The 72,089-nt window shown below is 44.0% G+C and overlaps 1 protein-coding gene and 1 pseudogene across 2 annotated transcripts; both read right to left on the bottom strand.

Moving 5' to 3' along the window:
* Positions 1-24,023: 24,023 nt before the first annotated feature.
* On the bottom strand, positions 24,024-33,257 carry CCDC160 (coiled-coil domain containing 160). 2 transcript variants are annotated; one of them, XM_058712938.1, is made up of 3 exons: positions 33,094-33,257; positions 31,094-31,151; positions 24,024-25,067 (listed from the first exon to the last, which is right to left on the bottom strand). In XM_058712938.1, exon 3 carries the CDS (start codon positions 25,041-25,043, stop codon positions 24,075-24,077), a length of 969 nt encoding a protein of 322 aa, XP_058568921.1. In that variant the 5' UTR covers positions 25,044-25,067; positions 31,094-31,151; positions 33,094-33,257; the 3' UTR covers positions 24,024-24,074. The 2 variants fall into 2 exon arrangements, with proteins under 2 accessions (XP_058568921.1, XP_058568920.1); XM_058712937.1 differs by lacking the exon at positions 33,094-33,257 and adding an exon at positions 32,266-32,389.
* Positions 33,258-49,534: 16,277 nt separating this feature from the next.
* LOC131502258 (large ribosomal subunit protein eL39-like) lies at positions 49,535-49,690 on the bottom strand (annotated as a pseudogene).
* Positions 49,691-72,089: the final 22,399 nt, after the last annotated feature.

The following is a 72,089-nucleotide window of genomic DNA, read 5'->3' as shown; positions in this document are numbered from 1 at the left end:
AAATGTTCTAAAAATTAGACAGTAGTGTTGGTTGCTGTAGCCTGTGACTATCACGAAATCCATTGAATTGTACACATTAAATGGATGAATTGTATAGGAATTATATCTCGATAAAACTATTCCCAAAAAAGAAAGAAGGAATTAGGGAAATAGGTCAGGGAAAGATAACAGGTCATAGATCATATCCGTGGGCAACCTGGCAGCTAGGACTTTCCTGGAGACAAGCAGATCTCAGGGTGAACCTGTGTGCACAGCTAGATATGAAGACCCTCCAGTCTCCATTCTCAGATCCTTGGGTTCTTTTTTTAAGTTTATTGATTGAGAGAGAGAGAGAGAGCTAGCAAGGAAGGGGCAGAGAGAGAGGGAGAGAGAGAGAATGCCAAACAAGCTCCCCATTGACAGCATGGAGCCTGACGCAGGGCTCAGATTCACAAACCATGAGATCATGACCTGAGTCAAACCCAAGAGTCAGAAGCTTAACCGACTGAGCGACCCAGGTGCCCCAGATCCTTGGGATTTTGAAGGATCCACAGCCGTGATTTGCCAAGCACCTCAATGGCTCTAGAGTTTCAGCCTGTCTCAGGCCTAGAGAAACATCTTGAGCTGGGAGAAGCTGAGTGCTCGATGTGCATGGTATTCAGCTGGCTCTCCAGCCACCTAAGCCCCTGGGTGGATAGAGCCAGTTACCCATCAGGGAACACTAACCCGTGAAAGCTGGGAACACGGAAGTCACAAGGTCAAGTAGGGGTGGTACTACCTGGAAGAAGAGCGAAACAGAAGGTAGGTAGGAAGCAAGCCCTTACCTGGGACGCCCACAGGACAAACAAGGAGATTGTCAATAGCCAATTCTGATGCAGGAGATCGATAAATGCCCAATACAGGGAGCGCCTGGATGGCTCAGTCCGTAGAGCACACGACTCTTGATCTTGTGGGCATGAGTTGAAGCCCCATGTTGGGCCTAGAGCTTACTTAAAAAAAAATAAATGCCAACAAAATTATTCAAAAGAAAGAAAAGAGATACATGAACATTTTATTGTACGTTAAAACCCGTATATTTGCTCACCAATCTATTGACTTAAGGCCAAGCCTTTCTTGTCCAAGTGTGAATATGCTGATGGGTTTTCTCTCCTTGTCCTTGTTTAAACAGCTCATTTATGCTTCGTCTGATTTCCAGTTTCTGTTTATTTAAGATGAATAAAGGACTTGGAGACATGTGCAAAGAAACCCGAGAGCAGAATATTTCTAGATTTTCATGTTTACCCAATCTTTAAAGACGTCTCAACCACAACTAAATTAACAATGATGTTTGACCAATTGAATCTTTTAATAATAATTTCTATAGGCATTGAACTTAGCTTTTATAAAACGCATTTTTCCATAGCCATATCTATTGATTTAATTAATATTTAGAGTTATAATATAATTACAATAACAGGAGTTACCAGGATTGGGTACTGCTATGGTCTGAATGTGTCCCCAGAACACTTCCCGTGTTGACATCCTAACCACCAAGGTGATTGTATTTGGAGGTGGGTCTCTGAAAGGTGACTAGGTCATGAACACAGAGCCCTCATGAATGGGATTAGTGCCATATAAAAGGGGCTGCAGAGCGCTCCCTCAGCCTTTTCACCATGTGAGGACACAGTGAGAAGTCGGCAGGTTGGCAGTCCGCAATTTAGAAGAGGACCTTCTCCAGATCCTGGCATGTTCATCCTGGACTTGCAGCCTCCTGAAGTATGAGGAATAAACTTACTGGTTATAAGTCACCCAGTCCATGGTATTTTGTTATTAGCAGGGGTAAAACTCAACTGACCGGTGGAAGGCATAAGACAGGGACAAACTCAGTTGACTTGTGGAAGGCATACCACCCCAATGGAGGAGATAGAACTATTCCAGGCTGGTCCAAGAGAAACTCTTCCTCTCCCCTGTGCAGTCACCTGGGCATTAATGAGCACATCCAGAAACACTGGAAAGCTTCTGTATGTTCAGCTGATCACATCAGTGGAGTTTGACCAAGAGACCTGTTATCGTACCTGGTTTATCTCTTGGCCACATCCAATCTTAGGAGAGTCATGCTCCTGAGTGTTTGGAGATAGCACTGAAGGCTGTTTTGAATCTAGATCTTATCAACCATCCTCAAGCATTTCAGGTGTGAAATGATCCCATCTCTTGGCATTCACACCTTGTGTAATTGTCTCTCATCAGCTGTGGGAGAGACCTGGGACTTGCTTCTAACCAGTAGAATGTGGCAGGGGTTAAGCGATGTCACTTCCATGATTATATTACATAAGAATTTAAACTTTTGTCCTGCTAGCAGATTCTCTATATATTGCCTTCAAAGCCTGCATACTTTGGGGCACCCGGGGGGCTCAGTCGGTTAAGCCTCCGACTTCGGCTTAGGTCATGATCTCACAGTTCATGAGTTCAAGCCCCACATCAGACTGTCTGCTGTCAGCACAGAGCTCGCTTCGGATCCTGTCTCCCTCTCTCTCTGTCCCTCCCCCACTCAAACACACACTCTCTCTCAAAAATATAGAAAAGTTTGCATACTTTGATGAAGCAAACAGCCAGCAAGGAACCAAGGCCCTCAGTCATTCCAACAGGCCGCAAGGAACTGAATCCTGACAGCAACTATGAGATCTCAGAAATGGATCTTTCCCTGGTTGAGTCTCAGGTGAGACCCCAGCAGCAGCCAATACTTTGACTGCAGCCTTGTGAGAGACCCTGAAGCAAAGGACCCAGCTAAACCATGCCAGCGGTCCTGAAACGGTGACATAATAAATATATCCATTGTTTTTAAGCTGCTTTTTAAAAACGTAAGACTAAAGGCCAATACTGCCTTGTTGAGACTATATGGTTTTATATTTTCCTCAAGGGGATTAATATTGTTATGTACACCAGTAAACAAGACATGGCAAATGCTTCTTTCAAAACAGCTTCTAGAAACCGAAGTACTTATAGGTGAAATGATGGGCTCCTTTACAATTGTCCAGTAGGAGTTGGGTAAGGAAGAACGGAGGGAAAATTTATGAAACAAGCTGGGCCATGTGTTGGGAATTATTGAAGCTGAGTGATTTGTACATGGGGGTTCATTAAATTATTCTGCCTACTTTTGTGTATGTTTGAGATTTTCCATAATAAAAAAGCAAAACAATTTCTATAATGTCACACTGTTCTGAAAAGGTAACAATAATTAAGCTAAGTAACACGTGTTTCAGAAGCCATTAAATGCTATATATAAACACTGTACAAAGTAATGGAAATATTGCAATTCAAAGGAGGTGGTGTGGATATTTTTGTACTTGGTTTGACATATGATTTTTTTCAAATACTGTTTATACATGAAAGTTATGGCATCGTTAATTACTCAGTTTTGGAGAGGAAGGGGTCCAAGACTGCAGCTTTTTAAATGTATTTTGGTTATTTAAGTTCTAGCCATCAGTGACCATATTAATTGGCAATGAGTTTGTATAGAAAATTTAAGTAGAGGGTCACCTGGGTGGCTCAGTCGGTTAAGCGTCCAACTTTGGCTCAGGTCATGATCTCATGGTTCTTAAGTTTGAGCCCTGCATCAGGCTCTGTGCTGATGGCTCAGAGCCTGGAAACTGTTTCAGATTCTGTGTCTCCCTCTCTCTTTGTCCCTTCCCCACTCACACTCTGTCTCTCTCTCTCTCAGTCTCACTCTCAAAAAATAAACATTGAAAAATTTTTTAAAAAGAACATTTAAGTAGAAAAAGTCATATATATATGATATCTATATCTATATCTAGAGAGAAGGCTGAGTAAAACTGAAAATAATACTGCAAAAGAGAAAAACAGGGGCGCCTGGGTGGCTCAGTTGGTTAAGGATCGGGCTCTTGATTTCAGCTCAGGTCATGATCTCACAGTCATGGGTTCAAGCCCCACATTGGGCTCTGCACTGACAGCATGGAGCCTGCTTGGGATTCTCTCTCTCCTCTCTGTCTGCCCCTACCCCACTCATTCTCTCTTTCTCTCAAAGTAAATAAACATTTAAAAAATAATAATAAAATAAACTATATTCTTCTTTAAAAAAGAAAGAAGAAAAACAGTTTCTATATCAAGTTCTATCAAACTTGGGGAAAGCCTAGAGCAAAAAGAAAGTTCAGTTATCTCAGAGCTAGCACATTTACCAGAGTGGGGCCAAATGAGGCCTTCCATTCAAAAACAAACAAACAAACCACCTCTTTTTATTGCCTTTTAGAAATACTTCATTCGGTTGCTCAATCATTCAACAAATTTTCTCGAATATCGGTCCCGTGATAATCAAGGAGCTTATTGTTTGGTAGGAAAGCAAGGGGAAATTAAAGTCCAGCCATCAGAGAGACAGTGACACTTTTGAGCAGGGCCTTAAGGATAGGACTTCCTTACAGTGGCTTGAGATGACTTTTAAAGCAGGGGATGATGGGGCAGAGAATAATATTAATGGAAATGAGGGCATGTGTCCATTCTTACAAAGCTTCTTATGTATATGGTCACACTTGATCCGCATATGATAGCGGGGAACATTGTCTATCTAAACAAGAGCTTACTTGAATGAAATGGACACATTGGGGCGCCTGGGTGGCTCAGTCGGTTAAGCGTCCGACTTCGGCTCAGGTCACGATCTCGCGGTCCGTGAGTTCGAGCCCCGCGTCAGGCTCTGGGCTGATGGCTCGGAGCCTGGAGCCTGTTTCAAATTCTGTGTCTCCCTCTCTCTCTGACCCTCCCCCGTTCATGCTCTGTCTCTCTCTGTCCCAAAAATAAATAAAAAACGTTGAAAAAAAATTAAAAAAAAAAAAAAAGAAATGGACACTAAAGTGACCATGTAAATCCCGCCAACAATCTGTGCCCGTTGCAAGGAAGCAAATGGCTGTGGCCTCTGACCACGCCAGACTCATTTGATGGGAAATTTTCAGTACACCGGTCATGGCATATTCAAACTAGAGGATGTCCTAACCTGTTGGTCTGCTAATGTGCCTATATGGTGAACATAAATTATCCTGGATTTATTATTTAATGTAATTTTCCAGATGTTCATTTCTGAAAACATTGTTTTCTCCTCTAAAAGCAGCACGATCTTCACCATTCATTCATTCATTTGGTGAACAGATATTTTTTTTGAAAGAGTGCAAGTGCACCAGTGGGGGGGAGGGGGAGCAGAGGAAGGGGGAGAGAGAGCCACGCAGGCTCCACGCCCAGTGCAGAGCCTGAAGTGGGGCTCGAACTCACGAACCACGAGATCATGACCGGAGGCAAAGTCAGGTGCTTAACCGACTGCGCCACCGACCCGCAGATGTATGCGTATCGAGTGCCAAGCTCTGTATTAGGCACTATTGGATATCCAAATTTAAGTCAAACATGGATCTTCACATGAATGGATTTTAAACACCCTCAATAAAGAAAACAAATGCATAGCCTTTTTTTTTTTAATTTCAAGTGTTCGTTTAAATTCTAGTTAGTTAACATATATGGTAAAATTGGTTTCAGGAGTAGAATTTAGTGATTCATCACTTACGTACCACACCCGGTGCTCATCCCAACAAGAGCCCAGCTTAACACCCATCCCCCGTCTAGCCCATCCCCCCACCCCCCCACCCACCTTCCTCTAGCAACCCTCACTTTCTTCTCTACAGTTAAGAGTCTTTTCTGGTTTGCTTCCCTCTCTTTTTCCCTCCCTTCCCTTATGTTCATCTGTTTTGTTTCTTAAATTCCACATATGAATGAAATCATATGGTATCGATTCCTCTGACTTATTTCGCTTAGCATAATGCACTCTAGCTCCATAAAAATGCATAGACGTTATGCAATGTATCATTTGTTTGAATATAGGTGACTGAAAAAAGTGGAAGTAGGCCAGAGAAGAGAGAAAAAACCATGGATCTCAGTTGATGGGAACTTTTCCTACAATAAAGGCTCACATTTACACCTTCGAGTTTACGAAGTGCTATCTATCATGCTTCGTGCCTTGCCCCATTGAATCCTCTCAAGTACCCCATGAGGGAAGTGTGTCCATAGAGAGTCAGCGAGGCCAGTGAGGCCCCAGACCCTCCCCTCCCAGCCGTGTGAGACACTGACAGTTCCACCTTCACCCCTCCGCAAGGAGGAGAAAGCTGCCCAGCCGAGGGGGCTTCAGTCAGCAAATAGCCCCCAGCCGGCGCCCCCCCCCCCCCAGCTTCAGACTCACCTCGCAACCAGGTCGCACCTTTCCTGGGACAGCCTGCGTCTCCCTATATTGCTTCTTCCCCCTTCCTTGCACAAACGCTTATGCCTCATAAATACCTTGCATCCCCGGGGCGCCTGGGTGGCTCAAGTTGGTTAAGCATCCGACTTTGGCTCCGGGCATGATCTCATGGTTCTCGAGTTCAAGCCCTGCAGCAGGCTCTGTGTTGTCAGCTCAGAGCCTGCTTTGGATCTTCCATCCCCGCCCTCCTGCCCTGCTCATTCTACCCCTGCCCTCTCAAAAAATAAACATTAAGAAATTAAATGACTTGCATCCCAAATTCCATGTATGCTTTAGGGAACACAGTCTGTGACGATAGGGACTGGAACCAATCTGAGAACCAATAAAATGAGCTTTTGGGGCTGGATCAGTCACGTCTCAGTGGCGACGAGAGCCCCCTCACTAGTGGTAGGGAGAGCACAGCTGGCCTCTGGCACCAGGCGGCAGCCCAGTTATTAACCCTTTCCCCTGAGGCGCATCGCAAATGCACTAGTGGGTGTGACATATAAAGCTTTCAAAATGCAGGGAGGAGCAAATGATAGACCAATATCCCTGATGAACGTAAACGCAAAAGTCCTCAACAGAATACTAGCAAACTGAATTCAACAGCACGTTAAGAGGACAATGCACGGTGATCAGGTGGGATTTATCCCTGGGACGCAAGGATGGTTCGACGTACATAAAGCAATAAATGTGATACACCACATTCATAGAATAAGGGAGAAACATGATCATCTCAACTGATGCCAAAGAAGAATTTGACAAAACCCGACATCTCTTTTAGTGACAAAAACTCAACAAATGGGGTATAAAAGGAAGGTAGTGGAACCTAATAAAGGCCGTGTCTGACAAGCCTTCAAGATCAGGAGCTACAGAAGGGTGCCCACTCTTGCCACTTCCATTTAATATCATACCGGACGTCCTAGCCAGAGCAATTAGGCAAGAAATAGAAATAAAAGTCATTCAAATCAGAAAGAAAGAAGTTGAATCGTTTCTTTTTGTGGATGACATGATCTTATATACAGAAAACCCTAAAGACTCCAAAAACGTGTCAGAATGAATAAGTGAGTTCAGTAAAAGTGGCAGGATACAAAATCAACAATCAGTTTTATTTTTATGCAGAACAATAAACTATATATAAAAAAGAAATTAAGAAAACAATCTTATTTACCATGGTATCAAAAAGAATAAAATACTTAGGAATAAATTTAACCAAGCACGTGAAAGATCTATACACTGAAAGCTGCAAGAATTGACAAAAGAAATGGGAAAAGACACAAATAAATGGAAAGATATTCCATGTTCCTAGTCATTAGAATTACAATGTTCATGTTACCTAACACAGTCTACAGATTCAATGCAATCCCTCTCGAAATCCCAATGGCATTTTTTTTTTTTTTGCTAGGAAGAACTGTCCGAAAATTCATATGGAACCACAAAAGACCCCGAATGCAATCAAAACAGTGTGATACTGGCAGAAAAACAGACACATAGATCAATAGAACAGAATAGAGAGCCCAGAAATAAACCCATACATATATTGTCAAGATTAGTGGACACACATTGGAGAAAGGGAGATCTCTTCAATAAATGGTGTTGGAAAAATCGGATAACCAGAGGCAAAATAATGAAATTGAACTGTTATCTTACACCATACACAAAAGTTAAGTTGAAATGGATTAAAGACTTAAAATTGAAAAAAAATTTTTTTAAGGTTTATTCATTTTCTAGAGACAGAGAATGAGTGGGGGAGGGGCAGAAAGAGAGGGAGACCCAGAATCTGAAGCAGGCTCCAGGCTCCGAGCTGTCAGCACAGAGCCCAACGTGGGGCTCGAACTCACGGACCGCGAGACCGTGACCTGACCCGCAGTCGGACGCTCAACCAACTGAGCCACCCAGGTGCCCCTTAAAGACTTAAATGTAAGACCTCAAACCATAAAATGCCCAGAGGAAAACGTAGGGGGAAACTCCTTCACATTAGTGTGGGCAATAATTTTTTGGGTATGACACTCAAAGCATAGGAACAAAAGCAAAATACTCAAGTAGGACTACCTCAAACTCAAATGCCTCTGCACAGCAAAGGAAACCATCAACAGAGTAAAAAAGAAACCTACAGACTGGAAGAAAATGTTTGCAAAACATATATCTGATAAGGAGTTAATATCTGAAATATGTAAGAACTCCTATAACTCAACAGCAAAGAAGCAAATAAAAACTCCAAATAACCCAGTTAAAACACGGGCAAAGGACCCGAATAGACATTTTTCCAAAGAGAAATTTTTCCTGTTTTCCATGGCCAACAGGTACATGAAAAGGTGATCAACATCACTAATCATTGGGGAAATGCAACTCAGAACTGCAAGGAGATCTCACCTCATGCCTGTTAGGACTATTATTAAAACAAGAGAAGATATACGTGTGTCAGCTATACTCAAATAAAAACATCTAACACAAAAATAAATAAATGAGGGGTGCCTGGGTGACTCAGTCAGTTGAGTGACCAACACTTGATTTGGGCTCAGGTCATGATCTCGCAGTTGGTGGGTCCAAGCCCCCTGTTGGGCTCTGCGCTGACACTGCAGAGCCTGCTTGGGATTCTCTCTCTGACCCTCCCTCCCTCGTGTGCACGTGCTCTCTCTCTCTCTCTCTCTGTCTCTCAAGGTAAATTAATAAACACTTGAGAATAAATAAATAAATCACTAATCAGTTGACTAAGTTAACTAAAAGGAAAATTGTTCCGGGTGGGCCTGAGCTAATCAGGTGAAGAAGAGATGATTGTAGATTGTGGTGATGGTGTAGTAGGCATATTCCTCTGTTAAAATATATCAAATTATTATATTATATCAACTATATATTAAAATATGTCAAATATATCATGTTATTAAATCTGTGCAGTTCATTGTATAATTCTACCTCAGTAGAGCTGTTTTAAAATGATATCCCATCACTCTCAGGATAAAATCCAATCTCCTTAACTTGCTCCATAGAGCGCCACACAATAAAAAGAGAGGGGTGGGGGTGCCCGGGTGGCTCAGTCGGTTGAGCGTCCAATTTCAGGTCAGGTCATGATCTCATGTTTCGTGGGTTCGAGCCCCGCGCCGGGCTCTGTGCTGACAGCTCGGAGCCTGGAGCCTGCTTCGGATTCTGTGTCTCCCTCTCTCTCTGCCCCTCCCCGACTTGCACTGTGTCTCTCTTTCTTAAAACTGAATAAACATTGAAAAAAATTTAAAGAGAGAGAAGAGATAACAAGAAATCCAATGGAAACGAAATCAGTAGCTCGAGATCTACACAGCTGTGTTCAACGCAGCATTATTCATAATAGCAAAGGCATGGAAACAACCTAAATGTCCATTGACAGATACAACATGGATGGACTCAGAGGACATTATACTATGTGAAATAAACCAGGCACAGAAAGACCAATACTGTATGATCTGATGTACATACGAATTATAAAAAAAGTCAAATTCATAAAAACAGAATCGAATAGTGTCTGCCAGGGGCTGGTGCCTGGGGGAAATGCGGAGGTGCTGGTCAAAGTGCACCGACTTCTTGGGGCGCCTGGGTGGCGCAGTCGGTTAAGCGTCCGACTTCAGCCAGGTCACGATCTCGTGGTCCGTGAGTTCGAGCCCCGCGTCAGGCTCTGGGCTGATGGCTCGGAGCCTGGAGCCTGTTTCCGATTCTGTGTCTCCCTCTCTCTCTGCCCCTCCCCCGTTCATGCTCTGTCTCTCTCTGTCCCAAAAATAAATAAAAAACGTTGAAAAAAAAAAAAACCAAAAAAACAAAGTGCACCGACTTCTTGTTATCAGATGAGTAAGTTCCGGGGATATATTTCACAGCACGGTGACAATAGTCAATATACTGTGGCGTATACCTGAAATGTGCTGACAGAGCAGATCTTAATTGTTCTCACCACACACCTGAAAGATAACCGTGTGTGGTGATGGATGTGTTAATTAACCTGGTTGTGGTAATTATGTCACAATGTGTACACATATTAAAGCATCCTGTTGTCTATCCTACGAAATGAAAAATCAAGACAAAATAAAATAACGCCTATATTTTATTCAAATAATAGGGGCGCCTGGGTGGCTCAGTCGGTTAAGCGGCCGACTTCGGCTCAGGTCACGATCTCGCGGTCCGTGAGTTCGAGCCCCACGTCGGGCTCTGTGCTGACAGCTCGGAGCCTGGAGCCTGTTTCAGATTCTGTGTCTCCCTCTCTCTGACCCTCCCCTGTTCATGCTCTGTCTCTCTCTGTCTCAAAAATAAATAAACGTTAAAAAAAAAATTAAAAAAAAAACAAATAATAATATAGTGTGTGTGTGTGTGTGTGTGTGTGTGCGTGCATGGCTAACAAGATCAGATGACCACAGATTTAATGAACTGCTGAGGGTAACAGGTTACATACAGAAGAGCTCTCATCTCCTGCATGGGGAGGGCAGAGAATCAAACCCAGGACTTCATGGTCAGAGTGGCTGAACTTCAACTGAGGTCTTGCCTAGACCCTTGTCTAGGTGCATGGCCTAGACCCTTGGCTGCGGAAATCTGGCACACCGATGCACGGATGGGGTCTTCTATGTGAGTACACACAAAGATTCTGACTCCCCAGACTTCCCTGAACCTTCTGAGCTGATAGACGTGGGCTACCCCATCCCTATCAAGAGCTAACACCCTGTCTCCTCTCATGCTGGCAGACCATGCAGAGGCCTTTCCCCCACAAGGCAACATGTACTGCCTCTCAGCACCCAACCTCACCTCCCTTTCTGCACTAGCTTTATAGATAGGGAAAGTCAAAGCGTAACCCAGCTGGCGATGTGCTCATAAGGGAGGAAGGGGATTATAGTCCAAAGAATCTGCGAGAAGTATCTGGCTTGTAGAAAGGAGAAGGGTGATATACATGAGACAGGATGGGGTGTTTGATCAAGGTGGGTAGAGAGAAATTTTAGAAGACGTTATTGAATTTAATTCATTGAGTGCTTTCCAGAAACACAGGAGGTAACACTCTGTTAATTGCAGGAATTAGTGCAGATTTTCTGCTAGGATGGCTGATAGAAGGAAAATGTCACAGCCTATGCTGAGCAGAGTTGAAATGTCAGAATTGCTATGGCAAGTAGTTGAGGATGAGATTAGAAGGCTCGAGGAGGTGGCCATGCTGGCATGGATATGACTACATACAGCCACGAGAGCCACCAGAAGACTGGCTTCCACAGGGAGATCCGGAGAACACTATTCAAGCAGGCCATCAGGAACACACTGGTAAGGAGAGGTGTTAGCATCATTGCAAAGTTCAGTGCTGGCCTCCTCTGCGATCGGGGACTGACTAGAGAAAAACCTGTTACAATCTTAGCTCGCTCAAAACATTGTATATGATAAGACCCAAAACAACAGAGCCCAGGTGGTGGTGCTTAATCTCCAGAAGCCAGGAGGTTGCAATTACAAGGTGAAGTCCATGTGGCAGCCAAGCGGCCGGACCCACAGAGTTCTGGCCATAGTTCAAAGAACATGGTGTCCGTAGGGGCAAAATTTATGGGCACCTGAAAAAAGGGTACTCCTCAACTTTAATAGCAGAAAAAATCTGGGAGGCTGAGGACGGTCCTTTCCATAAATGTTCATGATCTGTCCAGTTTCCAGACCTGAGCCAGTTTTCAGATCCAGAACTCACCGACAGAACAGGTGGCTGGGTGCCGAGGAGAAAGGACCCTGCAATACCACAGCAAGTATTCCCTGTAACGATTCCCTTTTGTCCTTCCGCAGAGGGACTTCCGGCCAGTTATTTGGGTAACTAAGCAGTAGAGAAAGGGTCTAGTTAGACATGTTCGAGAACTATTGGTCATAGAGTCTGAGTTGACCCAGGTACCTGGAGACCCAAAACATCCTCACGGCCCCCTGTGAGAGTGGGGACATACGAGGACCAGGTAATAAATGCTTCACTTTGTATCTTTGGCCAGTGAGATAAGAGCTGTCACAGTGGGGAAGGCCGAGTGGAAGTCTCTGATACTAAACCACCGTCACAGCTACCACGACCCGCAGCCGAGATAGTAAATCATCACAGGGAGGCGGTGGCGGTTGGGGAGATTAGCACCACTCTTAAAGATCAGGGTGGAGATCCTCGTCATATCTCCATTTATTTCACCAGTCTCGTGCCTGCCAGAAACCAGATGGGAGATAACTATAGACTACCACAAGCTCAGCCAAGCAGTAGCTCTGATCAGAGCCGCTGTGCTAGATATGATATCTTTGTGGGAGCAGATTAATATAACCTCAAATACATGAGCATGCCACTGATTTGACAAAATGTTTATTTTCTGTCCCAATCGGAAAAGAGAACTAGAAAGAGTTGGCATTTAAATGGACGGGGAAATAGTAAACATTTACAGCGTTGTCCCAGGGCTGTATTAGCTCTCCTACCCCCTGTCTTAATTTAGTCTGAGGAGTTCAGAACCATCTGGACACCCACAGAATATGCTATCAGCCTATTGTATTTTGTTGATCAGATAAAACCTCTGAATCTTGGCAGGCTTCATCTCCCGCCCCCAGGAGTTCGTGTGTCTTACCAAGAGGTGCCACACGAGCCCACAAAGACAGCTCCTTGTGATCGCACCTCTTGCCACGACGAGTGAATCAAGACACCTAGTGGGCCTCCAGGAGGCAGCCTACCTCACACCTCAGGATTCTACTGTATCTGTCATAGCAGGTGGCGAGGAAGGCTCCCCGCCGTTAACAGGGGCCCAGAGAAATAAAGGGCTGTGTAGCAGGTCCAGGCCACCATGCAAACTGCCCTGCCCCTTGGGCCTTACAATTTGGCACATCTATGGTGCTGTAGGAACTGGTGGTGGGGAAGAGACGCAGTATAGGATCCTCGGCAAACCCTCGTGGGAGAATCACAGCGCCGGTCGTGGGGCTCTGGAGCAAGACCATGTCATCTGCAGAAGACAATCGCATGCCTTTTAACAGGGACGCCTGGGTGGCTTAGTTGGTGAAGCATCTGACTCTCTCTTTTTTTTAATGTTTATTCACTTTTGAGAGACAGACAGAGAGAGAGAGCATGTGTGGGGAAGGGGCAGAGACAGAGGGGAACAGAGGATCCAAAGCAGGGCTCGAACTCGTGAACCGTGAGATCACGACCTGAGCCGAAGTTGGATGCTCAACGGACTGAGCCACCCACGCGCCCCAAGCATCTGACTCTTAAGTTCAGCTCAGGTCATGATGTCACGGTTCGAGGGATCGAGTCCCACGTGGGGCTCTATGCTGACAGCCCTGAGCCTGCTCGGGGTTCTCTCTCTCCCCCTCTCTCTCTGCCCCTCCCCCATTCGTGCGTGCACGCGCGCACACTCCTTCTCAAAATAAATAAACATTTAAAAAAAAAAAACGATTTCTGGTACATTGCTGGGCCCCAGAAAAGGTAAAACACCTGACCACGGGACACCGAGGGAACACGCAACCGTAACTATCGTGAACTGGGTTTTGTCAGATCCACTAAATCATCAGGTCAGGTGGACCCGGCAACAATCCATCAAAATATGAAGAGGGAGTACCCAGGAGCGATTATGAACAAGACTAAAGGGCACAGGTAAACTGCAAGGTCAGGTAGTTCAGATGTCCATCGCACGCACCCCTGTTGTACTGGTACCCCTCCTTCAGTTTGTGCCTACAGCTCTACGGGGACCCCGACAGATCGACTGAATGAGGAGGAAAAAGCCTGGTTTATGGATGGGATGTGTCAGTGTGTGGGTACAAGGCAAACCTGGGCAGTGACCGAACTGTAAGCTCGTTTGGGGAACAGGCACGGAACGACAGTCAGGTGGATCCTCCCGGTGGGCAGAGCTTTGGGTGCCGTCCTTCATCATGCACCCTTCTAAACCGCCAACTGGCTAGCCGGGCCACTCGCCATAAATTCGTAAATATTTTAACCTCTGGCCATTTCCTTCTGCAACCACGTAGATGAAATAACCCGGCCACGTTGGCCTCGGTCTTTATTATTGGCCATACCAGTGGAGGTGCGATGCGTTCGTGAACAGAGCGCCCACACTGGCAGATGATCAGTGATGTTGGTCGCCTGCCTGCAGGGCCTCCACCGGCACCTTTCTCAGGAATTAGGGAGTATTTGATCCCCTAGCATGGGTCCCAGATGACACTGTGCCAGACCAAAATGGCCAACTTTGCAGCAAGGGGGTACAAGAGTGGGCCCAGGGCCAGGGGGACCACTGGTCACAGTACATATCACACTGTCCAGAAGCTGCTGGTCTGATAAAACATTGAGATAGCCCGCTGAAGGAGGCAATACTCTGGGAGAAAGGAGTGCCATTTTCCGGAATGCGGTACCCGCACCGAATCAAAGAATTTTGTACAGCACTGCCTTCTCAATGAAAAGAATGCCGAGTCTGGGAACCCACGAGTGAAAGCGGGAGTGGTTTCAGTTACTGTCACTGCAACGACCGGGCACAGGACTCCGGTGGGTGTGTAAAGCGCCGACTGGCCTAGACTGAACTACGCTGCCCGATTCCTTTACCGGTGGGATGTTTTGCGGATGTGGTGGGCCTTGCCGAAGCAGGAGCGTAACAACTCGTTTCTGTGACAGCGATTCCTGCAGGGGCACCGGGTGTGGTTGCAGCTCACCTACATTGTCACTCGTCTGCCGGCTCATCTCACTGGTGTGGGCCGGCAACCAGGCTGCAGCTGCTGCCACACCCACTCCTCAACCTTCCTTTAGCGTCTCAGACCCCCCTCCCCCCACCAAGGCCCCGTGTGTGTGTGTGTGTGTGTGTGTGTGTGTGTGTGCGTGTGTGTGTGTGGTTATGGACAAACAGCGCCAGCTTCCCCTGCAGGATAGCCACGTTATCGAAGCTGGAGGTAACGAGGGACTGATAGAGACTTCAGTTCCTCCTGCTGCTGGGTTCCAGCTCCTGCTTCCGGGTTCCAGCGCGTCCTTGTTCTTTTCCATTGTCCGCTGCCCCCTCCTGACAGCCCCGCAGACTTCAAGCTCCAGTATTAGATGTGAAGGCTACAGAGGCTGTTTAACCTGCTCCCACAACTGAGTAAGGTGAAATCTCTAGATGTCTATTGATATATAGATACCTAGGTAGATGGATAGATAAGGAACAGATAGATGTCCATTATATCGATATAAAAATCAAATCTCTTAATGGTTCTTCTCTGATTGGATCCTGACAAATGCAGGAACTTTGGGCTAACCACCCCTGTACTTCTACAGGACTAGGGGACCTTCTCTGGGGGCACAGCGAGGATCCCCTTGCATTATAAGTCACAGCTGCTGCTTGGGCACTTTGGCCTCCTTGTGTCCAGGGACTGGCAGGCCAGGAGACAGCTCACTGATGGGGGGGGGGGGGGGCGGGTAATTGATTATCAGGGGGAGGCGGGGCTGCCGTTGCGCAACGGAGGTGTGGAGAAACGTGTGGAAACATGTCATCACCTGGGCATGTGTTAGTACTCTCTTGCCCGATGGTCACTGTAAGTGGGCAGGTACAGCAGCCCCAGGCTGAGAAGGGCGCAATGACCAGGGGTTCAGTCTCCTCAGAGATGAGGGTCCACCGAGGCCACCAGAGGGCAGTAGCTAAGGGAGAGAGTGACCTAGAACGGAGAGCGAAGGAAGGAGGTATTGAGTATCCATCGCAGCCCAAGGCCAGCTGCACACGTCGGGGCTGTAGTTAGTCCCGCTAAACTCTTCTGTTTCCCCTCTGGAACGGAGGCCCAAAGGATTCCGGAAAGAGGGTGCAAGGGAGGGACTGTGGTAGGCGCAAAGAGGCACCACCGGGGTCTCTGTCGAGGAAGGACTTGCCACCCAACAGAGAGGAGTGAGGTCAGCAGACAGCCTCCGGCTGTCAGTCCCTTCACGGTCGGCCTTGTCGGCAGACAATCGCTCTGTCCCAGGTCACACCCTTCCAGAGGCAGCTTGTGTCTGGGGACGGAGTGCGGCAGGGGTACGAAGGCCTGGCTGTTTCCGCCCCATGTGGGTCACTGATGGACAAGACCCCAGAGCTCGCCGCCCGGGGTTGCCAAGGCTCTGTGGGATTTGCGTGGCAATTCGACTTCTCTCTCCGCTCAGTCTTGCTCCTTCTCTTTTTTCTTTTCAAAGATTTTTTTAATGTTTACTTTGGAGAGAGAGAGAGAGAGGTGGGGGGGAGGGGCAGAGAGAGAGAGGGAGACAGAGAATCCGACGCAGGCTCAGTGCAGAGCCCCACGTGGGGCTTGAACCACGAACCGAGATCATGATCTGGGCCGAAATCGAATGCTCAACACATCGAGCCACTCCGGAGCCCCCAGCTCCTGTTTCTTCGCAGGTGTTGACCCCTAATAGACTTCTGGTACCCCAGAGTCCAACTCAGTATCTTCTACTAGTGAACCCAACTGAGCAAACTCCCCACTTCATGCTTTTTCTGGTACAGCACCCTTCCCTGGTGCAAACATAGGAACCGGGGCCCCTTTGCTCTCAACACTTTATTTAGAAGCATGCCCTAATATATACCCAAAGGAAAAGATTTCAGATAACTCATGTTTTATGGGGGGAAAGTCCTTATGCTACATGCACATATATTTTTTGTACTCAATTAAAACCACATGAAAGTGTATTATGCACTTTAAAAGGTTGATTACCTCAAAACCAGAAATGCCCTGCAGGCTCTCTGCTGACAGAACGCACATTTATGAACGCCAAAAGGCAACGCTCCAGATTTTCTTTTACTTCATTATAGGAAGGGGAGATACTGTTCTGTAAAATCTTGAATGAATTTGTAAATCTAAAGAAAACATTTTGTCTTGTTATGGAAGGTATTTTACCAAAGAGATCCTAGAATCGCTTTTGGAAGAATTGTTTCAATTATGAGTGAACAGAATATGATTTCTTTACTGTAGCTTTGAGAAACGTACCAGGGCATCAAGGAAAGAATAAGAAGGAAATGTGTAAGTCATTAAAGATATTTAACACTTTCTGTTTTTTAAGTTTATTTATTTATTTTGAGAGAGAGAGAGAGCGCGCGCGCGCGCACGAGGAGGGGAGGGGCAGAGAGAGAGGGAGAAAGAAAATCCCAAGCAGGCTCTGAGCTGTCAGAACAGAGCCCAATGTGGGGCTTGATCCCACAAATCGTGGGACCATGACCTGGGCTGAAACCAAGAATTGGATGCTCAACCAACTGAACCACCCAGGCACCTCTATTTAACACTTTCTATGCAGCAAGGAGGCTCACAGCACTTTTTTCTTAAAATATAGTCAGCTTTCTGGGTGCCTGGGTGGCTCAGTTGGTTAAGCATCTCACTTCAGCTCAGGTCATGAGCTCATTGTCTGTGGGTTCGAGCCCCGCGTCGGGCTCTGTGCTGACAGCTCGGAGCCCGGAGCCTGCTTCGGATTCTGTGTCTCCCTCTCTGTCTGCCCCTCCCCCACTCATGCTCTGTCTCTCTCTGTCTCAGAAATAAATAAAAACATTTTTAAAAATTTAAAGAAAAAGAAATTTCAAAAAATATAGTCAGCTTTCAATGAAAATGCTTTAGGAAGCAAAGATTCTGAGGAAAAAATAAATGTTGGAGGAAATATGATATGTAATTCTGAATTAATTACAAGAAAACAAATCTGACTTCAAAGTGAGAATGAGTGTCGATGGAGCCAAATTAGTGGCTTTAGAGAGCTGTCCACTGGGCTTCACGTTTCAATTGTTTTTGTCTACACTCCCATTATAGTTAATGTCATTGCTGTAAGAACAGGACACCCTGGCTGGCTCATTCGGTGGAACGTGTGACTCTTGATCTCAGGGCTGTGAATTGGAGCCCCATGTTGGGTGTAGAGATTACCTAAAAATAAAATCTTTTTCTTTAAAGTTTATTTATTTATTATGAGAGAGAGCTGTCAGCATGGAGCCCGATGTAAGGCTTGGACTCACAGACCGTGAGATCATGACCTGAGCCGAAACCAAGAGTCGGACGCTTCACCGACTGAGCCACCCAGGCGCCCTTAAAAATAAAATCTTTAAGAAGATGTGGACACATGTGGTCTTTTCCAATAATGACGTGCATCTGGACTGTTCATCTCAGCCATTTATGGGACGGCTGACTCAAGCTGAATTCAGAGTAATAAACCAGTTTGTCTCTGAGAAAGTTAAATAACGTCTCGGCGCTTGAACCTTTGGTTCACAAATTTTAGCACAAATGGTGGGCTGATATCATGGAACAAGCACCGTCTGGTGAGCTGGACAGTCTGGGTTTGGATTCTAGATCCGCCACTTACTGTCAGTGATACTGAATAAATCCTTTAATGTCTCTGAGCCTCCGTTTCTTCACCTGATGATCAAGGATTGTAAAGATTTCGTAACACGACATACATGGAAGTATGTGACACACAATACGGTTTTGTAATAGGCTTTGAACAACAGCGCAACTGTAGCCTAGGGTACTGGTGACGCTAAGAGAATCTCTCCGGTATGTCTTCCGTCATGGTCTGGAATACATATGACAACGACTATCGTGGAGCCAATAGGCATGGGCAGAAAGACAAAAGAAAGGCTTCCAGGATACCCTGGAGAACCAGGTATAAACCCAGTCTCCCGGGGAATGGTAACCTGAGCGCACTGACATGTAGCAGTCACCAGAAGACTGGGTGTGATCGATGGGAGAGAGGGAGAAAGAGACAGAGCAAGACCCTGCTCTGGCCACTATGCTGGGGAGACACCACCTCGATGCTCGGTGTGGAAAGGAGGGTGCACCTCCAATACGTGGGGAACTACGGCATCAGTGTCTTACGGGTACAAAGACAATGACTTATTCTTATCTGACCAGCGGTAGTAGTGGGGCCCCAGCTGCATGACTTCCCGTGCCAAGGGGAAATGGAAAATACTAGAATAGCCTCTCGTCTCCGTTCCCTTTTCCTAGATGAGCTTTTTCCCACTGGAGCACTAGAGCAGGGCTTTCTTCCCCCTTCTGGTATTCTGCCTGCCAGGGCCAGGGGCCAGCCTTATACCGACCTGACTGGAGGGGCGTTGGGTAGGCTCTGACCCGAGAGACTCCCCTTTACAGGATCTGTCCTGAGGCCAGAAAGTCCATCAGGACAGATTCATTACTTTGGCTTTAAGGCTTCACATACCAATAAAGTAAAAATATCCTCTCTGCAACTTGTTGCACCTTCTCAGACATGTCACCCACCATTGAGACACGTATCGTGAATGAGTTGACCACATCCTCTCCAGAGAACACAGTTGGAGGGACAATAAGGGTAAAAAGGTTGGCCAGAGTAATAGCTGGGAGGAGACAAATAGACTTGGTCGATTTCCCCTTGTCAGTTACACAATAACAATGATGATAACAACGATGGTGATGTATATGGACTATGGGATCTCACGTCATCCTCCCAACAACACCAATTATTAACCCCATCCTACAAAATGAGGAAACTGAGTTACAGGGGATTGTGCAACTTGCCCAAGGTCACGCGGCTAGTAAGCGGGTAAGCAGAGTTTGTGCTCTTAAGCTCTGTGCTTATACTGCTTCCAAGGAGGAGCAGTGTGGTGTTTCTCTTTCACACATCTCTGAAACCAGACCCCTCACGGTGGACTTAGCTGGGTATCATGGCCCAAATCTCTTAGGTCTTTTGTGTCCAAAACAAAAGTGATGGCAGCCAAGGCACAGTGGCACCAGCAAAAATTTTTCCTGCTGTTTGCTATCTGGAACCTGGTCTTTCTGTCATGAGATCTGCATTCTCCAGTCTATCTGCAAACGAACAAGCGCATTGGAATCACAGTCTTCAGAGCAGAACCTCCAACGGGACTTGAAGAATCAGCAACATGCACCATCCCAGTGTTCTTGTACATTGTTGTTAAGAGTCCTCTTTGAAGCCAAATGAATCTTCCACATTCGCATTCCAGAAATGCCCCTGCCCCTGCCCCCATGCTTTGCCTGGAAAAATCCTTCTTATCCTTCAAGGCTCAGCTCAAATGTCACCTCCTTTATGAAGTCCTTCCCGGCCCCACGGGCAGAATTAATTGATCCTCCTTTGTGCTCCCAACAGCACTTTATGTTAGCACTGCTAGGATAGCACTTACCACATTGTTTTAGTTAGTTGCATAAGTAAGGTCCTTGAGGTCAGAGACCTGTCTTAGTCATAAATCCTTTTATCCCCATATCCCCAGCCTAGCGCATGCCATATTTCATCAAATCTAAAACCCTATTGATTGTAAGATACACCATTATTTTATGAACCACTAAGAAAGATTTTTTAAAACTGACAATTAGACTATGATATGCCATTGATTTGAGGACATTTCCCAAATTATTCAGGGATGTCAAAATGTTTAAAAAAAAAAAAGTGTGTCTCAGAAGTGATGAATGATGGTAATAAGTGCTTAGCAAATGTTTCTAGAAGTGGATTGTGAACCCGAGGTGGAACAGAGACTCGTAGGGCCCTGTGACAGCCCATGCTTCTTAGGAAGGAAGGAACTGGGAGTTGATGGGGTTGGTGTGCGGTTGCATTGCTGACTTCGAATATTTAATCCAACAGATTAAAGGGATGGGTGGCCTGATGTGCCGTTCCCAGTAGAAACAAAACAAAACACCTCCACATCTCCCATTTGATATACTAGAGGGTTCAGTGACAACATATTCTAATCAAAAGTGGAGGCCACCCAATGCAGCAAGTGAACGTGGTTATGGCGGCAATGAGGCACAGTATTCACACCTGCCTTAATCCTGCCTCTTTAAGGCAGTTCCACCCAGTGCTGTTCACGTCTGCTCGTGAAGGGGAACAGTAACAGCCCAGTTTTCTCCCAGCTCATTATATCCCTGCTTTAAAAAATGAAAGCATCGGGTGCCCGGGTGGCTCGGTTGGTTGAGCGTCCGACTCTTGGTTTTGGCTCCAGTCGTGATCTCATAGTTCATGAGATTGAGCCCCATGTCTGGCTATGCGCTGACAGCGCAGAGCCTGTTTGGGATTCTGTCTCTCCCTCTCTCTGCCCCTCCCCTGCTCACACACTCTCTCTCTCTGTCAAAATAAATAAAACTCAAAAATATATATTTAAAAAAAATAAATATGGGGCACCTGGGTGGCTCAGTCGGTTAAGCGTCCGACTTCGTCTCGGGTCATGACGTCACGTTTGTGAGTTCGAGCCCCGCGTCGGGCTCTGTGTTGACGGCTCAGAGACTGGAGCCTGCTTCGGATTCTGTGTCTCCCTCTCTCTCTCTGCCCGTCCTCTGCTCTCTCTCTCTCTCTCTCCAAAATAAACATCTAAAAAGATTTTTTTTTAATTTTTAAAAAGCATCAATGTGGCCCATTCCCAGCTCCAAATTGTTGGTTCTGTGACCTTTGCTTCCATTTCTCCTTGGCCCTCTAGACCTGGTGGTTGTAATTCTCTCCTGGTTAGTGTCTGGACCTAGGATTTCCATAGGGCCTTTCCAGAGAGCAGGCCTTGCTGGGGCTCAGCATCCAAGGCTATCTCATCAAGAATCTGTGTTCTAATTCCCTCCTAGAAATACAACTCTACCCCCTGTCCCGGAGCTGGGCTAGGCCATGCACTTTTCTAGACACGCTCCTACCCTGCCCCCGAAGCACACATAAGCACATATACACACTCACGCAAGGTAAACCAAGTTGTCACTGAGGACTTCAGACATGTGGTCGGTTGACAGAAATTCTCCTGGAGTGAAAACTCCTTTTTAAAAATGGAAATAGGGGCGCCTGGGTGGCTCAGTCGGTTAAGCGGCCGACTTCGGCTCAGGTCATGATCTCGCGGTCCGTGAGTTCGAGCCCCGCGTCAGGCTCTGTGCTGACAGCTCAGAGCCTGGAGCCTGTTTCAGATTCTGTGTCTCCCTCTCTCTGACCCTCCCCCGTTCATGCTCTGTCTCTCTCTGTCTCAAAAATAAATAAACGTTAAAAATTTTTTTTAAATGGAAATATACTAAGAAAAATTGGGCCCAGTGGCTTAATACAATTTGTGAAATATTTTAAACACATAAGCGGCTCTGCGGAAGAGCGGTCAGGGCTGAGTCTCTTCGTGGGGCAAGGACAAAGGGCTAACTTTCAAGGGGGTGATGAGGAAGAGAGCCAAGCAGGGCCAATTGTTCCTCGTTTGCTTTTGTGCCTGGACCTTGCTGGGAAGCCAGGGACCGCCAGAAACCTGAAAGTCATCTTCCTCTCCCAGTGGGCTGCCAGCGCCAGGGTTAAGTTCTCAGGGCCAAGTCCGAAAGCTCCAAAGATTGCTATCTTCCAATTTAGTCCGATCTTTCCAGGCCAGGCACACCCCGCTCGGCCCCCAGGATAGCGTGGTTTGCCTTCATTCAGTGCCTTCCTCGACCTTAATGAGTAAAGGAAACAAGAGAAAGGAGAACAAGTAACCTCATTTACTTCCTCTCCTGACTTTTTAATTACATAGTATGTGGAGGTGTTCAAACTACAAAAAAACAAACAAAAAACAAGAGGCTGTGCATATTTCCTTTGAAGGCAGGGCGTCTGCCAAGTAGGTCCCCAAAGTATTAGAACTGAAGGGATCCAGTGCTGGAGTTTTGCCTTATCACAGGTATAGTTACACCTACAAATCAAACCGCTAGGGTGAAATCACAGAACATTAGAACTGAGCAGAATCTGGATGATAGATGTACTCCCTCATCTTACAGATGATGACGTTGAGGCCGAGAAGGTTAATTAGCTAGTTAATGGCAAAACAGGTCTTAGGACTCAAGCGTCTGCACTCCCGGGTTGGGGATTTCCCATCAGGGAAGACACCTAAACCCTTACCATTGTACCTGTCATTACGTTTGGCTCACTGGACTTAAAAATGCCATGCAAATAGAACTCCGGTTACAATAAGCCTTGGTGATTGATACAAACAATCGCATAGAATCAACTGGCCTATCATTTCCACCAAATGACTGAAGCAGTACATTTTTATTCACCGTAAGTACAAAACTGTCACTGCCCAGGCACCTGATGGGACTGGATTCCTATACAAATGAAGCCAGCTCACCAACAGCTTACCTAAGGTGACATCTTACTCCTTTCACTCCGGTCCCAGCCAGCTGGTGACATAAACTGGGCACGAAGCTTATAAATTTTCCCCGGTAGAATTCTGGAAGAGCTGTGTTCAACAACGCCCCTTGCTGGTCAGCACAAGAAAATGCAAAAGCTATTGCTGACAAAATCAGGGCTCTAGCAAAGGTCACAGCCATGCCTCTTAAGTCGTCTTCCAGTCTATGGGAACTGCGGCCAGGTCAAGGGAGAAAGCAGAGGGAAAGCAGCAGGGCTGGGGGGGGGCGGGGGGGAGAACTGCATTTTTTCCGGAGATGTTTATATGTGCCTAATTAAGGTCGAATCTCAAAGAAAGCAGATACATTTTTAGTATCCCATGGAGTCTGAACAGGCAGCTATAAGACCCAAAGACATGCTATGCTTACACACATAAACAGGATTTTTATTGTTAATATCAGCGAACACAGATGGAACGATATTGACGTGCCAAGGACAGATTGCTCACAAGATGACAAAATGGCTGTTGATTTGTATTCATAAATGATTTGGTGAATCACTACAGGTCTTTGAGTGAAATGTATATATGTGTGTGTGTGTATATATATGTGTGTATATATATGTGTGTGTGTATATGTATATATATATATATATATATATATATATATAAAGAGATTTCTGAAGCTTCATTTCCATTTGGGCTCTCGCAATAACATCATTCGAAAGAGGAAGCAGAAGCTTTGAAGGGAACGCTTATACATTTTATGGATATCCTGCTTCCACCCAAATGAAAAACTACGTCCCATTACACACATTTTAAGTGGCACACAAAGAAAGCACAAGAAACACTGATTTGGCTCCAAGATTTGCCTCGTGAAAGGCTTTTTTTTATTTTTTCAAGTTTTAAAAAAACTCCTCTGTCAAGCTGTCAAGGGTACTTGATGTTACAGAAGCAAAGTGCTTCCTAAGCAACTCCAGGGCCCTGTTATTTCTTGCTTGCAGGGTCTTCTCAGCTCTCAGTTCGTTCTTGATGGCATCCAGCTCCCCGCGGATCTTTTCCATCTCTAATTCATAATACAGTTTCATTTCTTCCTTCAGGAGTGCGTTTCCAATCTCAGTTTGACGCTTTAGTTTCCTGATGGCTTCTTTTAAATCTCTGTTCTCTCGGCTCAGCCTGTGGATGACTTCTTTGGCTTGCTGGAGCTCTTCAGTTAAGTTCTGGACGTTTGTTGCTCTTTCAGATAGGTCATTTCTTAAAGCTTGGAGCTCCCAGTCTTTCTTTGAAGCTTCCGTCCCTGTGTCCTGAAAATTCAGGGATTTTGCACAGACTTCTTTTTTGGAGTTCAAGAGTTCTTTTTCGGCATTTTCAAATTCCTCTTCTATTTTTCTGCATTTCATATTAAGTTCTTCCAGTTCTTCGTTCAAAAGATTCAGGCGAAGTTTTGGAGACATTCCTTCGGTAAATTTCTTCTTCGTGTCGTGCCACGGGAGGGTTGGTAATTCCTTTGTAGTCCAGGAAGAATGATGTTCCACGCTAATAACCCTTTCTTCGGTCACAACATCCAAATTAGATGATTCACAGGAGACAGAATTTGTGTCTGCTTCATTCTTTGAAATGTTTACCTTTCTCCCTCTTAAATTTGGTTCTTGTTCTTTTTCATTTCGTTGAGAAATAAATTCTTTCCTCTTAAATTTATTTTCTTCTTGAAACTTTCTACTAGACAAATTATAAATTCCTTCTATTCTATTGGCCTTATCTAAAGTCATTTGTTCAGAAGATGATTCAGGCTGAGAATCCTCATCTAGAACATCCTGTGCACTGAAAAAAGGAGCAAACATATTCTCCTTCCAGTGTTTTCTTCTAGCATCCATTTCTCCTGGTACGTCTTCCGATTCCTGAAAAACAAAATACAAAATCAAGGCACACTGTTTGCACTGGCAGCTGGTGCAGTTGAAAGAAACCACTTGTGTTGGCTCACAGGTGAAAGGACCTAAATATTTGAGGGCTAGCTCTCCCTTTAACTCACTGAGTGATGCGGGCTTAGGCCCCCTCATCGATAAGCCACAAACCAGGGGTGCCTGGGTGGCTCAGTGGGTTAAGCGTCTGGCTCTTGATTTCGGCTCAGGTCATGGTCTCATGCTTCATGGGTTCGAGCCCCATGGCAGATTAAGATTCTCTCCCTTAAGATTAACCTCTTAAGAGATTCTCTCCCTCCTCTCTCTCCCATCCCCTACACACACATGTGCACACACACTCTCTCTCAAAACAAATAAATAAACGAAGCCAGCTAAGTTCCACAGGCGCTTCCAGCTTTCAAATTCTCTGATGCTATGAAGTATAACCCATCAATTGCCACATTTGGCTATTTATTGTAGACTGAGAAAACGTTTCTATGAGATAGCAACCACACACACGAAAATGAACTGCTTCAAAAGAGTAAATGCGAGGGGCGCCTGGGTGGCGCAGTCGGTTAAGCGTCCGACTTCAGCCAGGTCACGATCTCGCGGTCCATGAGTTCGAGCCCCGCGTCAGGCTCTGGGCTGATGGCTCGGAGCCTGGAGCCTGTTTCCGATTCTGTGTCTCCCTCTCTCTCTGCCCCTCCCCCGTTCATGCTCTGCCTCTCTCTGTCCCAAAAAAAAAAAAAAAAAAAAGAGTAAATGCGATTTCAAATTAACAGGTTAATATTAAGAGTGGGTTAATACTTGTGCTTCCGACGTGCCTGATTTTTTTCTAGTTCTTTTGGGCTGGACTACCGCTTATTCACTCTTTAAAGTGACTAAAACATCAGGGCTTAATGCAATGTGAGCTGCTTTGGGTAAAGTATACCATGCGGACTTCCTTACGACTAACTCTGCCAACTGCCCTTCTGTCTTGACCTGCAAATTCCTGCTATTCCAGTCTTGGGCTTTGCTTTTAGGCCAGACTGCCAAGAGTACAGAATTCTATCCATTTTGACAGCAATTTCGTGATGAGAACTGAATGTCAACAGTTGAAGATATTAACGCAACCAAACGGGTTTTTCTTGAGACACTGACTCCAAGTGTGATTTTTAGGTAAAAATGTAACAGGCTAAATCACAACCAACTTTCTCCATTTCTAAAAATTAAAGGATATTTTCTTTGTGTCAAGAGGAGTCTTCCCTATTCAAAGAGAATCCATAACATAACAGCTTTCCTAAGGGACAGAAGTATTTGATCAAATAGAACTACTCCGGAGAGTAGGGAGAAAGAAGGACCCGAGCAACACGCTGAAAGGCCACTGACATCTGAAGCGACCAAACCAGCAACTGCAATTGCTGATGTGTTCATTTGCTACAATATATTTGTAGCATCACCACTGATTTTTCTCATGCACACAAATCTAATTTTATCTTGGTAACAGAAAATGGCCATTGTTGTGTTTCTTTTTAAAGTAATATTTTCTTTAATATTATTAAAGATTATAATGTTCTATTATTTAGTATGTGATATATATTTATATAATATAAAGATGGTAATATAGTGACTGAGCCACCCCGGCGCCCCTCCCCAGGAGTTTTTTAAACAGTTTAAATGTTAGATTTTCCTTGCGATGGTGAGAGAGTAAACTTGGTATCTATGTGTACTGAACATGCCTAATTCCACCCTCCTCCAAAAAAGAGGGAAGGGATTCAACATCCCCAAGGGTACATTCCCCACTGGCAACCACTGGGCTTTGAGGACAGGGAAAGATACAAATACTCAGTGAAGGTGTTAAAATGATGGGTTCAAAAGCCATAAGCCGAGCTTTACTTAGGTTTAGTTAACAAGACCACAGTAAGAAGCATAGACTTGGAAGTTCATTGTATATATTTGCCATTGGAGCATCAGCTCCTTTCTCGTCAAACAGTCCTTTCTGACTTTTATGATCCTACTAAATCACCACCCGGAAGCATCTAGGCTCTGTCTTTTCTTAAAGGGGAAGATCATCCTAATCCTGGTTTCTCTCCTCTTAGAACTACGAATGAAGACGACTGGGAGTTATTATAGTGGTCAGAAAAAAAAAAAAAAAAAGGAACAGAGGAAAGAGAGAAAACAGTGATGCTAATTGCCAGTCACATTTTTTAGCAGTCAAATTTTCACCAGACAATTCTGTAACAGATACAAATGTTTCTCATCGGGCAGCAATGGGAGAGAGATTACTATCCCTCCTACCTATTTCTGGATGAAAGGTATTGGTGAGATTGGTCAGGAAGGAGGTGTGGAGAGGGGCAAGTGAGGTGAGGCCACCGTATACCTGGAGGTAGCAATAATGACAAACCTGAGACAGAAATCTGGGTGTAGAAAAAGGTTACAATAAGAAACTCTTTTCATTGATAATTTTGCACCTTGAAAAGGCGACTTCTATCTCCAACCCTCTGATAAATCTCTGGCAGAAACATATTTTTTTTTTCCTCTTCAATTTCACTACCTTTCTTCCGAGCCTCTCTCTGTACAGTTTCCTGATACAGTCAGTGCTTTTCAAAGAACTGGGAAGAGTCCACTTATTTTATAACTGAGGCTCTGAGAAGTCAGGTGACTTGACCAAATCCACACAGGCTGTGTTGGTAAAACTGAGACCCTGTCTCCCAGGTCAGCGCTTGTTTGAAAATTCCTCTTTATTCTTCTGCTAGGTTTCATTCCACAAACTGAAAGAAAACAACCCCACTATTTCCAGAGCTTAGGTAATTTTTAAAGGGCCACAAAAGGAGAGAGGAAAAATGAAGGGGGGAGGGTAAGGAGAATCGCATGTCACATATCAAAGGACAGAAAGAGAAAGGTTTGAAAAGCCTTTTGGAATTTCCCTCCCATGGTTTACACAGGACAGGGTCAAGGGGGCTCTGAGCTTCTTTCTTTCTTTCTTTCTTTCTTTCTTTCTTTCTTTCTTTCTTTCTTTTTTTTTTTTTTTTTTTTTTTTTTGCCTCTTTCATTGGCAAGATATCCTTTAAAGGCCTGTTCCCAAATCTAGTCACCGAGTATGGCAAAGCCCAGACTGGGGGTAAGAGCTGCCAGTGTCATTTTCTCTTCGCAAACTGCACTGTTTGTTTTTTTATGCAGGACGAGTATGACATTAGTATTCTCTGGCAAGGCCAAGGAATATGCTTTGAGACAATGCTGCTCGTCTACCCTGCCATGGCAGCCATTTTGCTCTCAATAAACATGATTGGGTAATTTGTGGCAGCAGAAGGCAGATCAAAGCGGGAGCCATTACTGAAAGGAGAAGCAGGCCTTTCTAGTGGGTCAATTGTGAGCATTTATTACTGGAAGTGCCTACCCACCGCTACACCAGTTACGGAAGGACTGAAGGGTAGGGGAAGGAGGTCCCAGAGAAATGAAAATTTGAAAGAAACAAACAAGCCAGAACACAGGAAAACAATATAAAGTCCCATGACAAAAATAACATTAATAGCCCTCTAAGAGAGCGATCCCCCAGAAGTCCTTGGGACCGTGCCGGTAAGACATGGGTGTCGAGGACTTGGTTACATCTACTCATTTGTGCCCGACGTGAATTAGTATGAGACTCCTGATCCTTCTAGTTAGTGTCTCTCTGAAAACATCGCTATTCCTCCTCCGGTGACTTTCTTTCTCCAGTGGCAAAGCAGTAGGGCATTTTGCTGGAGTAAGTGATCTCCTGACTCTTCTAGAGAATTTGGGAACCACTGATACGATAAGTTGAAAAGAAATTTATAATGTAATGTCATGTAACCTAATTGCTGAGAGCTAAGCAAAGAGCAATCATTTATTACGGATCTTTAGGCAAACCATTCCATAAAAAAACTTAGGTAAATGCACAGCTACCCTCGAATAGCTCCAGAAAATAATACACCACTATTTACCGTGAAGGGAGAAACCCACAAAATCATCTCATTTTCATTTTCAAGGTATGGGGCCCTGGGGAACACACTCATATTAAGGTGGATAAGTGATCAAATATGTTAAATCCAATTAGCTGTTTTCTAAAATATTCATTTTTAAAATCACACGCTTTAGGGAAATTTGATAAGCTCAAAATCAAAGATCTTTTTTCTGTTGCCTTATCTCATCTATATTGGAATTTGATTTCAAAGTTTCAGGACAATCTCTTTTGCATAAATCTACATCTGTCCGCAAAATGCAAGTATTCCCCCAGGCAGGGGCAGGCAGGGAGTGGGAAACAGTTCTGGAAAACCTCCAGAGGCTTTTATTCCCCACCTCGCAAGAGTGCTTCATCCCAAAGTTTGTCAATTGGGAATGCCGGTTGGAAAAGGTCATCTGCAACCTTTGACGGTCAAACTTTTGTCATTACACTCAGCCCCTCAGCCACCCTCTCAGCTAGAGGCGGGGCTTTTAGTCACAACCCAGGAGCAGTGAGGGGAAGACAAAAGGCCCCTTCTTAGCCCAGGGAACTTTCCCCCATTATTCTTGGATGGTTTCAGTTCTCCCAACCCTCAGAAAAACGGCTGGGCCAAAATAAGGAAGGAGGAAAAAAAAAGCCTGCTACAAAGAAAGTCACTGGCCTGGCTTCTTTGCTCAATTGTCCGATCTGTTCTCACTTAAAAGCAGTAGTTCTCGACCTTTTTCTTCTGCTTCCACTGTTCCCAGACACAAAACACTCTCGTAGTTACCATCTCTCCTTATTTGAGAAGACTGTGACTTGCCCCCTCCAGGGGAGGTCTCCATTCTCCACCCTCTTGAGAATCACTGGCTCACGGAAACGTGTTAAAGACCCAAATGAGGACCCAAATGAAGTGTCTGAAGTCAAGGTGGGGGGGACATGTGTTAGTGTGCAACACTGTGCGGACGAAGGAAAAGGAAGTTCTTGAGAAAGGAACTGAGTAAGGACTATAGTGAGAAAAGACTGGAGGGCGGCACATCTCCTTGACTCCCACACTTGAGAACTACGGGGAAAACTTACCTTTTCTGAGCTTCGGTTTCTTCGGGTGTAAAATAGGGAAAATATACCTATTTCACAGGTGGTTAAGAGAAATGAATGAAAATGAAAACGGAAGCAATTTTAAAGTCCACTGTAGACAATAGGTTTTGTTGTTTTGTAGGCATTCCTTACCCTCCCTTGGGACATAAACCAGCCAGTCAGACAACCCACTCCTTCTCCCAAAAGTTGCCAGCCTGAAATCATCAGATCTCAGACAAAGTCAGTTTGGAAAGAAACAAAACAAAACAAAACAAAACAAAACAATTAAAGCAAGCAGTGGGGAACGTAAAGTCAAATCTTACATTAATTTAACCTGCATCCTCAGGGAAGGTTAGCCTTGAGGCCTGTAAGTGGCTGATGCCTCCACATTTCCGAAGCTAAACTGATTCTAAGGGAGTCTTTTCTGCAACTGAAGGTATTTGCATTTTATCTCCAGTTGCTTTACCAAGAACTTTCCAAATGCCCCAGTGTTTTTCAGAGCCACCAATAACTTCTCAGAAATATCACAATCGGACTACCAGTTTGAATATTAGCAAGGATGACTCTGCACTCTGGGTTTTTCCCATGCTTGTTCTACAGCCTTTCATCATAGTTTTATTTCACCAACGCGCTGTGATCTCCTGGCATCTTATTCACCTCTGTCTCCCGACACACAGTAGCCACCAATAAATATTTGTTGAATGCATGACCTTTAACATTCCTTCCGAAAATTCTATTAATGCTTTGATTGTAACTGAGTTTTTGTAAATATCTATAATTTCTCCTCTGGTTTCTACAGTCTTAGGGGTAACATTTTAGGAAATGGACTTTTATTTCGCCCCCAAAGTTTATTTGGCTTAGCTAAAGTCTTCAGGACACTTTTGTTTCGTTTTGTATTTTCATGAGACTTTTTCTGATAGCCTGCTGCCAACGCAGACTGATGCTCTAGCTACAAAGTTGAAGATTTCTGTTGGGGTGAGGCTTTGCGCAGGTAAACACCAACAGTAACAAGTTACCAGCCAGCACAACTTACACTCTCTGTGATCCAGGGTCTTCTATTGGATGCCGTTGTCCTCCTTCCCCAGCTTGAACTGAAAATAAAATCCCCACAGCATAATTAGGAAATATAATTAACCAGAATACCCCAATCCGTGTGTATATCTGAGATGTAGCTTAAAATGACAAGCGATATACTTAGAATGCCGTGTGGCCTATCTAGAATGTGATGCCAGACACTCGGAAGCAAGTTTTCTTTTTAACTTGTCAGCCCACTTTCCCAACTGTTATGCCGAGAAGTCTCTGGTCCCCGAGCGAGGGAAGTTATCAAATAGGACAAGAATCATGGTGGCAGCGTGTTATTCACCGCGGTATCTCCCGGCCTTTAGCACCTACCAAACAAATGAGCCACCGCTGGTGGCCGCAGCAGCATGCTTGTCACTAATGAGCCTGCCAAGAGCCACGTTAGCAAAGGGCTGGAGCCCAGGCCTTGCCTGCCTCCCTCCCTCGGAGTGCGGTTAATTTGTAAAATCATCAAAATGGGAAGTGACCTCGATTTTTGCCTTCGTCTCCCAGGGTCCTAACATTTGAGCCAAGCGTCCACTTCATGGGACAAACTGTCTTCCCTATTGTTCGGCAGATACTGAAAGTGAAGCAAAGTACCATTGAAAAGTGGGCCCCGGTGAACGGTTTGCAAGCCTCCAATTCTTTGTTATTAGTGTGAAACTGTTCCTTCTAGAAGAAAAGGTACGGAGTCACCTTAATTCCAAAGGCTGAGTACTTTATTAGTATGGAAGTCACATTCGTGCTATAAAGCTGTATCTATGCATGCATAGTTAGGGGGTTTTCTCGGTAAATGGTTAACAAACTCCTGCCATCGCTGCTTGCAGTGGGGAGAAGGGGGCTCGGGTCTGGGCGCTACCTGCCACCTCCCCGGTCCCCCTACCCCGTGGCGGGAGGGGAGGGGGTCGAGGGGTGGGGGAGCGGGCGGAGGGCAGCGGGCGAGGCCCGACCCCACTCCTCCTTCCGCGCCCCGACGCCCACGCCCCGTCCCCTGGGCTCCGCGGCGCTCGCCAGCTCCCGGCCCGGGCCTCGGAGGAGAGCGGAAAGCCGCAGCGGGGGGTCGGGGTGGGGGACCGGGCGCCCCGGGCCCGGGGTCACTCTGCGGCGAGTCCGGGGGAGCCCCCGCGCTCCCGCGCCCAGACGTACCTGAAAGCGTGGGTGGGGTCCGGCGGGCTCTGGCTCCCCTTCCCCGAAGCCAGCCACCACTGGCGGCCGGCAGCCCTGGGCTCGGCGCTGGCCACCGCGACCCGGCCCGGCCGGCGCGGGGCAGAGCCTCCGCAGTGCAGCGCCAGCGCGGGCCGCGCCGTTGCCTAGCAACCGGCCGGCCGGATTTAAAGGGACCCGGGCGCCGGGGGCCCCGCGCGGAGCTCAGGGCGCTGCCTGCCGGCACTCAGGGCCCGCCCGGGCTCTGAGCATGCCCGGTGGGGCGGGCGCGGCGGCGGCGGCGGCGGTGGCGGCGGTGGCGGCGGCTGCTGCTGCTGCTGCTGCTGCTGCCCGCCGGCCTGGGGAGCTCAATCGGCGGAGGACTGGGTCAGGGTGGGAAGAGGCGAGAAAGTGTGAGGCGGCCCCACCCACTGTGGGCTTATTACGGAGGGTCTCGGTGACTCACAAAGGCACCTGGACGCCGTGACTGTGGGGGGAGAGGGGAGTGGCACGGGGCTGATCCCTAGGCCTGTCCTTTAGTAGCATGGCGTTGAGGACGGTTAGCCGTGGAAGGTTAGCCGGGATGTGCTTCGGCGTCCCTAACAATGTGGGAACGGCACGCCGCCTCCGCCGCCGCCGCCCCCTCGCCCGCCCCTGCCCCTCTGCACCTGGGCTGGCGGGAAGGTCTGCCTCTGGCCAGGGTTCGAAGGGCCTGCGCCGGGAGAGCATTGTCCCCCGTGGTGCCCCTGTGGGAGACCGGGCTTGTGTCTCAGGTAGCTCTGGTTTCCTCTTTATCACTCGGGAACTTCCCCAAACCACCGCTGCACCCACCTGAGGCTAAATTCTGGGTGGAGGCACTCAGTTCGACACCAGCTTCAAAGTTGGCCCCCAGCTTCTGGGATGGGGTTGGGGGAACAAGCCCACGTCTTTCATTGGGTACTATACTCCGGTCACGGTATTTGGCTGAATACATAAATGTCCCCCTCAGTCATCGATCAGCCTGGTTGCCCACCGCCAATTGTTCCGTCACCGCGTTGGTCACCCACACTGATGACACGGCGTGGCCATAGTCTCTCTCATCTGGACCCAGCTGAGACTGGCCAAAAGATAGACCTGGCGAGGGTTGTGGGGCCCGGAACAGAGCGGAACTCGGGTGTCCAACAGGGTAATAACTGCGCCTTTTAGGAAAGCTCGTATCCTCTGGCAAGCATGAAGGTGAAAGGAAACATTGACTCCGGAATCTCAAGTGAAAGATTAAAGCACGTTTGCAAGGCGACAGCGAGGGACCCACTTAGAAACAATACCAGGATACATTTCAAAACTTTGAAACTTCTTGAGAACCGGATCTAACAGGTGTTTGGGAGCTGGCGAGGTGGCACTCAGATGCCCTGAGGCCTGGTTCTCAGTCTCCTTTTTCCTCCTTAGAGATCCAAAGTCAACAAGGGTTGGAGGCAGGAAGCGGCCTAATGTCAAGGGTGTTTTGTTACGGACCCCGTCAGAATTAGTTTGTGGGTCGTGACAAAACCTCTTTTCTTGACATTGAGTCTCCGAAGTGCCTTGCATTTGTCATTTCTGTTTTAATTATTTGGAAAGGGTTCCATTTATTTTTGCTTGATATGAGATCCCTTATTAACGGAATAAAAGAATCTTAATAGCTCTGTGCCTCAGTTTCCTTGTTTGTATAATGGGGAAAATAACTGTTAATATTTTCAAAACCCTGACAGCAAGGCCTGACACATAGCAAACCCTATATAAATGTTTCCTGTTAGTATTACAATTATCTTGTCCTATAAATTCATTAACCTCCTAAAATATAAACATGCGGAGGGTGATAACTCGGAGTGTGCTCCGAGAAGTGGAATCTGAAGTCTCGAGACTCAAAATTCCAAATCTTTATTTCAAATGGGCTTCCACACTCCCATTAGGCCACCCCACTCCACTCTCATATCCCGGAAAGAATGCACAAAGGGTTACTTTGGTCTTTCTGTAATTCTGTTTTTAAATATGGTAGGTCGCTCCTACTCAAAGTATCAAATGGCAGACAATCAACAACAGAGAGGACAGAGAGTTCTGTTACTTGAAGATACTGCAGACTTGTAGATAGGTTTTCAAATATGGAAGTCAGAAAACAGGGTAGTATCCTCTGGAAACTTTATCAATACCGAGGCAATGAGGCACATGATGATAACAGAATCACATAGTCGTACAATAGAGCTCAGCTTTTTTGTTTCATCAAGTGGGAGATTGAGACCCAGAGAGATCATGTGATGTACCCTTTGATCACATAGCAAAATAAGCTTCTTTTCATTTCCCCGATGAATGAGCCTTGTTTGAAGAACCTCAAACCTGGGATATTTGCCCCAAGGCAATGAAAAAATACACACTTACGGGTATATGTTGTATGTCGATAAATATTTAAATTATTCACGCAGGTAACAATAGCTAACTTTTCTTACACCCCATCACCTATATATCAAAAGATTCTTTTGGCTCTAGCTTCATAATGTATCCAGAACCTGGTGGTTTCTTACCATCTCCGCCATTACCAGCCTGATCCTGGTCTCCATCATCTCCCGACTGAACCAGCGCATTAACCTCCTAACTGCTTCTACCTTTGTCCACTGTATTAGCTTCCTAGGGCTGCTGTATCAAAGTATCGCAAACTGGGGCGGCGCGGGGGAGGTTTAAAGCAACAGACACTTATTCTCTCACCGTTCTGGAGGCTAGAAGTCTGAAATCAAGGTGCTGGCAGGGATGATTCCATCTGGAGACCCTGAGAGACCATCATCTGTCTCTCCTAACTTCCGATTGTTGCAAGCAATCAGTGGCCTTTCCCGGCCTATATACACATCACTCCAATCTCGGCCTCTGTCTTCACATGGTGCTCTCCCTATGTGTCTGTGTTATCTCCACAAAGCTGGCAAACGCGTGTGTGTGTCTGTGTGCCCAAATTCCCCTCCTCTAATAAGAACATCAGATGTTGGACTAGGGCCCACTTTAATCCAATATGACCTCACCTTAATTTGATTACGTCCACGGAGACCCTAGTTCTAATAAAGGCACATTCATAGGGACTGAAGGGTAAGAACTCGAGCTTATCTTGTTTTTGGAGGGGGGACACAGTGCAACCCACAACACATACCAACCATTGATTCTCAACACACATCCAGACAGACCATTATAAACTATTAAGTCAGGAGGCACTTGAGTGGCTCAGTCAGTTGAGCATCCGACTTCAGCTCAGGTCATGATCTTCCTGTCTGTGTGTTCAAGCCCCACATGGGGCTCGCTGCTGTCAGCACAAAGCCCGCTTCGGATCCTCTGTTCCCCTCTCTCTGCCCCTCCCCCACTTGTGCTTTCTCAAAAATAAAACATTTAAAAAATAAGCAGTTAAGTCGGATCATGTTACCACTCTACTCAGAAGCCTACAAAGGGTCTCAATTTGACCTGCAGTAAAAATTAAAATCCTTACGATAGCTATAAGGCCCTATAGGATTTGCATTGCTAATGCTAATGCTAATGCTTCCTTTTCTTTCTTTTTTTTTTTTTTTAATTTTAATGGTTATTTATTTTTGAGAGAGACAGACAGACAGAGGGTGACCAGGGAAGGGGTAGATAGAGAGGGAGACACAGAATCTGAAGCAGGCTCCAGGCTCTGAGCTGTCAGCTCAGAGCCCAACGCGGGACTCAAACTCATGGACCGCGAGATCATGACCTGAGTTGAAACCAGACGCCTAACCGACTGAGCCACCCAGGCGCCCCTCTCTCTTCCTTTTCTTACATTTCTCCCAACTCCCATTTATTCACGTAATGATCACTGTGCACTTCAATGTGCCTGAAATTGGGCTAAGTGCGAGATAGCCAAATGTGACAGCCAAATGTGATAAACGCAGTGATGGAAGTACTTACAAAATTAGGATGGGCTCAGATGAAGAAGTGGTCAATCAGATGCGAAAGGGGTTCGAGTCAAGGAAGTCTTAACCTCCTTGGAAGTTGAACCATCTGAGTTGGATCTTGAAAGATGAATAATAGTTCCCCAGGCAGACAGAAGAGATAAAAGCAGAGGGAACAGCATGTGCAAAGGCACAGAAGCATGAAACAACGTGACAGTTTGGAAAATCCAAAATAATTCACATTTCCTGGAGTTTAAAATGCAGGGCAGTGGATGGGAGGAGCCAGAGAGAAAGAGCCCACAGAAAAAGGTAATACTTGTCAGTGAAAATTATTTTGGTTGAACAAATTAAAATATTTGAAGATCCAAATAAATGCATTCATACAGTTGATTTACCTTACGAAATCATTCCATTTGGCTCAGAAAATATTTACTGATTTGTCTGCCGCATTTCAGGTAGTGTGCTAAGTACTGGGTACCCAAAAATTAGTAAGATCAATGAACCCCAAGCACAAGAAACATAAGAAAAACTACACCAAGGTATATGATAATCACATTGTTTAAAACCAGTGATGGAGAAAATCTTAAAAACAGCCAGAAGAGAAAAAAGACACATTACATACAGATGATAGGAGATTTCTCATCAGAAAAAAGGCATGCCAGCTGACAGTGGAACATCTTTAAACTAGTGAAAGAAAAAGAAGTCAGCTTAGACTTCTTCACCCGGTAACCAGATCTTTCAAAGCAAAGGCAAAATAAAGACTTTTTCAGATATACAAAAGCTAAATGAATTCAGCCCCAGAAGATCTGAACTCCAAGAAATGTTAAAGGAAGTCCTTCAGGCCTCATATAGGATGAAAATCTGGATCTTTATAGGGACATCTGGCTGGCTCAGTTGGAAGGGCATGTGATTCTTGTGCTCAGGGTTGTAAATTCAAGCCCAATGTTGGGTGTAGAGATTACTCAAAAATAAAATCTTTTAAAAGATCTGGTTCTCCAGGGCGCCTGGGTGGCTCAGTCGGTTAAGCGTCCGACTTCGGCTCAGGTCACGATCTTGCAGGTCTGCGAGTTCGAGCCCCGCGTCGGGCTCTGGGCTGATGGCTCAGAGCCTGGAGCTTGCTTCCAATTCTGTGTCTCCCTCTCTCTCTGCCCCTCCCCCGTTCATGCTATGTCTCTCTCTGTCTCAAAAATAAATAAACGTTAAAAAAAAAAAAATTAAAAAAAAAAAAAAAGATCTGGTTCTAGGGGTGCCTAGGTGGCTCAGTCAGTTAAGCATCTGAATTCAGCTCAGGTCATGATCTCCTGGTTCCTGAGTTTGAGCCCGGTGATGGGCTCTCTGATGTCAGCACAGAGCCCGCTTCGGATCCTCTGTCCCCTTCCCCCCCAGCTCTCTCTCTCTCAAAAATAAATAAACATTAAAAAATAATAAAATTAAATTAAAACAAATAAAATAAATTTAAAAACCTGGTTCTACATGAAGGAACGCAGAACACTGGAAATAGTATGTGTATTGGTATGAAGACTTCTCTCTTACTCAAAAATGATTTTAAAAATTATCAATATTTTGTGGGTTTGTAGCATATGTAAAAAAATATATGACAAAAATGGCACAAAGTTTGGGAGGGAATAAATGGAAGCATAGTATTGCATGGTTCTTATACTATATGTGAGTGTTATATATCACTTGAAGGTAGAATCTAATAAGCAAAGTATGTATACAAATAGTTTTCCCTTTGCTTCCTTCCAATATACACAAATTTCAGTTACCACAGTCTAGTTAAATAACATCAGTCTCTCAATTTTAGTCACCACAGTGTATTACCTGTGAGGAAGTGGATAAAGTACAGACTTTGCCACTAGCTCTTTGGGCCACAAAAAAACATGTAAATGACAGATGTGTTTCACGATCCTTAACCAATCACATCACTTCATTCAAAGTTTGCTGGCAACTGATCACTCCACGGCTGTTACTCAGTTCATCCACAAATAGCAAAGTGTGTGGTTGTGTTGACTCCTTGAATCCCAGTGATAAATCCAAGTGACATTTTATACAAAAAAAAAAAAATGATAAGAAAAAGAGAGAATTGGCCAACAATTCTTCTGCATGTGGACATCCAATTGTCCCTGCACCATCTACTAGATCCTGTGTTACATAACTTGATTTAAAACTTTTTTTGATTTCACTGTTTGTGTGATCGAGCCCCGTGTCGGGCTTCTCACTGTCAGGGCAGAGCCTGCTTGGGATTTTCCCTCTTTCTCTCTCTCTCTCTCTCTCTCTCTCTCTCTCTCTCTCTCTCTCCTCTCTTTCTCTCTCTCTCAAAATAAATAAATAAACATTTTAAAAATTTATCAAATAGTAAAATCCACCTAGGAAATAATTTTGTGCCTTTTTCATACATTCTATTTCTTTGTCTTTCTGTGCTGATTTCCAAATAATTTTTCTTTCTTTCTTTCTTTCTTTCTTTCTTTCTTTCTTTCTTTCTTTCCTGAGAGTGACGCACACACAAGCAGGGAAGGGGCAGAGGGAGAAAGAGAGAGAGAATCCCAAGCAGGCTCCACACCCAGCACAGAGTCCGACACGGGGCTCAATCTCACAACCATGAGATCATGACCTGAGCCGAAATCAAGAATTGGATACCTAACTGACTGAGCCACTAAGGTACCCAGAATAATTTCTTTTTTTAAATTGAGGTGTTATTGACATGTGTAACATGATATTAGTTTCAGATGTACAACATAATGCTTTTTGATATTTGTATATATTGTGAAATGATTCCCACAATAAGTCTAGTTAACATCTGTCATTACCACACAATTACAAATTTTTTTTTCTTGTGATGTGTTTTCACTCATATGTGGATCTTGAGAAACTTAACAGAAGACCATGAGGGAGGGGAAGGGGGGAAAAAGTTACAGAGAGGGAGGGAGGCAAACCATAAGAGACTCTTAAGGACTGAGAACAAACTGAGGGTTAATGGGGGGGGGGGAGAAGGGAAAGTGGGTGATGGGCATTGAGGAGAGCACGTGTTGGGATGAGCACTGGATGTTGTATGGAAACGAATTTGACAATAAATTGTATTTTAAAAAAAAGAACTTTCCGTTTTCTTATGAATTTCTTTGGCAATGTCTTTGGATTCACTAATTGTCTAATTAATTGGGCTTAATCTGCTGTTAATCTCTTCCATTGATTGAGTTCTTAATTTCGATCATGATTTTTTTTAACTTCTAGAAGTTTGATGAAATAAGTTTTCAAATATTCCTTAGAAATCCTTGTTCGCTGCACACATTATTTATTTATTTAAACATAATAAACGTAGTTCTTATATTCTGTGTCTAATAACTCCAGTTCTCACTGGTGGTAATTCCGTTCTCTGGCTCTTAACTTTTTTGTGAGTTGCTCACTTCCCTTATAAAATCAGCTGAATAAATTTTTCAGATCTAGGATAAAGGTGAATTTCTTCAGCCAAGGATCTATGTCTGCTTTTGCTAAGAAACATTAGCAGGCCGGGATCACTTTAAATTTATGACTAGAGATTTCTTGAGTCACCCAGGCGGTGTGAATTGGGGCTACATGATGACAGCTTCTGGGCCAATCTTTTTCCTCTGTGTCCTGCTTGGCACCACCTAGGAAATACTCCTTTGTAGTCCCCTGGGGGAGTGCGAGAGCAAGCTAAGGTCTCCTTCATGAGGGTTTCTTCCTTTTGGACATGAATTTCATGGGAAAAGAACTTCTATTAGACTTTCCACCTTTAACGGGGCCCTGAGCTTGTGTCTTTTACCCCTGTGTTTTGGGTGGCTTTTGCAAAGCTGAAATCCTCAAACTCCCCCAAATACCACAATTGTATTTAGGACAAAGCCGATTTCGTTGCTTCGCTTCACTGTGTTCTCACAGTCGCTGAGGTTTTATCCTGGTAATTCCTTACCTTGCGGGGCTTTGAGACTTTTAAGTAGATGTTTTCTCATCTATTAACCAGTCCTTTTTGTTGTCTTCGGCATTGAAAGCCTATACTCCCTTGTTGGCCCACTTCGACAGAGCTTCTGGATCCACTAAAACTCCTTTTACAGAGGTCAGAAAAGATCACTGAGCTGCCATATCAATTTGACATACCTTTCATTCCTATCTAATTCAACCTCTCCACAGTTTCTGACACACCTGATTATTCCTTCCCTCTTGGAACTGGCTTCTGGCTTTCACAACACCTCACTTCCCTACACGCCTCCTGAAGGACCATTCCTCGGGGCTCCGATCTGGGCCTTCTCATGTCTAGATTTCCTCTGCCACCATTCTGCCTTGAGCCCCATCACTGGATGGCCTCTGCTCATTCTGCTCTTCAACCAATCCATTGTCACTATAGCAACCAGAGTGATCATTTAAAAATGAAACTCTGGGGACACCTGGGAGGCGCAGTAGGTTAAGCCTCTGACTCTTGATTTCAGCTCTGGTCATGATCTCACGGTTCATGGGTTCGAGCCCTGCATCAGGCTCCGAGCTGCCAGTGACTGGCCTGCTTGAGATTCTCTCTTTCTGCTTTGCTCACTCTCTCTCTCTTTCTCTCTCTCAAAACATAATACAATACAAGAAAAAGAAATAAAGAAAATCTTTTAAAAAATGAAAACTGCATCATGTCATTTTGCTCAAGTCGAACCCTACAAAATACTGCATTTGAACTTTAGATAAATTCCAAACTGTTTGACATTACCCACAAAACCTTGAATGATCTAACTCCTGCCTATATATCCATAATTATCCCTTTATATAATACTGAAGACAAACTGACTTTTTCCAGTTCTTCAAATATGTCACACTTTTTTTCCATCTCAGACCCCCTTTTTTTTTTTGCAATTTTTTTAAAGTAGGCTCCATGCCCAACATGGGGCTTGAACTCACAGCCCTGAGACTGAGGTGCATGGTCTACCCATCGAGCCAGCGAGATGCCCCCCCACTCCCCCTGCTGCCTCAGATCCTTGACCCTTGCTGTTCCCTCTTTCTGCAACATTGTTCCATGCTTTTTGCATGGCTCACTCCTATTCATAATTCACATCTCACTTTAACTCTTCCTTCTCAAAGACTTTCCTTGAGCATCTAATCCAAAGGCATCTTGTTCTTTTCCTTTAGAAAATGTATCATAATTTGTGATTAAATATTTATTGTCAGTTTATTTATTTGAGGTCTATTCCCTCAATTATCTTTCAATGTCAGGAAGGTAAGGGTGCCCAGTTGGCTCAGTCCATAGAGCATACAACTCTTCATCTCAGGGTCTTGAGTTTAAGCACCATGTTGGGAGTAGAGCTTACTTTTAAAAACTGTCAGGAAGGTAGAGACCCTCTTTGGTATCTTCCCACTCTATGCCCAGGACTTAGCACTGTTTTTGACACATAACAGGCATTCAAGAAGCAGACCTACATGAAAAGCACAATTACGGCGTCGCCTGGGTGGCTCAATCGGTTAAGCCACCGACTCTTGGTTTTGTCTCAGGTCATGATCTCACGGTTCGTGGGTTCAAACCCCATGTCAGGCTTTGCTCTGGGAGTGTGGAGCCTGCTAGGGATTCTCTCTCTCTCCCTCTCTTTGCCCCTCCCCCATTCCCCCCCCTTCTCTCTCTCTCTCTCTCTCAAAATAAATAAATAAACTTTACAAAAATTTAAAAAAAGAAAAGCACAATTATAATGAGAAATTCCATGTTGCTCACAGAATTAGAACCAAGAGGTATGAGTTACATGACAATAATCCTCATAGAGATCAGACTAGAATAAAACACATCTGTCAATGGATCTATAATGCTTAAAGCCATATAGCCTACATTACTTTCCCCTTTCCTCAACAACTCAACCCACGGCTTTTCATTGTTATCTACACTTTCGTTAAAGCAAAAAAATAATCATCTACAAATAGTGTATTTCTCATATTGGCTCGGAATTTCATTATTTGGAACTCTGAAAACATTCTCCTACAGATCCAACATTATACACACTGGATAGGTTCCTTTGTGTAGTACATAATGTTTAACGCATAACTCATTTATGCATTTAAAAATGTGGCCGGAACTAGAGTGTATTATGCTAAGTGAAAGAAGTCAGTCAGAGAAAGACAGATATCATACGATTTTACTCATATGTGGAATTTGAGAAACACAATAGATGAACACAGGGGAAGGGAAGGAAAAATAAGATAAAAACAGAGAGGGAGGCAAACCATAAGAGAATTTTAAATACAGAGAACAAACTGAGGGTTGCTGGAGGGGAGGTAGATGGGGGGATGGGTTAAATGGGTGATGGGCATTAAGGAGGGCACTTTTTGAGATGAGAACTGGGTGTCATATGTAAGAGATGAATCACTGGGTTATCCTGAAGCCAAGACTACACTGCATGTTAGTTAACTTGAATTTAAATTAAAAAAAAAATAAAAGATAGTTCTAGGGGTGCCTGAGTGGCTCAGTCAGTTAGGCATCCAACTCTTGATTTCAACTCAGGTCATGATCTCACGGTTCCTGAGTTCCAGCCCTGCATAGGGCTCTGTGCTAATCACACAGAGCCTGCTTGGGATTCTCTCCCTCTCTCTGCCCCTCTCCTGCTCGTGCTCTCTCTCTATCTGAAAATAAATAAATAAATTTTAAAAAATTATTTTAAAAAGATAGTTCTTAAAAAATATATTAGGGGCGCCTGGGTGGCTCAGTCGGTTAAGCGGCCGACTTCGGCTCTGGTCATGATCTCACAGTCCGTGAGTTTGAGCCCCGCGTCCGGGCTCTGTGCTGACAGCTCAGAGCCTGGAGCCTGTTTCGGATTCTGTGTCTCCCTCTCTCTGACCCTCCCCCGTTCATGCTCTGTCTCTCTCTGTCTCAAAAATAAATAAACGTTAAAAAAAAATTAAAAAAATAAAATAAAATAAATTAAAAAAATATATATTAATTGAGCATTGGAGTGCCTGGCTGGCTCAGTTGGTGGAGCATGGGACTCTTGATCTCAGAATTGTGAGTTTGAGCCCCATGTTGGGTGTAGAAATTACTTAAAATAACTTAAAATATTTTTAAATTTTTTTAATGTTTATTTTTGAGAGAGAGAGAGAGAGAGAGAGAGCCAGCAGGGGAGGGGCACAGAGAGAAGGAGACCCAGAATCCGAAGCAGGCTCCAGGCTCTGAGCTGTCAGCACAGAGCTCGTTGCAGGGCTTGAACCCACGAACTGCGAGATCATGACCTGAGTGGAAGCTGGACACTCAACCGACTGAGCCACCCCAGTGCCCCTAAAATAAAATAAAATGTTAAAAAAATACATTGAGCACTCAGGGCACCTGGGTGGTTCAGTGGGTTAGGCACCCCACTTCGGTTTGTCATGATCTCACGGTTCGTGGGTTTGAGCCCCATGTCCGGCTCTGTGCTGACAGCTCAGAGCCTGGAGCTGCTTCGGATTCTGTGTCTCCCTCCCCCTCTGCCTCTCCCCTGCTCACTCTCTCTCTCTCTCTCAAAAATAAATAAATTAAAAAAAATTTTTTACTCTCAAAAATAACATTAAAAAATTTTTTTAATTAAAAAAAAATTAATTGAGCTCTAACTTGTGCCAGGAAATGTTCTAGCCCTGATGATAATAATAATAAATAATAAATAATAATGAAATAGACAAAACTCCCTGTCCTCAGGGTATCTTCTATCTTGTATCCATATGATAAGACAGAAAAGAAAGAAGTAAAATATCTGGAATGGTAGATGGTGATATAGGCTCCCTTGAATGAAGGACCGAGAGAGGGGATGGGGGAGGGCCGACTTAGCTTATCGTTAGTGGAATCTGTATCCTAGTGTGTTAAAAAAAGGATTTGAGGTAGAAATTATTTATAGAACCTAATGATCATAAATGAAATAATACCAGAAAAGACTGTCAACTGAGAAAATGTATAAAAACATACTTCCTTCTCTACAGCAGTAGGACAGGCAGAGAACGACTTAGACTTTTAAGTCACTGACAAGCTCTCACGGCCTGGGACGGGGTCTCCAAAAAGGCTGTGGCTGGAAAGGGTAAGAGGCCCAAAGCAGTGATGGAAATTCTAGGAAGGAAGAAGTAAGGTGTCAAGAAGGAAGGCACACTTCTTGCTGATGGTATGAACTGCCGTGGACAAGCAGTCCCACTATTCAGTTGCTACTTGGCTGTCATTTGTTCCCCTACAATTATGACTGTTCTTGACCACGATCTGTTTCTTATCTGGCATAGTACAGTTGTATAACGTTTCCCTTGTTATTCTATCCCCCCAAATACTTAATTTGAGGAGCTTTTCTAGTAAACTGAATTGTCAGTAACGTAAGGAAGTGGCAAAAAAGATCCCTTCAGTTCCCTACCTGTACCATCAAAATTTATATTAAAAGAATTCAGATAGCCAGTATCCTACTCTGGCTCCCTTTCTCTTTGCCCTCCCCTGCTCTCATGAGCACTCCCACTCTCTCTCTGTCAAAAATAAATAAACATCATTTGTTTGTTTATTTATTGATTGATTTTTGACAGAGAGAGAGTGGAGTGGGGAAGGGGAAGAGAGGGAGGGGGAACAGAGGATCCAAAGCGAACTCCGTGCTGACAACAGCAAGCCCCGACGTGGGAGTCAAACCCCCAAACCGTGAGATCATGACCTGAGCTGAAGTCGGATGCTCAGCCGGCTGAGCCACCCCGGCGCCCCTATTTTTTTGTGTGATTTTTAAAAGATTTTCTAGGGGCGCCTGGGTGGCTCAGTCGGTTGAGCGTCCCGACTTCGGCTCTGGTCACGATCTCCGGTTTGTGAGTTCCAGCCCCGCGTCAGGCTCTGTGCTGACAGCTCAGAGCCTGGAGCCTGCTTCATATTCTGGGTCTCCCTCTCACTCTGTCTGCCCTCTCCTGCTCACGCTGTCTCTCTCTGTCTCTCAAAAATAAAATAAACATTAAAAAAATGTTTTTTAAATAAACATTAAAAAAATTAAAAAAAAATTCTACATACGAGATAAATCCATAATGTAAAATTTCCCCCAAAGAAAAGCCTCAGGCCCAGATGGTTTCATGAAAGAATTCTACCAAATGTTTCAAGATTTAACTCCAATTTTGCACAATCCCATGCAGAAAATAGAAGGGGAGGGAACACTTCCCAATTCATTTTGTGAAGCCAGTATTCCCTCTGATACCCCTCCATGGATATCTCAGTGGGGAAGGGAGAGAGAGCCGAAGCTTGCCATGGGCCTGCAGAGATGAGAGTCCTGGCTCCTGGGGCACCTGGGTGACTCAGTGAGTTAAGCATCTGGCTCTTGATTTTGGTTCCGGTCATGATCTCACGGTCGGTGAGATGGAGCCCCTCACTGGGCTCTGCAATGACAGTACAGAGCCTGCTTGGGATTCTCTCTCTCCCTCTGCCCCTCTCCCCCCGCAAAAATAAATAAATAAACTTTTTTTTTTTTTTTTTTAATCCTGGCTCCCGATTTGGCTTTCTCTGACACCACCTTGAGCCGGGGGGGGGGGGGGGGGGGGGAGGGAGGTGGTGGCATGCAGCCCTATGTTGCTACTGCCTTCCTGGTGTCGAATATTCTAAGCTACCCACTCAGCATTTGCTGTGGATGGGGGCGGGACCACAGTTTTTCCTGTGATGTTTGGCTGGAGTAGAGCATCAACAAAATGTTTTCTGTCTTGCTAGGTCGCCTCTCTCCCGTTTTTTGTTTTGTTTTGTTTTGTTTTGTTTTGTTTTGTTTTGTTTTTGGCTAAAGAGGGCACATGTTTATTGGGGCTCTTTGGGGCTGTTCCTGTTAGCATTTCTGGGTTGCCAACTTCTTCATCTCCATGTCTGAGATATATGAGGCAAAATAATACCCAGGGAACTCAGCCCCACATTGTTCCTCAGGTCCTGAGATCCCTAGCCCGTATGATATGTCTGCTTCTATTCAACCGTCAGCATCTTCTCATGTTTCTTTTATACATAATGTACAGGATTTTCATTTGTACCTAGAGGGAGAAATAGGGAAAAATATGCCTACACCATATTCCTGGAAGAAGAAGTCTTCTCGATAAATTTGTTTTAAACAAAGGAACTTTAATTCTCAAAGTTTCTTATATTTTAAATTATAGTGTGCTAAATAAATATTCAGATCACTCTATTTCTTAAATTTCTTTATGCACTTATAAACAACAGTAAAAGGAATTTTAATATCTTGGTAAAAAATGCTAAGAGCACAGAACATCGTTACTTTGTCGTGAATCATTAAGATCTCTTTGCACAGTTCAGCTCCCATGGTCATTTTTACGGTGCAACACTACTATGCTAAGAGAGAACTTCCTGTACTATACACCCTAAAAAGCAAGCATTAAAAGAATTAACTACAAAGAGTTATAATTAATAAGTTAACAAGGGAGATGAGACGTAATAATTTAAAGTACTCGGTTAACCCAAAGGAATGTGGAAGAAGGAACAAAGAAGATATGGGACACATAGATGACAAATAGTGAAAAGGTAGACTTAAACTCAGACCTATCAATGACCATATGGAATAGAGATGGTTAATACACCCTGATTAAGAGGCAGTGCTTTTCAGGGTACCTGGCCGGCTCAGTCTGTGGAGCATGGGACTCTTGATCTTAGGGTTGTGAGTTCAAGTCCCACACTGGGAGCAGAGATTACTTGAGAATAGAATGTTAACATAAAAACAGCAGTGATTGTCATACTGGATAACAAAACGAGATTAGTTAATGCCACTTTCAAGAAACTTTTGGGGCCCCTGGTGGCTCATTCAGGTGAGCATTCTACTTTTGATTTCGGCTCAGGTCGTGATCCCAGCCAGGGTCATGGGATTGAGCCCTGAGTTGGGCTCTGTACTAAGCATGGAGCCTGCATAAGATTCTCGCTCTGCCCCCTCGCCTCCTTGTGCTCCCTCTCTCTCTCTTTCTCTAAAAAGAAAAAAAGAAAGAAACTTTAAATATAAAGATGAATAGGTTAAAACTAAATGAGCAGATAAAGATACTGTGCTAATAATAATCAAAAGAAAGCCGAAATGGTACTATTAATATCAGGCAAAGTAGATTTCAGAATAAAACTATTATCAAGGATAAAGATGATCATTTTATAATGATAAAGGGGTCAATTCTTCAAGATAACATAAAGCCTAAATATTTATATGCCTAATAACAGAGTTTCAAATTACATGAAGCAAAAACTGAACTGCGAAAAGAAATAGACAAACCCAGAATTATAGTTGGAGACTTCAACACCCTTCCTCAATAAATAAGACAAGTGGACAGAAAATCATTAAGGCTATAGAAGACCTGAACGACATTATCAGCTAATTTGCCCTAATTGATAGTTATAGAACACTCCACCACTAGCAGCAGAATAGATATTCTTTTTAAGTACACACATTGACCAAGATAGAACATATCCTGGGCCATAAAATGGGTCTCAATGCATTTAAAGGGATTCAAAGTATGTTCTCTGATCACAGTGGAACTAAATTAGAAATCAATAGCAGAAAGACATCTGGGAAATTCTCAAATATTTAGAAACTAAATAACACACTTTTAAGTGACACGGGGGTCAAAATAGATTCAAAAGGATTTTAAAAATATTTTGAACTGGGGGCACCTTGATCTCAGGGTGGTGGGTTTGAGCCCCACATTGGGTGCAAAGATTACTTAAAAAAATAAATAAACCTAAAAAATTTTGAACTGAATCGAAATGAAAACACAACACATCAAAATGTATGATGGGCAGCTAAAGCAGTGCTTAGAGGAAAATTTAGAGCAATAAATGTCTATGTTAGAAAAGAAGCTAGTTCTAAGGACTTGAATCAATTACTTCAACTTCCGACTTAAAAACCTAGAAAAAGAAGATCAAATAAAACTCCAAGAGAGCAACCTCCCCCCCCCATAATAAAGATTAAAGCAGAAATCAGTAAAATAGAAAAATATGAAAATAGAGAAAATCATGGGCACCTGGATGACTCAGTCAGTACAGCTTGTGACTCTTGATGTTATGGTCATGAGTTCGAACCCTACCCTGGGTGTAAAGGTTACTTAAATAAATAAACTTTAAAAAATAAAAATAGAGAAAATCAATGAAATGAAAATTTAGCTCTCTGGGAAGTTAAATAATACTGATAAACCTCTAGCCAGATGGATCGCAAAAAAAGAGAGAAGGAAGTGCCTGCCTGGCTCAGTCTGTAGAGTATACAACTCTTGATCTTGGGGCTGTGAGTTTAAGCCCCACTTTGGGTGTAGAGATTACTTAGAAATAAGTAAATCAGATAAATAAATAAATAAATATTTAAAAAAGAGAGAGAAGACGCAAATTCCTAATATGAAATGAGATGACACCACTATAGGCTCTACAGATATTTAAAAGACAGAATGTTATGAACAACTTATGTCTATAAATATAATGACTTAGGGGGTGCCTGGCTGGCTCAGTTGGGGGAACTTGTAACTCTTGATCTTGGGGTTGTGAGTTTGAGTCTCATGTTGGGCGTTGAGATTACTTAAGTTAAAAAACTCATGAAATGATCATAATAATGGCCAGAAAAGAAACAGAAATAATAAAATGCTTCTCTTAAAAAAATTCACTAACTTAGATAAAGTGGACTTCTTTCAAAGAAGCCACCTACTAAAACTCACTCAAGAAGAAGTATATAAGTCGAATAGCTCTCTATTAAAGAAATTAAACTTACTAAAAAGCTTCCCACAAAGAAAATTCCAAGCTCAGATGACATCCCAGGTAAATTCTACCTGCCATCTAGAAAAGAAGTATTAATTCTACACAAACGCCTTTAGAAAATGAAGAAGCTGGAATACCTCCAAATTCATTTTATGAAGCCAGTATTAATCTGATACCAAAACTATACTAAGGAATCACAAGAAATGAAAACTACAGACCATAATCCCTCATGAACACAGATACAAAAGTTCTTAATAAGATATTAGTATATCAAATTAAGCCAACTATTTAAAGGACAACGCACCAAGGTTGGGAACAGTCGAAAACCAATCAATGCAGGGGGCACATGGCTGGCTCAGTCAGAGGAGGGTGCAACTCTTGATCTTGGGGTCGTGAGTTCAAGCACCACATTGGGTGTAGAGATTACTTAAATAAATAAATATTTTACAAAAGAAAATCAATCAATGTAGCTCAGCAACAACAACAACAAAATCCCATATGATCATCACAACTGATGTAGAAAACTTATTTGATAAAATCCAACATCCATTTCTTTTCAGACAAGGGTCTCACATGTTTATTTCTGAACCCACCTACTGATACAGAAGCATAGTAACAAAGAAACATTATTTCCCCAATAAAATGTGTCTATTGTTCAGGTAGTAGGGGGGTTTACAGAGGGAGAGGAGAGGAACACGTGACCTTCATGCAGCATAAAAACGTGTGCCATCTCATGTGCGACCCCTTATAGGCCCAGTTTGGTTCTTCTCCAATGCCTCCTCTTGGAGTTGTACTTGATTTTATTACCAGTTTTTATCCCAGTCTACTGGGGAATGGAACGATTCTGCTTTTGTTTCTTGGCTGGGAATTGCTTGATCCTGAAAGTCTTGTTAGAAGACATGGTGAGGAACAGTCAACCACACACACTACAATGGCAGAGAAAAGGCTCTTTTTTTAATAACAATTTTTTAAACTATTTTTAATTTTTTTTAAATTATTTTTTATTTTTTTTATTTTTTATTTTTGAGAGAGAGAGAGAGAGAGAGAAAGAGAGAGAGAGAGAACGAGCATGAGCAGGGAAGGCGCAGAGAGAGAGGGAGACACAGAATTCAAAGCAGGCTTCAGACTCTGAGCTGTCAGCACAGAGCCCCATGAGGGGCTTGAACTCATGAACTGCAAGATCAAGGTCTGAGCCCAAGTAGGATGCTTAACCGACTGGGCCACCCGGTCGCCCCTAAAACTATTTTCTTAAGTTTATTTATTTTAGAGAGAGAGAGAGAGGGAGGCAGACTATGACCAGGGGAGGGGCAGAGAGAGAGAGGGAGAGAGAGAATCCCAAGCAGGCTCCTTGCTATCAGCTTAGAGCCTGAGTGGGGCTGGACCTCACAAACCATGAGGTCATGACCTGAGCAGAAATCAAGAGTCAGATTCTTAACCAACTGAGCCCCTAATAACAATTTTTAAAGGCTTTTTTTTTTTTTTAGTAATCTTTACACCCAAAGTGGGGTCTGAACCCACACCCCGGGATCAAAAAGTCATATGCTCCACCAACTGAGCCAGTCAGATGCCCTCCAACATCCATTTCTGATAAAAATTTCCAGAAATCTAATAATAGGAGAAACCTTCCTCCACCTGATAAAGGGCATCTACTAAAACCTACAGCTGATATTGTCAATGGTGAAAGGCTGAATGCTCTCTCTCTAAGACTGGGAACGAGGTAAGGATGTCTGTCCTTTCCATTTATAGTCAATGTATTATTAGAGTTTCTAATGAGCGCAATAAGGCAAGAAAAAGAAAAATTTTTGAGATAGAAAAGAAGGAAGTAAAACTGTTTCTGTTCTCTGAGACATAATCATCTTTATAGAAAACCCCACTAGAAGCTACAAAAAAGTTATTACAACAAATAACTGAGTTTAGCAAAGTTGTGGGATACAAGATCAATATCAAAAAAAAAAAAATTCAATTGTAGGGATGCCTGGCTGACTCAGTCAATTTACCGAGCATGCAACTCTTGATCTCAGAGCCATGAGTTCGAGCTCCACATTGGGGGTAGAGATTACTTTAAAAAAAATATTTGCAAAAAGAAAGACTCACTTCTACTTAGTTATCAGTTCTCTCCAAATTGATCTACATGTTCAATGCAGTGTTAATCCAAATCTCAGATTTTTTTTTTGTGGAAATCAATAAACTGGCTCTAAAATTCATATGGAATTTTGAAAGACTGTGAATAGTGAAAATAACTTCGAGAAAAAGGACAATGTTGGAGAACTAGCATTATTTGATTTCAAGACATGTTATAAAGCTACAGTAATCAGGAGTGTGGTATTAGAGTAAAGACAAATAGATCAATGTAACAAAATACAGACTCAGAAATGACCCACATATATAGGGGACAACTGATTTTTTACAAAGCGCAAATACAACTCAGTGGGTAAAGGATCGTATTTTCAACAAATGATACTGAAATATTTTTGTTGTTGTTGTTTATTTATTTAGGGACACCCGGGTGGCTCTATCCATTGAGCATCTGACTTCAGCTCAGGTCATGATCTCACGGTTTGTGAGTTCAAGCCCCCCATCAGACTCACTGCTGTCCCCTCCTCTCTCTGCCTCTCCCCACACTTGCAGAGTGAGGGGAGGGGCAGAGAGAGAAGGAGAGAGAGAATCCCAAGCAGGCTCCATGCCGCCAGCACAGAGCCTGACTCAGGGCTCCATCGTACACACTGTGAGATCATGACCTGAGCTGAAATCAAGAGTCAGACGCTCAAGCAACAGAGCCATCCAAGCACTCCTTTCTTTCTTTCTTTTAAAATTTTTATTTTTAAGTAATCTCTACACCCAATGTGGGACTCAAACTCACAACCCCAAGATCAAGGGTCACATGCTCCAATGACTGAGCCAGCCAGGTGCCCCGGGAGGCATAGGTTTTAAAAGCTTACACAATGAGGGGCGCCTGGGTGGCTCGGTCGGTTGAGCGTCCGACTTCGGCTTGTGGCCTTCTTGGCCCTGTGTTGAAAAGCAAACTGGGGGGGCGCCTGGGTGGCGCAGTCGGTTAAGCGTCCGACTTCAGCCAGGTCACGATCTCACGGTCCGTGGGTTCGAGCCCCGCGTCGGGCTCTGGGCTGACGGCTCAGAGCCTGAAGCCTGCTTCCGATTCTGTGTCTCCCTCTCTCTGTGACCCTCCCCCGTTCATGCTCTGTCTCTCTCTGTCTCAAAAATAAATAAACATTAAAAAAAATTTTTAAAAAAAAAAGCTTACACAATTAATATATTTTATTTGCAGGGAAAATTTTCAGCATCTTTTTCTATTGTTTCAGATCCTAGGCATGGGTTTTGGTTTTAAGGCAGACAATAGAGTAAGGTAAAAAGTGAAAGGAAAAGTCTTCCTCTGCCTTTGTCATACCCTGATCTTGTCTCTAGGCATCGCCATCATTAGTAGTCTCTTGCAAACTCAGCCTCAAATTTTCTACAATATGCAAGCAGAGAGAGAAAGAATTTTTTTGTTTACTTTTGTTCAGACGCCAAGGGCATTACATGGAAGGTAAGGTCCAGTGCAAATAGACCTCCTTTATTCTCTTTAACAGCTGCATGCTATTCCTCTGGCTGATGTACCTTCATTTATTTCACTACTCAGTCATGGATATGTAAGCTCTTTCTAGCTGTTTGCTATTTCAGTATTGCAATGAATGTCTTTGTTAAAAATTTTATTGATTTATTTTGAAAGAGAGCGATTGGCAATTGGGGAGGGGCAGAGAGAGAGAGAGAGAGAGAGAGAGAATCCTAAGCAGGCTCCACACTGTCTGTGCAGAGCCAGACTCAGGGCTCGATCCCACAAACCATGAGATCACAACCTGAACCGAAATCAAGAGTCGGTCACTTCACCGTCTGAGCCACCCAAGCGCCCCTGTAATGAACGTTCTTAAATAATGTTTTCTCTGCTTGTGGGCATGTATTTGTAGGGAAAAGTTACAAAACTTGGATTGCAAGGTGGTGTGGAGCGATTAAATGCGTGGCTGTTGGGCCCAAAGAAGTTTTGGGGATTTACATTCCCACTATTACTGTTTGGAGAGGATCTACCGATTTCCCCACACCCTTGCCAACACGGGAAGGTGAATAATGCTGTCTTAACGTGCATTCTTAAACTGTGAGCGAGGTCGAGCATGTTCTTATGTTTTACTGGTACTCATATTTCTTTAAAGAAGTACATCGCTCAAGGGAGTTGAAAACGAATGGATAAATATGCCACTTTAGGGGAGCACAGCTATTACAGTGAACGAAATATACTTCCATGTTATTTGCACTTAAGAAAAATAAAACTTTTCTATTGCTAATAGAAGTGTTAAACGTTTAAGGATAAGAACAATAGAAATACAGTTTTCTGGCATTTAAAAAATAGATCAGTGATCTGTAATGTGCCATGGGCAGTAAAACATATGGTGGGAATTAAGATTTTCAGAGGGATAGAAAGGATGGCTTGTTTCTTTCACTGGCTAAAAGGTTACGACCCACATGCACCACGTGACCCGTCAGGACCTACTGACCCACCAATTATCCTGTGGAAAATGAACTCACTAACTCTTCGTAACTTTCGCCCAAATCTGCAGCTCCTGCTGACTTCCCCATCTCTGTTAAAGGCATCACATCTACCCAGCCGGCCAAGTCAGAAATCTGGAGGGGGCGGCACCATTTCCCTCTCTGCCCCACGCAGCTGCTCCCCACATTCACCTCTTTCCCTGGGTCTTTGTGGGGATGAGACGTGGTACCGGGTCCAGAAGCGCCCAGCACGATGTCAGGCAGGCGGTGATCGGGAGCAGAGATTTCGTTTTTGCCTTTTCAGCTTTTGCTTTCGCCGTCGGCTCTATCCCCGACCACCACCGCAACACCCAAACAAGAACAACACTGGTGGGAGCGATGCCTTCTTACCAGTGACCCACGACTTTCCACATTGTCCACCTAAAGCTTCTGCCCTACTTGGTAAACCGCAGACCTGGCAGAATTGGTGCACAGGACACTCACCTTTCACCAGGCAGGAATGATGGAGCTGTCCATGTGGAACGTATTAATTGAAAAAGATCCTAATCTTTTTACTTTATAAATAGGAAGGATGCTAATGATTTCTTCTCTCCTTCCAGGCCGGTATTGTTATTTTAAACTTCGGTTGAGGAGGAAAATTAGATGGAATGCTCTCAGAAAGGGTTTGGAGGGGAGGTCATACGAAGGCAAAGGCAGAAGGTCTGAATGGTGGTGGGAAGTGAAATAAAAACCCTCAGTCACCACCTCCTGACCTAGTTATAGGTCATCAGTATCCCCTATACCACAACGCATATTTCTGGCCCATATGTCTTCCACCACCTTCTGTTGGGGGGTGCTCAGAGACTACAAATTCACTTTAATTTGTCCGTTATCCTCGGCAAAACATAATTAAGAACACAAATGGACCGCTTCTAAAAATAATATTGTGCATTTCAAAACAAAATATTATGAAGTTTGGATTATCTGCTGTTTCAGATTATCTCTGCCACTGCTCTGGAGGGTCAAATTTCCTCCGCAGCTCTGTAGCCCTTGAAAACATGTGTTTAGTTATAAACATAGGTTCCTCTGGGGAACCTCCAAATAGGAATGTTTCTCTCGTTCGGGAGTGAGAAATGCCTGTATTTCCTTTGACACAGAGGACAGATGAATGCTTGCCAATTTGCAGATAATTTCAAAATGTGCCCTAACCCCCGTGCTTTCACCAGCCAGCAGAGATTTTTCCGCCATCTATTTGTCAATGAGCACGAGTCCACTCAAGAAGTTTAGCTCTTAATATGGTCTGGGCCATATTTTCGAGTGTTAAAAAGTGAAAAGTATTTTTTAAACCGTAAAAGTAGCGAGTGCCTGTCGCTCACCCCTTTCTCCTGTAACACCCAGCCCCTTCTCCAGGGGCAACCGACGGTTAGCAATTTCCTACAAATACTTTTAGCGATAACCTATACACGTACAAGCACGAATGTGTAGATCTATCCCCTGTCTTACATAAATGGGAGCGTATTATTATTCATATGAATATAAATATGAATATTTTTCATTTGTTATATCTTAGAGACTGTTCCATATCAGGAGATCGATTGATTGATCTGTCGTATCTTTAACAATATCATAGTATTTTTTTTTTAATTTTTTTTTAACGTTTATTTATTTTTGAGACAGAGAGAGACAGAGCATGAACGGGGGAGGGGCAGAGAGAGAGGGAGACACAGAATTGGAAACAGGCTCCAGGCTCCGAGCCATCAGCCCAGAGCCCGACGCAGGGCTCGAACTCACGGACCGCGAGATCGTGACCTGGCTGAAGTCGGACGCTTAACCGACTGCACCACCCAGGCGCCCCAACAATATCATAGTATTTTGATGTGTGACTCTACCTTCACCTATTGAGCCAGTCCTTATTCTAGAAATACAGGTTGTTTCTAGGTTTCTTTCCTATTACAAACAATGCTGCCATAAAACGTCACACCTCCCTCTTTTTAAGAGGAAACTGTAGAAGATACACAAACATAGAGAAAATAGCACAGTGATCTATGTACTGAACACCCAACGCTCTAACTCCTCCACTGCCCTAACGAGAGGATTTTGAGGCAAACTTCTTCTATAAATACTTCATCATGTATCTACAAAGATAAGCGTTCTCAAAAAAACGCGTATCATTACCATACCTGAAAAATTAACAATAGTTTCTCGATATCAATAATGTGCTGTCAGTGTTCAAATTTCCCCTGTGGACAGTTGTCTAAAGCTAATTTGTTAAAAATCAGAATCCAAACAAGGTCCACAAGATTGCATTTGATTGACGTGCCTCTTACTTCAGTCACCCTCTTAGGTTTAAATTAGAACCCCCCTCCCTTTTTTTCCTTGTAATCTCTTGGCAAAACTGGGTTGTTTGTCCTACGGTTTCCCACGTTCTGGGTTTTTCTGACTGCATTGCATGGTGTTATTTAACACGTTCTCTCTCTTCCTTGTGTTTCCTGCAAACTGGTGGTTTGATCAGAAGACTTCATTAGATTCAGGTTTAATGCTTTGGCAAGAACACCCCCTAGACGGTGTTGCTCACTTCCCTCAGGAAGCCATAAACATTCTTCTATATAGGTGGGAGTGCGACTGTTGGATAAATTCCTCTAAGTGAAATTGCATGTGTCATCTTTTGAGGGTTTTTTTTTTTTTTAAGTAGTCTCCACGCGCAACATGGGGCTTGAACTCATGACCCTGACTGAGATCAAGAGTCGCATGCTCTACCCACTGAGCTAGCCAGGTGCCCCTGCGTGTGCCTTCTTTTAATTTTAAGAATACAAATGATCTGCATGAACCAAAATGAATGGGCATGGGTGAAATATCTGCTAACATGTAGCATAAAGCCACGCGTGTGGTGCTAATGCCTTGGGTCTGTCGGTACAGACGCAGCTTAAAAAATCTTGTGTGTCTGTTTAGGAAACTGGTAGAATTTCCCGTCTAGAGCATCGGCTCCCTGCCAAGTGTGTGGAGGGATCCAGTGATGACAAAGACCAAGATCTTTGTGCCAACGAACTTACGGTCCAGAAAGGGAATCGAGACACTAATTTACAACGCAGTGAAAATGCAGTGGAAGAAGAGGTCACTTCAATTGGGGGAATCAGAAAGAGGTGGCGTTTCAAACGGACCTTGAAGAATGGATACGTCTCAGAAAGGCAGAGGTGGAGATAGCCTCCAGAGGGCAAGGAGAACGCGAACAAAGGGGAGGAGATGAAAACAGCATGATATAGATTCAAGGAATCCCGAGCAAGCCAGTTGGGCCGTGGAGTAGAGCATGTGACTCTCGATCTCAGGGTTTTGAGTTCCAGCTCCACATCGGGTGTAGAGATTACCTGAAGATAAAATCTTTAAATGTCACACACACACACACACACAGAATCACATGGATTTTTGAACAGCAATCTCTTTACAACGTGTTACCATTACATCTTCCCTTAACGGGCTTCAATGATAATTTTATGTGCATTTAATGTTTATGTGCATAAATACAATTTCTACAGTGTTCTGCATAGCCTGGCTAGGAAAAAAATAATAGAGGAAGCCACATGTCTTCTTTGCTTAGTCAAAGCCGATGGCACTGAGGCGCTGAGGGGTTTTGTTTGTTTGTTTTTAATTATAGCTTAGAGTAACTAACAACTCTTGAGGGAAATTTTCAGAATTCTTAAAAATCACACCAAATTACCCGCCTCAGTGAATTTCTCCACATTGTGACTGGGGAGAAGAGATGCCATTCATCTTCTAGAAGGCTGGGCTTCTGTAAATGGCAAGCTACAACAATAATCAGCATTTTCTGCTGCCAGGTATTAAGATTCATAGCAAAGAATAAGTACCCTCTGAAGCAATGCTGTCCAGCAGAACGTTTTGCAAAGACGGAAATACTCTATATCTTCACTGTCCAAAACAGAAAGTGACTAGTTATATGTAACTACATGTTGCTTAATTTTCGCTAATTAAACTGTAACTATTCAATAGCTCATGCGGCTATTGGCTAGTGGTGTGGATTTGAACTAAAAATGCTGACCACTTTTCCCTGACGGATGAGGTTATTGATGAAACTAACATACACCAATAGCACATATCAACGCACAAAACATTGTCATGTTTATGCCATAGTGAGGGGGAGATGCCCTCTGCAGCAACAGAACTTTTCACGCCATGAAAATCCCACTTAATGTCAGAGGCGATGGTAATTTACTTCTTTATGCAAAGTTCGTTCCCGGGTCCTATTCTAATGAAGGCAAGCATGCCTATACTTTGAGTATAGATAAGAATAGATTAAAACTCTTAAGTGGCAATAATCAAAGTATGAACCCTCCTGCTGGATTCTTTGACTTTGAATGGAGTTGGATTTTCTTTTTCTCCAAATGTCTTGAGGTCTCCAGCCCCTCTGGATACTTCATGTGGTGGAAATATGCCCTGAATTACTAACCGAGTGCCCCTTTTGCAGCACTTTTTAAAATGGAATTTCAGATTCCTTAGAACAAAAGGATGCACTTTTCTCGACCTTGGGAGCTTGTGACCATTGGGAGATGAAAAGAGTAGTGACACTAAGGAAAACTATTGTCCAGAAAAATAAGCCTCTCCAAGGGGCACCAGGAATCCACAATAAAATCCCTGTTTCCAAGAAAATCCAGGCATTTCCATCAAAAAAGCCTGGAAAGATAAATAGAATGTCCTTAAAAGCCACAGGTTTTTAATAATACAAAATGTCTAAGTCCAGGGTAAACAAAGAGCTAAGAAAAACTAACATCTACTAACTCAAGTTTCTCAAGACCCAGGTCGTGACCTAGAGCCTGATCACAAGGTATTTGCAAAAGAGCTGCTTTTCCTGAGCCTGCGATGAGTTTATTTTGTGGAATTTATTTGGCTTCAGAACGCCACGGCTGCACAGAAATTGTCAAGCCAGGTGAATTACAATGACTCTTTCAGTTCACAACAGTGAGAACTGGGATTTGGGGGCTCGTTCAAAAAGTGATGTCCATGCCCTCCATCTAACAAGCAAAATGAACCGGACTGATTTGTTGAATCCGGAGTTAACACTTATTTTCATTGTGTTATCCTGATACAGGAGTTCCTTTCTCACCTGATTTCCCAAAAGTGATTAGTGAAGCTTTTCAAAATGGGATGAATTTTTCACCTTCGATGCTTTCTGAATGAGCTATTTAAGTATAGTTCTTTCCGATTTCCACCCTCTGGGAGGCAGAAGTCACCAGATCTCTTTCCTTTGTTGTACAAGCTATCTCAACTTGCTGCTACACCACATCCTTTCTCTGACCGGCTGACTTCCAGGAACTAACCTGTGGTTTTGAAAACAGAGTATTTTCCATAGCAGGCTGTATTAGTTATTATTGACATTATTCATGTATTCTGAAGGTGTGCCCCAGGGCTTTTACAATGAGCTACTAAAAAAAAAAAATCAAAGAGCAATAAACAAAAACCAGGAGTCTTGCTCAACCACCTAAATGTTAATTCACGTGTTTTTGTACTTAGCATTTTGTTCACTGAGGTAGGCTCTGAAAACGTTAAAAGCGAGAACAAAATTAATTTCCCATGGTCCCTGAAGTGGGGTGTTTTTTTTTTTTTTGCATGATTTTATAAATAATTTGAGAATATGTCATTTTTCTTTTTAAAGTTCTGTTAAGTAACAGTTCCTGAGAATTAAGCTGTTGCTACACTATTCTACACTGGGGCTGCCTTTGTAGGCTTTTTAGTCTTTATCCAACAATGGGTGAGACCATCCTCTTTCATACTCAAGTATTTATTTAATGTAAACTATTTTTATTTTTTAATGATTTAGAATAAATTATGTAGGCAGGCCAAAAAAATCATTAAAGAGCAGGCTCTCATCATGCTTGTTAGAAGAACAGTTTTCTGAGCACTTCTAAAAAGTCAGGTTGAGGTCAAGTTTCACAGCCATCTCCACTTTGAAACATAATATATAAAAGCCGTGGGGGGGGGGGTTAAATACGAAATCACGTATGTTTTGGACTTAAGTAGGACACATTTCAACATTTAAATTACCATCAAACTCTCCACTTTGAAATAGAAGGATCCGAGGAGAGAGCGGTGGCTAGTTTGTTGCTGAAAGAAAGAAGCTTGGTGAGATGTTACTGCTGTCCCTTTGGCTGAAATAATGACCTGCACTAATCCTAAAGGTCAAGCTGGTAACAATGCTTTCCGAGGAGCCCGTTTTAACATCATGAAAAAATAAATCTTTGAAACGAAAGGGCTAAGCTCAACCTCTTCATACTGATAATTGTACAATTTCAATTTTGTTAATTACACATCTATTCTCAAAAACTAGGCAGTATGTAGGAATTCCAATGAGTGTTTATGATAGGGTGTCAATCCTTAAAGAACTTGATATGTTGTTGGCTTGGTGAAGCATTTAGAAAACAATGTAAATGCTTAAACCAGAGGCACAACAGAGTAAGGCAAGAGGAATCCATTTTAACTCTGAGCTCTCCAATTTTAAGTTTCTAAAAAGCCTTTTTGCAAATTGGGACACAAGAAAACATGGTATTTTGGCAGAGAAGATAAATATTGGATAAAGTGTGTGTTAGTGACAAGGCGGGCTGCACTGTTGGATCCTGCGTTTCAAGCAGAAAGCACTACCATAGGGGTTATCTAGTAGACATTAAGTTGCTTGGAGTCAGTTTATCTGGGTTCTAGTTCCGCCCTGTAACTTTGAGTAACCTTCCTCACCGTGCTGAGCTGCACTTTGTTGACGAGATGGTCTTTAAGAGCCCTTCTAGCTCTACAATGCTATGGTTTTTATGAACACTATAGTTTGTGTTTGATATCGTGTGGGTGTGCGTGTGCGTATGTGTGTGAGGAAACCAAAGTTATTTAACTGCCAAAAGCCACACAACTGTTAATTAAGTGGTGGAGCCATGATTCCAGCCCCACAAGCTTAACCACCTCTCTACCCCACCCCAACCCGGGCTGGCAGTTAAATAACTCTGGTTTCCTCAATTGGAAAGTGGGGAGATGGTAAAAAGATCAGCTCATAGGGTTGCTGTGAGGATTTTATGACTTTATATATATAAAGCAAAAGCACTTAGAAGCATGCCTAGCACATAATACACATTCAATAAATGTTAGCTGTTATTATAAGATGAATATGGAGTGAACCCTTTATCAACGGAGATAGCTCGATGACCTGGAAACATTGGCAAAGCAATATTAACTGCTAACAGCCACGCTGTGGACGATGAATAAGAAAGAGGGAGACAGAGTAGCCGGTGCTATTAATAGACTGGTCGGTGCCAGCAGGCAGCACAAATCCCCTAAGCCTGTGCTGTCCAACGTGGTCGCCGCTAGCCACGTGTGCCGTGGAGCACTTGAAATGTGTTTAGTCTGAAATGAGGTGTGCACCATGTATGAAATACACATGGGATTTGAAAGACTTAATACAAAAAAGGAAAGCATCTCCTTACTAGTTTTTATGTTGATTACATGTTTAAATGAGTATGCTTTGGGTATTTTGGGTTGAATGAAATGTACTATTGAACTTAATTTCATCCTTTTTTAAAACTCTTGTAATGTGGCTCCAAGAAAATGTAAAATTACATGTGTGGCTTGTATTATCTTTCTATGGGATAGCACTGCTCAAAAGTGTAAAAGGAACCAGCCGTCCCTGTCCTTAAACTCTAGCCCATTAAGTTTCTCATCGGTGGGTAAAACCACTCTTTGACTCTGTTCCAGAAAACGCTATTTCCCTCCGTCTCAGAAGCTCTGAAGGAAGCCACAATCTATCGCTGGCACTAACACTGGAATTAACTGATTACTAATCCAAACGCTCCCATCATGGCTTTGCTGGGTCTCTTTTGTGACACGAGTGGAGATTTCTGAAACAGTACTGAGCACCTGGCCTGGAGCTCAGGTTGCATCATGTCCAATTACGTGTCCTCTTAGAACCTCAGTTCATCATCTAGAACAGAAGGGTAACGCTAATAACTGTCTATCTAATAGGGTCATGATGTGAGATATTTATATAAAGTATTTAGAGTGGTAATGGTACATAGTAAGCCCTCAATCGAGGTCACAGGTGGTTCATCCTAACTTTGCCTGGAGTGTTTTTTGAGGAGAGGGGTCTGAATTATTAAATCTGTTTTGAGGGGTGCCTGGGTGGTTCAGTTGGGATTCTCTCTTGCTGCCCCTCCCCCACTCACACTGTCTCTGTCTCTCTCCAAATAAATAAACTTAAAGAAATTTTTAAATTAAAAATCAATACATAAATAAGTGTATTTTGAGTTTCGGTGAAAAATCTACCCAGGCTATTCTGCTGATGAATGATAAAGCTACAGAATCACCAAAGATTTAGCATCTTGGGTACTGGCATCCCTTGTTTGAGGGAACTGATGGAGGGGAGAGAGCAGCTAAGATCATTTCTCAAGGGCCAGGTGGGAGTGAGGAGCAGGCTTCGTGAATGTGAAGTGCACACAGGACAGAGATTGCATGGAATTGTGGCATTTGTAGGTCCCGCCTTCTGCCAGCGGAAATAGGGACAGATTCGACCACCTACCTCCCACGTTTTGGTGACTATCAGACAAAATAATGTAGGTACGCTGATGTGCTTTGGAAAACGTCCAGCTCTGAAGCAGAGGCCACGAATCATTATTCTCTTTCTAAATACCCAAGTACTCAGTTTAAACAAAATGGAATTCAAGCGCCGTGCTGGTTCAGAGAAGGCAGAGATCACGGCGTGCTGATTTCACAGGAAGGCTTTCTGCGGGAGGCGTAACTCGAAATGGCCCTTCAAGAGTGAGAGAGAACCAGAGACCATTGATCTGCCCAAATGGCTGCTAGTCACGTGTCCATGCCAGGAGGTAAAGTATGAATCCACTTCAGACACAATCATAGTCAAAGGGCTTCCCAGAACCTTTCTGCTGACTTACATGAATGGAAACCCTTATTCATAGCATAAAAGATCAGGTAGGGTGCACCCTGAGAGTCAGGTTCCAAGGCTCACTCTTGTGCAGTATTTTCCTATATGGTAGGTCCATGTGGAATAATTCCACACGAATCCCTGATTTACGGCACTCTTTGTGACCAAATGTTTTGTGTTAACGTTTATATCCACAAAAGGGGAACATTTTGGGCAGATTATTGAATACTCAAATGTAATAAAGCACCTTAAAATTTATGAGAAATTGTAATTCAATCAATAAAGCAAACGCACGGAAATAAAGAAAAAAGTTCACGCCAGAGATAAAAAGGCCAGGTCTCCATTAATTCTCCACACACCGTCTCAGCTCTCTCTCCAGAGGTAACTAATTCATTATTACTATTATTGCAGTTAAAAGGAAGACCAGGAAGAAGGGGTGGGGGTTGGGGGGAGAAGGAAGAACATAAAGGAGGGGGGGAAGCAGATAAAGAGCAAAGATTTATGGAGTGGGAAGAGACCTCAGAGGTAATCTAGTAAGTGATTTGCTTAAATGTCATTCAGCTAGTTAGTGACAGAGCGCAGACTGAAACAGAAATTTCCTGACCCTCTCTCTCTCCAGGTCCCTTTCCACACCACCACATGGTTTGGGGAGAGGAAGCTTACCGAGCAGTCAGGGGAAAGGGTAAGGCCCAAAATCCCAGCCCCGGGTCTTCTTAGATTCCCACCCCCTCCCCCTTTTGAGATGCAAAAACCCCTCTCTTACACTTTGAACTGGCTTCCCTTAATCTTCTCCTACCCCTTTCTATTCCAAACCACCAAAAGGAACTTCTCTGTGAGCTGTCTAACTCTTTACAGAGAAACTCCCTAGACCTCTCTTTATTTCCTAGGGGAACATTGCTTGATCTCTCAGTTATATATTTTTCGACAGAGTTAAAGAATCGTTCATGTTATCTAGTACCTTCCATTCGGTGTTTGGACTCTAGTAAACACTTGGTGTTGAAATAGAGTTTACCAAGTGGAAAAGGGCTGGCATTTCTGATGTCCCCCAATACAAATATTCAACCTAGTCACTAGACCAACAATGGAAGTGTCAACCCACTCTGAAAGGGGCTCCTAAAACTACAAAGTTGAAGTTGTCTCCACCATCACAGAGTTTACAATCTGGTTGGGCGGGTGGACAAAGCTCAATTATCCATAATGGCCTCAGCAGAGATGCGATAATACCTCATCTCATTAGCATGTTAGCATATGCTATAAAATATGATAATTTTAAACTCAGATGAACGCTTTTTATTCTTTTTCCCTATAAAAGGCTGGGGTGGGGATCCAATTCATGACATTCCTATACAACAATGGGGACACTGTTTCCACATTGCTCATTCCGAGAGGCATTTCTGAAAGCTAGAGATAGATGCCTTTTAGAAAGTAGACCACATTTTCTGGCACAATACTTAATTTATTCTCCTTTGATGACATGCCTGGTGGAATGAAGGAAATGGAGGGGGGTGTTCCATAAAACCTGATGAGGCAGAATTATAACACAGATGGTGTAACAGTTTATACAATATTAACAGCTCTTTTAATGTCAAGCTAGCACATATAAAGGCATCAGAGAGAGAGCGAGTGTGTTTCTCCTTCTTAACTATACAGTTGAAGAAAAATCTGAGGGGCGATTAACACGTCAGGAACATTTCAGTTTGCAGGTTATGAATTTGAACAGAAAGCTGCATTTGGATGGTCAAACGGTCATTATCTGGTTTCATGATTTGGGATCCCAGTCTGGAGCAGGGGTGTGTGTGTGTGTGTGTGTGTGTGGCGGGGGGTGGTGGGAAAGCAGATACCCATTTCCCTGTGCCACAGACAGCCAGGTTCCTCGGAACACTTGAGTAGGAGGGTGGTAGTTTATGTGTCTTTTCAGCTGGTATAATTGGACCGAAGTTGAAGTGTGAGGATGTGTAACTTAGCGTAACTTAGATCGTTACAGTTTTGATAGCGTGCCTCCCCCAAACCGTCCTTCACTGTCTTGCTTGCAACTCTCGTGCTCCAAATCCTGGCAGTAAGAAGTCAGGGTCTTGGGAAGGAGTCTGAAAAATAGGCACAGGGCATCAGCAGGAAAGAACAAAGAGGAAGAATGTGGGTTGACGCCCGGAAGCACCACAGCACGCTCATCACTCTGCTGCTTTCACACATGACGTCACTGAATTTTCCCAACAGCCACATGGGAAGATGGAGTTTGAAAATAAGTCAAGGGCTATTTCAGTTTCCTTCAAAATTGACCCAAAATAGTGGTTTTGGTTATTCCGGTCAGGTGGCAATTAGTAGAGGCATCTTAGGCAAGTTATTTAACTTTAGAGTTAACTTGCCAAGAGCTTTATATCTTAACGATTAAGACTTTTGTGTAAACTTGGAACTCTGTTACTGGAGTTTAATCAAATATAGAGATTAGTTTAAGAACGGTGGGTTTGAATTGTAAATGAAATAGTTGAAATTGCAGGAAACCAAGGCACTGTTGACCAAAACAAGTGTAAGCAGGACACTTTGTTTAGGAACCAAAATATAAAAGGTATTCTCTTAACTTTTAGGCTTACATTTAAAGCTCAAGTCAATGCATGACATTTCCTCCCTCCCCCAGCAGATCTTAAAGATGTTATAAACTACTATTTAAAGAAGAGCCTTTTGAAGCTTAATGAAGAGGGGGTAATTAGTTGAGTGGGACTACAGCAAATAAAAATTGGTCTTGCTTTTGTTAGGTGCTTAACCAAGCTGATGGGGTCCATTTAATTTCTAGGTTGTCGCTTATCCTTAGACATTAGATTTTTGAAAATAATTTGGCTTGAGGAATAAATATAAGGCTACCAGTACATTTGGATGCAACATCCAAATACACTAAGAAGTGCTACGATGTTGGAAGAAAAAGTGTACGTGTGACAACTGAAAAAACGTGATTAAAATATGCAAAGGAAGAAACCGAATTGGATTTCAGATCAAATTAAAGAAAGCCTTAAAGAGTATAATTGGATCTGGAGGCTGTTGACATTTGCAAGGTGTACGTCTTAGTCTTCCTGTGAAGAAGCTACTTACTACTGTTCGTCAAGATCTAGTGGGTTCCACGCTTGTGTTTAGAGGATCTTTAAAGCAAAATTGCTAATGGAACAAATATGAGAGGATTTACAGATTAGTCAAGTATTACATTCTAAAAATATGTTTTAACCCTAGATATTCACTGGGATTATTTGTCTTGCTGTTCCTCCAAAATCAACAAGCAGACTCTATATTTAAAATGGCTTTGTTTATTAGCCTTGCTATCCTCCAAGGAAACACTGAACTTTGGTCTACTTAATTAATTAGAAAAAACATAAAAAGCCTTAGCATGCTGCCATACAGTATTTTTTTGGTAACACATACCAACATATCATGTTTGCTCCTTTAACCTTGAGTTCTGGAATGCTTAAAGCATACCCTCCAATAATGTTATTTAGTTCAGCGAGTTTATCAATGCGATACCTAAAAAGTTCCGCAAATACGCAGCCCGTACCTGAATCATAACTTCCACATTTTCTCCTTGCTTTAATCTTCTCACGCACAAACTGTTTTAATTCTTAGAGATGTTTTAATAAGTAGCAGCTTTAGAAAAGGGATCACTAACAGCTATAAAGGAGCCGTTTGTCTCAGGGATGTGACTTCGTTTTTAAACGTAGGGAGTAAAGTTTCAAGCAAATTCATGAGGACTTGCAAAAGTGTGGGATGATATGAACAGATCACTCTTTTCCGCAAGAAGAAAAATACACGCAGAGCTCCAAAGAGGGTGATGAATTACATGATTTAAACAAATAAAACTACGTCCTTCCATGTTTGATTTTTAAATCCTGAGCCTTCCTGTGGACTTAGACATCCTTTCAAAAATTTCAAAAGTAAGCTAGATTACATTTGTTTTGAGAAAAGAAAATCTCTCTTTCATTTTTAAAGTAGATGTCCTCCGTAGGCTGTATCTGTTGAAAGATTCTCTTTGACAGTGAGCGTTCGCCCTGTTATTTAGGTTGTTCCAAGCTTTCAGAGGAGTCCTTTCAGGCATCTGGATAATTCAACACATTTCACTGCGCCTTCCTCCTCAGCATGAAGAAGGCCAGACAATAGCTCGACTTCCTTCAGCAATCACAAATCGGGGGCCAGTTAAAGAGAATCTCTCAGCTTAGCAGAGGACTACCAAGCTGAGGATAAACGTTATCTTTGAGGAGAGGGGGAAAAAAAAAAGAGAGAGAGAGAGAAGCTCTAAAACATACCATTGTGTTCTCTTTCCACATAGGTCGTAGAATATGACCATGCTTTAGTTCAGTCACAGCACAGAGAATATGGAATGACTTCAATTTTTCTCACTTGCAGCGAATATTTGTGATCCAGACCTTTTGCTTCTTAATCACGACAATTTCAAATCGCACACTTACTAATGTAAAATGGTTGCATAATTGGATCATCTTTAGCACGACGATTTGCTTGCTTTGGAAAAAAATGGTACGATGACACGTTTTTGGAGGTTGCGTTCCATATTGTGACTATTTCCACGCCGGAATGTATAATGGAGCCAAGATGGACAAACTTAATCAGAAAAGTAATTGAAAAAAGTGATGTGTGTAAAACATTTTTGTTTTATAGCTTTTTCTTTGATTATAGTATTACAGTCTGCTAGCAATTTTATGGTTTGTAATGCCAGAAATTCCACTTCTGAGGTCACATAAACAGGAAAATCAAAGTGTTTCAAACAGAGTGTAAAAATACCTTTAACACTATTTAATCTTAATAGTGAATCACTGTAACGTCTACGGAGTCTATTCTCAAGGTAGGAGGAGGATTAATTTGAGAAAATTTTTTCTACTGATGGAAGGCAGGCTCTTTTTATATCTGTTCAATATTTGCATAAGTATTTTGATTTAAAATATCTGACCTGTAAAAAATACTTTGTTAGTGAGAGGATGCAGTTTTAGCATACTACTGAGTAGGAAAGAGCCACAGAACAGTGAAATTTTAAAGCACTGCACGTTAACCAATTACCTCCCTGTTTTAAGTGTCAGTACCAACACACTTCATCCGAATTCTGTAAGATGTAATTTCATTCTATTGTAATTTAATTATTCTTGCCGTTCAAAATGAGACTAACTCACTAATAAACCTAAGAAATGTTTGTAAATAACGAAAGTGCTTACTGTTCAAAAAGAAATCAAGCTTAGCAAAGACCAGTTTATAGAAGTAAAGCTCACTCACCTTGCTGCCATTTGATCGGGTTTCATGACGATCAAATTGAGATTGGGATAAATATACTTTTTGCATTTTGGAACCAGATTATAGTAACTGTGCGTGTTCAGTTAGTGGAATTTTCTGCGTCTTACCAAGGGGTACACCTCCTGAAATTGATAGTTAACTCACATTGACACTATTTAGTTGAAGGTGTACTGTTCTTTATTATTTACTTGATTTATGTTGGTATGTGCTATTGAAAACAAGTAACATTCAGAAGTTCCTGATTAACTCTAACTTTTCCCTTTTTTTGCTGACATGTCTGCATAAGCAAATGGAGGTTTGGTAACAAAAATACTCCAACTTCTTCTTTTAGGTTGATTGATCTTAATATTGCTGCCATTCCAAACAAGCCTGATTCATTTCTGAAAATACAAAATGTTTGTAAATGCAAGAATACGTATTGTTTTTATAAAAACAGAGGTAGTGAAGACCAGTTTTATCTGAATCTAGTGAAATTACAGTTTCTGCTCTAGGATCCAATAGCAAAATAGCGTTTGAAATATTTTCTCCTTGGACGCTTCCCCATTGTGTTCAGTGAGCGTTCTCATCTGCTGGCTTTGTTTTGGGCCTCATGGGCATGCACACTCACACGTGAACACAGAACCACACAAATGTCACAGAACACGTATTGCAGGAGGACACTGAATTCTCGATCCCAGGCACAACTAGAGCGTCAGAGGCCTCAACTGCAAATGCAGTCCAAAAAATTTAAAGTAGTAAATACACATAGAACAAAAGCTCTATTCTAGTTGTGCAAGGAACATAATACTCTTAAATTACTTTCTGGTTTCCATGGGGACCTTTTTGTTCTAAGATACCAATCATTAGGTTTAACAGAGCCACTTAATATTATTTCTAAATCAAGTGAAATGATTTCTCAACTGGGTAAAATGTCAATTACTGGTAGCATTTTTAAAGGTGCTAAAATCCAAACTACTTGGGATTGCCGCTTTGTGCGGCACAATTAAATCTAGAGGTCAATATAGAGGGGCCCCTCCTCCCCTCTTCAGGCAGATAAAAGCTCAAAGTCTCTATCTTGGGGGGAATACTTGACAAGATATCCGCTTTTCAAATTCATTATAAACTCAAAATAGTGGCAAGAATTTTAAATTGTGATGAGACTTCTTAGGCTCACAAAAGATAAGTTCTCTCTCCCTCGGGCCACTTTCGATACCTTTCTCACATATTCTCATAGAACATCTGGGCTTCTGTGTAAGCATATGTTCTATATGATATATATAGATACACACACACACACACACACACACACACACACACAGGCCAATCTGTTTGGGCGTAAATGATGTGCCTGGGGCTAGGAGTTGTGGCTCCTTTATTTTGCAGAATGCCTAAGTATTGTTTGTCTCACAATACTGGGAGCAGAGCAGGAGCCTGGTGGGAGCCTGGAGCCTTAAGCCCTGGGCTGTGGTCTGGGGGAGGGGACGGGGTTGCGGGGTCACAAGCTCTTAGCTTTTAGCCTCAGCATGACCACAAGTTTTAAAGCATGAAGGGATCACGTGCTTTTCTTTGAGCTGTTAGTTATTCTGACTTTTTGGGTGTGTGTGTGTGTGTGTGTGTGTGAAATGCTTTGTTCTTCAGCTTTTTTTTTTTTTTTTATTGTCTCGGTATTTTGGCTGATGATTACACTTTTTTTTCCAAAAGAAAAAAAGACAAAAATAAATTACTTCATGTGTCAAAATGTCTTCATTTTTAAAATAGCCTATATCTTGTTCTTAATTTTACCTTGCGTTAGGCAGGTACTGAGATGGAATAAATTATTTTCGCCAGTTGGGAACCTGATCCAGACATTCTATATGTTGCAAGCCTTTAAAAAAAGTTAAGAACAAGAAAATATCCTGGTAAAGCAATCTCAAAATACCTTATTCCGGGTATTGTTCTGGCTTTAAAGGGAAGGAGGGCTGGGAGGAGGGGTAGGAGTTGGGGGGGGGGCGAGTAGGAAGACTTTGGGAGGATGTCTTGTTTAATGAACTGTTTAAAACTTTTGGAAAATTTGAAGCTGGTGAAGTCCCTCAATATGGTACTTCCATTTGAAAGCCTCTACTTAAACATTTCACTTTTGGGGAACTACTCTTCTGCTTGTTCTCTTTTAATAGGATGATTTCACCTTTTCCGACTCTCTTCTGCGTCTCAACCCAGACACATAGAGCCGGAATGCCAAATTAAGACTTTTGATGATAATGAGATTTATTTGGGAACATTTTCCCAAATCAGGGTAATGGGTCTTTTTGTGCTGATGGTGAAGAGGATGAGGATATGTTTACTCATTGACCGGGAGCTCTGGCTGCAGCTGCAGGACACAATTAATTATGCTAATAGTTTGTGAGGAGCGGATGTAACTCCCCCACCCCCCTTTTTTCGGGGGGGGGGGAGGGGAGTTTGGCAAAAAGGGAAGGAGACACCCTGGGGTCGGATCACATGATATTATCTTCGCGCCACTTTCGCAAAAACCCTTTTTTTACTCCAGGTTTTGCTCGAGCTCAAAGGTACTGTTCTTATCTTGTTTTAATACAATGTTTCTTAAAGTCGGGTTTAAGCTCTCTTCCCTCCCCCTCCTCTTCTTTGCACGGCCAGCGGTTACCATTAAAGGTCGAAAGTTGCATTGCAGTCGGTGCCATCACACAGGAGGGATCTGGTTGGCTGCGTAGTTTCCAGAAAGTATCAGACGCCCCAGGGTGGGCTGCAAGGTCCGTTTGCGCGTTTTATGAAAAGAGGAGAAAGCCCACCTGTAGCGGTGACTCCTGCTGGGGAAATGAGTGTGTCTTGCGTCGCGTCCTCCGCTGACTCCCCAGGGGCGCTGGCCTTTCAGGTTGGACTCCATCTCGGGCTAGGGGCGGGAGAGCCAGGCTTTGTAATCGGCTTGCCTGAGCTACTACTGTGCACCAGGTTGAGAGTCACATGGCGCCCTTGTCCTCTTCTGGGCTTTGGGCTGCCACAGTCTCCCGCGGTAACAATAGTGGGGAGGGAGGGATCCGGCTTCATTTGGCATCCCGCTCCCTCCTTACCCCCGCTCGCCTTCCAGTGCCTTCCTCCCCAGACCCCCGCTCACTGCCCCCTCCGATTTGTAACTCCTCTCCCGCACTATCCCCTGCCCCCCAAACTCTCTCCCGCGCCCGTGCCCGCCTGCGACGTGGAGGAGATCTAGTCTGACTATTGCATTTTGCCCAGTGCTCAAAGTCTGGCATGCACCGTTTCATGTTTATTGTGCTTGTGAAACGGAGACCTCGTCTTACTTTTCACACAGTGTACTTGGGCTTTGGCCTTTAAGTAGTCCGCCTTCAATTGGTTCTCATTAGCCGCGGAATGAGAAGAGAAAGCAAGATAATTGCACCGTATCTTCCTTGCATTCGTGCGTGTACTCGGTGGCAGCTACTGTTAGCGATGCCTGCCAGGAAACCCTGATTTAGTGGCGGAGGGGGGGGCGCCTGGCAGAGGCGAAACCCTCCTAACAGTAGCACAAGGTGCCAGAGGTTAAAACTTTCACATGTGCCTACGGTGGAAATGCCGTGGATGTGTTTCTTTCCTCCTCGGGCCTTCGCAACACTTTCAGTCTAGCGGCGAGGCGGCGCGCATGCGCGCGCCGGGTGGGGGACACCCCGGTCCCACGGCTCCGTGGGCCTCGTCGTCTGTCTCCGGTGGGGGGATGGGGCGAGCGCCGCCGGAGCGGACGGGGTGGTGGCGAGCGCGCCACCCTGGGCTCGGCGCCAGTGGCACCGGCTCCGGCCCGGGCGCTCCTTTAATTAAAGCCTGGAGCTCGGGGCGGAGAGGGGAAAATGCCGGCTGCGCCCGGCCCGTGGGTAACTGCGATTCGGTGGGGTTTGCGCTGTGGCGGGGTGGGGGTTCCGTTTCCTAATTCCTGTGCGGCCGGGTGGGCGGGGGCGGGCTTTTTTCCCTGGGCTATTAAAGGCGGAGGGGCGGGCTTTTCCCAGGGATATAGCTTCGGACGGAGGGCCGAGGGGACGGAGCGCTCCTCAAGTGGTGGCCGCCGGGCCAGTGGCCCGCGCCGTCGGGACGGGGGCGCTCGGGTGAGGCGTGCGCTCGCGGCCCCGAGGAGTGGCCCGGACGCGTCTGCCGGCTCCTCTTCCTCCCCGGGCTCGGCGGGAGGCTGCGCTCGCCCCGGCCCCCACAGCGCTCGGGCGGCGTGTCGCGCGGGCGCCCGGAGCGGCCGGGCCGGCGCGGGGTCGCCGCGCGTGCCACCTGCGAGGGCCGGGCGCGGGCAGAAGCGGGGACCTCCGTGGGGGCAGCCGGGAGCGGGGAGAGTTGACTGCCGGGTGGGAGGGGACGGGGCGGGGGGGGGGGGGAGGACAGAGCGGGCGGGACTTGAGAAAAGCAAAGTAGCAGAGCGCAGTTGAGGGGTAGCGGGGAGCGCGCGGGAAGCGGGGGGGGGCCCTCTCTCCTCCGTCGCTGACCTTTAGGCTCCCGGAGGACCTGGGGGGGGGGGCGCAGGCTGAGGGGGTGCACGTGGAGGGAGAAAAGGACTCCCCTCCCCCTTGGCTTCTCTCCCACCAACCCGGGAATGGAGGGGGAGGGAGGCGTGGGCTTGGCGCGTTTTTGGTGC

The sequence above is a fragment of the Neofelis nebulosa genome, chromosome X, assembly GCF_028018385.1.
Source record: "Neofelis nebulosa isolate mNeoNeb1 chromosome X, mNeoNeb1.pri, whole genome shotgun sequence".
In the NCBI taxonomy this organism is placed as follows: Eukaryota; Metazoa; Chordata; class Mammalia; order Carnivora; family Felidae; genus Neofelis; species Neofelis nebulosa.
The sequence above is the reverse complement of the archived record's forward strand: the minus strand, read 5'-3'. Positions and strand labels throughout refer to the sequence as shown.

Bases quoted from the DNA above. Each gene is read 5' to 3' on its own strand.
- CCDC160 (XM_058712938.1), bottom strand. From the start codon at position 25,043: ATGGATGCTAGAAGAAAACACTGGAAGGAGAATATGTTTGCTCCTTTT.